The 72,089-nt window shown below is 37.9% G+C and overlaps 1 protein-coding gene across 5 annotated transcripts; it reads left to right on the forward strand.

Annotated features, from left to right (window-relative positions):
• Positions 1-298: 298 nt before the first annotated feature.
• On the forward strand, positions 299-51,250 carry SHPRH (SNF2 histone linker PHD RING helicase). Of its 5 annotated transcripts, none has more exons than XM_080342633.1 (30): positions 299-426; positions 2,551-3,220; positions 3,641-3,770; positions 7,962-8,180; positions 8,502-8,580; positions 9,358-9,508; positions 10,985-11,090; positions 11,578-11,834; positions 12,263-12,958; positions 16,198-16,449; positions 17,238-17,316; positions 19,274-19,437; positions 19,528-19,784; positions 22,317-22,438; positions 25,142-25,230; positions 27,001-27,093; positions 27,903-28,010; positions 28,967-29,109; positions 32,478-32,651; positions 32,980-33,042; positions 34,204-34,429; positions 35,842-35,985; positions 37,237-37,338; positions 38,147-38,218; positions 39,912-40,100; positions 45,372-45,464; positions 46,009-46,095; positions 46,550-46,728; positions 48,554-48,634; positions 49,836-51,250. In XM_080342633.1, the coding sequence occupies exons 2-30, from the start codon at positions 2,582-2,584 to the stop codon at positions 49,930-49,932; spliced, it is 5,091 nt and encodes a 1,696-aa protein (XP_080198759.1). In that variant the 5' UTR covers positions 299-426; positions 2,551-2,581; the 3' UTR covers positions 49,933-51,250. The 5 variants fall into 5 exon arrangements, 4 of the variants coding, with proteins under 4 accessions (XP_080198759.1, XP_080198761.1, XP_080198762.1 ...); XM_080342634.1 differs by lacking the exon at positions 299-426 and adding an exon at positions 515-823; XM_080342635.1 differs by lacking the exon at positions 11,578-11,834 and having other exon boundaries at positions 12,582-12,958.
• Positions 51,251-72,089: the final 20,839 nt, after the last annotated feature.

Raw genomic sequence — 72,089 nt, forward strand, 5'->3', positions numbered from 1 at the left:
CACAGGAACCCCAAAACCTCCCGACTCCCCCAGCCGCTTGCGCACGCCGCCAATGACGCCACAGCCTCGCTCTCGACCCTCCCCAGCCACGCCCCACTGAGGGCGAACAGCGATTTCCCCACCCCTTTGCCGTAAGGACAAGGTCTGCGCCTGCGCTATCCCTCGCCCTTCCGTTGTTTTTTCCGCTGGCGCGAAGGGGGACGGGGAGACCTGTCACCTCTCTCAGATCCCATTGGTCGCTGGCTGGGGCGGGGTGGGTGCGTGCGCATCCTCGTGCCCGCCCACCCCACCCCCCGCCCCCTGCCAGGCGGTCCTGCCTACTTCGCCAGCGGATCAGGGGTCTCGCGTTCGCCCCGCCCTCTGCCGCTGCGCGGGGGGGCTCTGCCCCGACCCGACCGGGGAAGGAGCAGCCGCGTTACCCCTTCGGTACGTTGATGGCGGTTGGCTCCCCTTTCTCCTCCCCTCCCCGCTGCGGCCCCGAGGCCGCAGCGGGGGGCCGCACCTCGGGCTCGAGAGAGCGGTGGCCGGTCCTGCTGCCTGCTCACCCTGAGCGCCTGGCGACCTACTGGCCGTGGCGCGGCGGCCTGGCCGCTGCCGGCTGCGGAGTGGCGGTGCGGCCGCGGCGGGGCTGGGCGGCCTGGGGCCCTGTGCGAGTGTCCCCGGGGAGCGGTGGGTGCCCCAGGCTCGGTTCTCGCATGGCCTCACGGGCCGCGTAGTAACTGCCGGGGTGGCGGCGGTGGGCAGGCTGACCGCAGCCCGCTTGACGTGTCCGGTTGCTGAGGAGTACCGCAGCCGCTGCTGGCGGCTCCTTTCCGATTTTAGAGTAAGTTTCCTCGTTAGGGAGCAGGGGACCTTGCCCGCCTCCTGGCGAGGGAGCGGGGAGTGGCCGCGGCCCCGGGTCACGGCCTCGGGCTGCTCGCAGCAGGCTTTGTGCCTGGCTGGGGAGCGGCTGCTGCACAGGCCCCGGGGCAGCACTCACGTCGGTGCGCTGTGACCTTCCCGGACCAACACCGGAGCTTCTGCGGGCAGGTTTGGTGCTTCACGTTGTAGACACGATCATCTCCTGATCATAGGAGTTTTAAACAGATCTGCTCAGACAGAGCGATTCTCTGTAGTTTATACATCGGAGTGTGGTGCTGAAGTTGCACATGTAGACTCTGGTGATGCAGGAGTCATTCGTTCTTTAAGTGCGATGTTATGTGTGCTCGTGGTTGGGATTTCCTTGGTTTATTGTCAGCACTCTGTGCATGAGTGTTGTTTTGAAAACTCACGTGTTTCCATAATTCTGTTGTGTTTGGAATTCAAGAGCAACAAGACTTGTATATTTCCGAGTATTTCTTTAGACTTTCATGAACTATAACATTTAAGGTTTATTTGGGGTTGTTTTGGTTTCGTTTTTGTTGTTGATTTTTTTTAATTGTTTGTTGTTGTGTGGGCTTTTTCGTTTTTGTTTGTTTGTTTTAAAAGGATCCTTTTAAAATTATTCAGAATTCTAGGAATTCTGCTTGGATCCAGCATGGATATCTAAATATTTTCCTATCTTTGACAAAGACAGTGCTCTAATTTGAGGTCAGAAATCTATTGCTGTGTTCAGGCTCCTTATAAAAACAGTATTTAAAAAAAATCTTGTTTGAGTATTTAATTATGAGCATGTGGATTTGAATATGTAGTTATTAGTTTCCCAGATGGGTCTAATATTCCATAATCATCTTCATGTGTATTGTTTAGCATGTGTGTTTTATTTTCTGGTGTCTTATCCACAAAATCTTGTTCACTGCCTCGGTTCAGTCAAGTAGTTGGATATGTGTCTTGACTTAGCTTTGCAGTTCGTCGAAATCAGTAGGACTGTGTATTTAGTTTGCTGATTGGTCCCACTGAAATGTGCAATAGAATAAGTAAGGGCTCCTCTGCAAGCAATTTGTATATCAAAGTCCCAGGATGCACAGTTCCCTGGGAAAATAAAGTATTCAATACTAGTAAAAGGTCATTAGGGACTTCTAAGGACTGAACTTGACAGCTTAGGCTCTAAACCATATTTATGTAATCAGAGCTTCAGACTAACCCTGTGTCAAGTTTGTTTAAAGTTTCACCTCAATGTAGGCTTTGACAGGAAGGAACAATTTTGCGTGTGTATTTTCCCCATACCTGCCCCAGGTCTCCTGTACCTCCTGCAGTTCTGTTTGTAGAGTTTCTTCTGCCATTTCCTTCCACCTCTGCCTTTGAGAGATTCCACTGCTTTTCATTTTATATCTGTCCCACAGAATTCCAAGTAACAGCTGTGAAATATAACATTCTGTTGATCTGTCTGTAGCTGTCTGGCAAAATGATAAGATATAGTACAAGACAAATGCTTTGTGTCTAGCTTTGTGTGATGGCACAAGGACAGGAGACTCTCTGTAAAACTAAGTCTCTTTTGAACAGTTAGATTTCTTAGTGCATTTGTCTGTGTCTAAATCATTTGCAAGTTTAGTAGCTACTGCACAGTGAAATTTAAATCTGGGAATTTGATTTTGTAGTACTTACGGCTGACTAATTTACTTCATCTTACAGAGGCTGAAAATATTGTTGACAAAACGACAAAATGAGTAGTCGTCGAAAACGCGCACCTCCATCAAAAGTAGATGAAGAGAAGAAGAAAAAGCTCAGCTGGAATATGCATGAAGACCGGAGAAATGAGGTGATAGCGTTAGATGATGAAGAGACTAATGAGGATCATGTTCCAGGTCCAAGCACTTCTTCTGCATCCGTCATTGTTATAAATGATGATAGCACTGATGAAGATCTCATTGAAAAAGAAGGCAGTGGCTCAAAATCTGTTAAGTTTTTGGCAGTTAATGATGAGGAAGACTCATATTCCATCTTGACTCCTGTGTCAGTACAGCTAAATATTATAGTCTTGCCATACCATGCAGATGGGTCCTGGAAAGCTCTGTTGGGAGAATTTGCTCTTCATCTTCCTTCTGAGCAAGTTTTAACTGATGAATTCCATGAAAGGAGTTTTACTTTGAGAGGAGACTCTGATGATCAGCTGCAGCTCTGTGTTCATGAAAGAAGTGAAGAAGAGTACAGTAATGAAACAAAAGAATACCTGGGAGCTTATGAGCAATGTATTTTGGTGAAATCAACTTTAGGTGGTGAAATATTGGAAGGCTTGAGATGGTTGCAAAAGAAAAAGATAATTGGACTTTATCAAAGACCTGGAGAGGCTCAAGCTTTAAAGGTATGGATTATATTTTTACAATGTGATGAAGATATATAGTTTCTACATGATTATGTAAATGTTTTCAGTGTGTTTTTTCTTAAAAAATTTTTTTTACTGTTGCACTGTTTGTCATGCATAACTCAAAGGAATCAAGGAAGCTTTTAGCTGCAATGTACTGTATCCTCTATATCAGACGTGTCCAACTCATTTTTACTGGGGCCACATCAGCTTCGTGATTGCCTTCGAAGAGTCAAATGTAATTTTAGGACTGTACAAATATGATTACTACATTTATACAGATGGTGATTTTAGTAGATACATTGCATCTGTCTGCATATGCTGACTTTCAAAGCACTGTTATTTTCATACTCTTCTCTTTATAAAATTCTTGTCATTCTAACAGTTAATTAAATGATTAACTGTATAACCATGTCACAGGTTGGAATTTACCTTCTGGAAGCTGGGCTAAGTAAACCAGAGTTTCTCAGTGATGGAGGTGGAAGACCCAAAAAAGCTAATCAGCTGATTCAAAAACTCATGGAAAAGTTCTATAGTTTTTTAATTCCAGGTAATGCAATTCGGTTGAATGTTGATGAATAATTTTTGTTATTTAAGTGTGTCCTTTTTCTAGTAGTTTTAAATGCAAGGGAAAATAAGTTATTCCTGCCTTTTAGAACAACTTTATTTTCAAGGTAATTCTCTCCATGTTATTTTCTAACTATTAATCATATACTAATTAGTTTATGGTCAAATCACAGGTGATAATATTCTTTCTCTACAGATGAGGCACTGAGGCACGTAGAAGTTTGCATCCTTACATTTTCACTGATTTGTGTGGGTTGTTTGAATAGATGTACAGTAGCTTGTCCAACCTACACAGGAACTGTTCAAAAGAACCAGGAATTAAATTTGGAAAGCTTTTGTTCCTAGTTTGGTGCCTAACACACAACTGTGGCAACAGAATTTCTGTTTGTTTTGTATGGTAAAGCCATTATTATGTGTACTACTACAAAATGTACCTTTCTGGCAATTTTAAGGATGCACCACTGCAAATTCAAAAATATGGATCACATCAACATTTTGGAATTGAAGAGGTGTTTGCCAGGTTATACTCAGCAGTGATACAGATTTTTAGGGTGATCAATGACCATTTTACGGTGTGATTGCTTAGGAAACTCTTAAAAACAGCCTTGGTCTTGTTCCTCACTGTAGGATTGATTAAAAATGTTAGTTGAAGTTTTGCCTCAGTAACAGTGACTGTAATATTCTGAGTTTCAGTGTTTTTGCAGAAGCAAAAGGAGCCTAATGTCCCCCTCCATAATTCTACTTAATATCAAAAGGCAGAATTGTATAAAAAAATTAGGGAATTTGCTAGAGAGAAGCTAAAAGGATGAGCTAGTGGAATAAAATCCGTACATCCATATGTGCTGCAAAGAATAAACATGCAACTGTCAGAAGATACTTGTGATATAACAAAAGAAGGGGCAATATAACTAAGTATGTGAGGAAGAGAAGATCTTGCACATAAGAAGTCATCCTGCAAAAAAACTGAAGTAGTCTGACTCAAGTGAATTTGACAACTTAGGTCTAAAAGCACAATGAAGTAGGTCTGAAAAGAAGTGTGAAGAATAAATGATTTGATATAGAAATGAATAGTAATGTTTTTAAATACATTATGAGAAATACATTATCATAAATGCATTAGAAGCAGAATATCTATCTGAGAATTCATAGACTTGAGATCACTAAGGCATATAAAGGAGTGCTCAAATAAAGTAATGCTATAGCAGCAAGCACAGCTTTCTTCTCTGTGTATCTGTTCATTGTGCAGGAGTTGGGGAAAGATGGTTTATGGACAAAATGAACAGTGTCCTATTTTGAGATCCAGAAGAATTTGCTGCTGCAACTTGGGGCGTTTGTCCTCAGTACACTAAAAGATAGACTTTTCTGGACTACATGGTTGAGTGTAGCTTACGGGTGAAGGGGCAATATAGCTTCTGAAAGGGAAGACATGTCCCTCAGAGTTACTGGAGCAAGAATGTGGACATGAGTGGTGGGGCTTTTGTGCCTTAACTTACCATTTCAGAAGCCATGCAACCAGCTCAGATTCATAAGTGATCTGTGTTTCCAGCTGGTGAACCTTCTGACTATTTTTCAGCATGTACATTTTGCTGTGGTGTAATAGAATAATATAGTCTTGATTCAATGCCAATTAATACCATGTAAATGACTAAGTAAAATAGAGGGTGTAGAGAATAGAAATAAACCGTTGTTAATGTGTATGAAGATCACCAGTCAAGTCCTACAAAAGCATGTACAGCTTAACGTGTTCCTAAGGGTTTGGGAAATACGGTGATTGGTGAGATAGTATCATCAACAAACTTGAAATGTATTATTTAGCTTAACAGAGATGATGAACAACTGCAAGATTGCAAGCAGACTAAGCAATGAAGTGGAGAATCAGTATAAATTCGGTATAGATAAAGTGAAGCAGAAGAAAAAAATCCTTACTTCATATTAGGAAAAAGTGATGACCTCTTGTGATAGCCTCTTTGCTAACTGTTGCAGCTGGGGTTATAGGTTGCATAGGTAGTCGTATAGCTCAGTAGATGCATCAACTTAGTTCTTGGTGTCAGGCAAACCAAATCGAAGGTAAAGAATTATCTTAGATCCAGCTAGCTGCTTTCTTAGTATGGAAAAAAAAACCTAGGCCATAAAAATAAAATAAAAAACCTAAAAAAATGGCTGTTTAATTGCTATTCATATATCTGTTCTAGTGAATGGTAAATGTTTCAGAGTTTGTTTTCCCATAGTGTCATGGAACTATATGACATACAGTAGCATGGCAATCACAGTTACTATACATCATTCTCCTTCAGTTTTCTTAATAATAAATTATTTGTACAAAGAAGAGTGGGTTTTTTTTGTCTCTGTAAGACATTTTTTTAATACCAAATGTAAAGCAACAAGTTTTCCATTAATCTAGAATAAAGGGGGAAAATATTACATTTTCATTGATGTAGATATATGGCAATATGGAAACTGCCCTACAGATAAAACTAAAAGATTCTACTGCTGATGCAATAGCAGAACTTAGTCATTGAAGAAATTTAGCACAACACTTGATTATAGAATCAGAGAAACTGCATTTTTAGATAGTACAATACCATCTATTTCTTGAAGGTAAAAATACTAAGACGAAGTTATGTAATTGAGTTACATTTTGAAATGGTTGAAAGCATAATTAAATATTCACTGTTTAATAAGTAACTAACTGAGAGATAAACTTACTTAGCCTCCTTTTAAAAATCCCTGTGGTGTGTAGAACCATTTCATCAGAAAAAAAAAAGTAAGTTTGAGAGAATGATCAAAACAAGAAAGGTACAGTGGTATGAAAAAACATTTTACTTTAAAGTATATTATAGTCTTAGCTGCCCTGTGAAATTCTGGGTAGACTTAGTTTATATAAAAGTCAAGTTATTATGCTCTGAAATGTAGTATTTGAAAACTATTATTTTAGCAATAAAATGATAGGTGTCATTATAGATCAACTTCATTGATCAAAGTTATGCTCTGCAGTGACTCTAATTTCCCTATTCTTTCCATGAAGTGAGGAATGTGTGTGAGAGAATCTCTTTGAATGGTTTCTGTAGCATATAAAGCTGCATGCTCTGCTTGGTGCTTTTCCTTTGGCTGGAACATTAATAGCCCCACATGTGCACTCTGGTTGCCTTCTTTAGATATACAGTTTTCATGAATTTACAGAAACTTAATGTTTTTCAGTATTTTCTTTCCCCTTGGAAGTACTGGAATTGTGCCATTGACTCAGAAGGGGAGGGCACTGATGGCTGCCATACATAGGCACATAATTTCCTGTTGTTTGTTTTGGAACCCATACTTCACCATTCATTTGAATGAAAGAAAGCTTTTGCTTTCCATGAAAGAGAGTCCTAATAGCAGCCCTCAAACCTTATTTTAAGATTAGGTTCTCTGGTGTTTGTGGCAGGTACATATCTCGTTAGCATGAGGCATCATAATGATCTTTTGATTTAACAGAGCATGCCATTATCTATTTTCTCTATTTATCAATATATTACACTTTAAAATTTTTCATTATGTTTTATTCTTTAGTGCTTAAGTTCAGTGTATGCCCTTGTATCCAAATTATGTGAAAAATATGTAAGCACAAGGCCTTTTTTTGCTATGATGCAAGTGGTGAGAATTTCATGGTGTCCTACTGCCACAATTTTCTTATCCAGATGGATAATTTGAAATGAATGTGAAAGCTCATTGAAGATAATCTCCCATTTTTTAAATTTATTTTATCAAGAAAGGCTTTATTTCATGAAAAATGTACAAATCCTTGACATCCCACAGTGTTTTCCCCTTTCCAAAATATTATGTTGGCATTTGAATCTGAAATGTGAGTTATTTATGGTTCTGTATTGGTTGGAAATGTTTAGTGGAAGGTCTTTATTAAATAAGCAAGGTCTCATTGTTCTATCCGTAAATTCTAAAGGAAGAGCTTTGCTGATTACATGTACCTCTGTGATTACATTAGCATGTTAATATTAACTTCTAGGAAAAGAGTGCTCAGTGCTTCCTACTGCCGCTGTTACAGCTGGGTCAGGTGCAGTCATGATATGTTTAAATGACATTTTGCTTTGCTTGCTTTTATAAATGTGTTGCTGCAAAATTTATGGAGATGTTGACCAAAGCTGATTGCTAATGCATGTTTTGAATGACTTGGTGTATGCAGATGAGCTGGAGGAAGATGAGGAAGAATCTGACATGGAATTAGAGCGACAAAATATTGAAGAGCTTTATGACTTTGTGAGGCACACCCATCAGCAGGATATCCAGTCACTGAGAGAGGATGTGCAGCACCCTGCGTTAATTCCTGTTCTGAGGCCCTACCAAAGTGAGGCTGTGAATTGGATGCTGCACCGAGAGAACCTCTCAAACACTCCAAGCAGTGGCAAGTATATGGGTGTGGAAAACTTGGGTAATCAAGGAAAGTGGGATTGTATTGTCAGCAGTAATGTTTTCTTGCTGTTTGATTAGAAGCTTTGTTAATTATTTCATTACTAGTTTTATAAAAGCTGTTGTTTGGGTAGTACGCTGAATGATTAACTAAACTTTGCTGAACAGCAGTTGATGTGTCTTGTTGGTCATGACGCACTGTGGAGATAGACGTCTACTTTTTGTCTCTAAATGTCACAATAAGGCTGAGCAATTCTAAGCAGTGTCCTGTTTATAGAGAAACCTCACAATGGTAACATGAACTCTTTCTCCGTAGAGAATGCACTGCATTTCTTATGGCGGGAGGTCATCACTTTGGATGGAGTTAAAATCTACTATAATCCATTTACTGGCTGGTATGTTTTTTTAGTTATCTATTTCTGAGAACACCTCAAGATTTTAGTTTGTGAAAACCTTCTTGGCAGCTTTTAGTGGAGGATATAAGATATTCCATAAATGTCATTTTTCAGTTGGCAATTAAAGAATTTGAGCCATGATATCTCTGATTCAAAAAAAGAAAGGCAAACTGGAGTATTTAATGCAGAGGTAAATATATAAATTTTGAGCTGAAGACTGATTTCTTAAAGCTTTTTTTAAATTTCAGTGCAAATTGTAGTTTTAAGATAACATTTTTTTAGTTAGAGCATTGACAGCTTTGACTTTGTTTTTAAAATCTAAAGGAGGCAGTATAATGCTTTTATTAATGCTGGGTATTGCATTACTAGTTCTGTTTCACTTCTCTCATTAATTAGGTTATAATAGAACCTTTTGATTGCTAGTTTGCTTTTAATTTTTTTCCCTATATAACTTTCAGATGTTTAACACAAATGAATATTAGTTTATTTCAGTTTTTTGGAGACTAATGTTATGATATGCTAAAGTTAGCAAGGCAAGGCTTGTTAGGAGGGGAGAAATGCAAAAACATCTGGCATATGTATTCATCTTGGGCAGGTTTGTACACTGGAAAAGCTTGCTAGCTTTTGTGAATCTGAGCTTATCTAATCAAACATATTGCTTCACCTTACAAGTTTTGCCTTGCTGAAGCTATACTGTGTATGTCCCTGAACTTCTGCTTCTCTGTCACATCATTCTGTAGTTACTGACTTTCATTTGGGAATGTACTTGAATTGCAGTATTATCCGTGAATATCCAATTGCTGGACCCCAGTGGCCTGGAGGTATTTTGGCAGATGAGATGGGTCTTGGAAAAACAGTTGAAGTGTTGGCCCTTATTCTGACTCATACACGACCAGACATGAAACAAGATGATCTGACGTTACCTGAGGTAAGAAAACCAGAATGAGATTTAGAAGGAAGAAAATGCTTATCAGAATTAATGGAAGTGCACTTCTCTTGAGTTTATTGCTTTCTGTTTTATAGAAGTCCAGATTTAAAGCTGAATTAAAATATAGTGAAAGATTTTGCTTTGTATGATGTGATACTTGGTGACATAAATAGTGGAATTGTTTGCATGAGAAGCAATTGATAGTTTGACATTAATGAAGGGTGTTAGGAGGCAACTGCTCTGTTAATAGGCTGTTGGTAGTTTACATGCACTCCAGGAGTGTATAAATGTGTAATGTACTCTATCATGTTGGAAATCGTTCTTCTTTTGACTTCATTGTGTTGATGAGTATCAAACATCCATTAGATATATATTCTGTGCTAAAATAAGGATGATTTAGACTTGGTGAATAAAGGTTTTTGCTCTCTCCCTCTATTGCATATAATAACCGAGCTTATTTATCAGCAGTTTTCCATGTTTTCACTTTCCTCATCACGCATCCTGTGAAAACTTACCACATTCACTAAAACCAAAAGTTCTCTCTAAAGGGAGAGAACTTTTATGTCTAGGTAAACTCTTACCACTTCTGTGAGTTCCATCCTTTTGATTTCATGGCAGCCACTTGCATTGTACATTTATTCATTATGGTCTCCTGTCTGCTTGTAATTTTATTGGTTGAAAACACTCAATTCTCAGAGAGTAACATTCTTCTTAATTGTATTGGGGGGTCAGTATTGAGGAGTGTGAAGATGGGGCATTAGCACTAAAGTATCTGGATGTTATTTGACAACAATAACTAGAGACTGTAGCTTTTGGAGAGCTGGAGTTGTGAAACTGTTACATGATAATAGTTAGGATATACATCTTAGCTAATATTTTTGAGATCTTTGGGAACAGAATTATATGATGTTCCCTGTAGTTAAAAGGCACTATCCACTCATCCAGAAGGTCCTTTGTCATCTGTATTTTTGTATCTCAGTTCTTGAGTATACATCTCCTTGAATTTAATCACTATTCCTGAATTACTAATAATAGAGTCAATTGGGGGTGGGAGGGAAATCCCTGTAAAGAGAAGCTTACTTGTTATACAACTAACTAGGGCTTTTTAATCTATATTGCTTACCTCCTTATGTGTTTCTAGCTATATATTAAGTATATATTTTCCTCTCCTGATCAGTAACCTAGATCACTTACAGCTATAGATTCTTGAAACTTAATTCTGAAGTAGTGGAGGGCGCAAGCAGCTTGCAGGGCTGTTCTCTCTGTTCTCAGTGTAGGGTGCTGAACACCATTTGCCAAGAAACTGAACTGAATGGGGCATCACTGTGCACACTAAAAATGAGCTGAGCAAATTAGTGAGATCAGAGCACACATCTATAGCAGCTCATGCTTATTTTCAACTGAAAAGATTAGTGAAGTTCAGAATTACTTTTGAAGAGACATGAGCTAATAACTATCTAATGTTGTATGCATTAGGGTAAGCTTGTGAACTTCTTTGTTCCACCTCAACCTTTGGAAGGAAATAAAAAGAAAAAAACAAAGGAGATGGAGCTTAAATTGAAGGAGAAAATACAATATCCCAGTAAGTATTTCTGACTTTTAAAAATACATTTTGGTTTTGGCATGTCTTATATTGGCCACTGACTAGGAGTTTACTTCTACAGAATGAAATTATTATTTTGCTGAGCGCTGTGGTGTAGGATTGCATGCCACAAAGATATGTTTCATATTTAAAAGTAAAGCTACCAACTCAGATTCCTCTACTATGAATCTTTATGTAACTAAAGCTCCTTGTAAGAGAGTTTATGCATTTAACTGAAATAGGCTGTCTTTTATAAGCTTCAATAAGCAAATTGACCAACTTATTTCTATTGATACTCAATATGGTCTTAAAATCACTGAAAACCAGCTATTTGTAGGGCTACCTCAAGTAAAGCATTGTCAAAACTGCTACCTTTTTTTTGCATTTTTACATGAGCATGGTGTTTAGAATTTCCTTCATATGAATTTTCTGAGGTAACTTTGATTTTATCTGAGCTGTAAGTTTTTTGCTTTGATTCTATGTATAGGCTTACGAGTGATGATATTAGCAGCTGTAAAGGAAATGAATGTGAAGAAAGGAGCATCTATTATTGCAATATTTAAGTACATCAGTGCTGTATATAGGTATGACATACAGAGAAATAGACGGCTTCTCAAAAGAACTCTAGAAAAACTAATTGCAGAACAAGTGGTAGAACAAGTGAAAGGACATGGTCTGGCTGGATCTTTCAAGCTGGGAAAGAATTACAAGGAACAGAAGAGGCGAGAAAGAACCAAAGAGCAGGTAAAACATGCTGCCGTATTACTTCAAAGAAAGTTGCCAAGGCAGATCTTATTTCTACCAATTGCATGCTACTCTCAGCTGTGTTGTCTGTGTGCACTGGGTCAATGACACTGGTTTATTGATAAAAATGAAGAAAACTGCAGCATTTGCTCTGACAGTCATGAACAAAGAAGCAGAAATCAGAGCTAGATCAAATTTGGGGCTAAAATATTAACTACATCTGTCATAAGTCTTTAAAAGTAGTGCTGCAGTGGGTGGCAGATATATTGTTCTTACTCAGAAGTTGCATTTTAAATGCTGGTAAACATTAACCAAATCCTCAAACTGGAAATCAATTAAAAATCTTAATATCTGTCTTGATGTGTTTATATATTTAAAAAAAGAGGTGTGGAGGAAGTCTGACATTATTGGTTACTTTTACATTGTAGATAGCAAAGACTTCAGAAAGCAGTCAGAAAAAGCAGTTGATTGATGCTAAAACTCAAACCAAAGACTCAAGGAATAGTGATGTCACTTCAGCAAATATCCTTAAAACCCCTTTACGGGTGGATATCACCATGGAAGAACATGATTATTGTACAGCTAGCAAAAATAACAGGAAATCTGAAGCAGATCATGCAAACTCTGTAAAAAAGAATGATGTTCAGCAGGAAGCTGTGGTCCCAAAGTCTCCCGATTCACCTGGCAGCCTCCGGGACTCCAGTGGTGTGAGCAGTCATCCTGACTTTGATGTTTCTAAAACTACAGCTGATGTCAAGGAGGAAGTTCCAAAGGACCAGTCCTCACATTCCCAAGAGCATGCCGGCAGTAGCGTACAACATGCCAGTTCTGTATTTCCGTTCAATACCTCTGAGTATCGTTTTGAATGCATCTGTGGCGAGCTTGGATTGGCTGACTATAAAGCTCGTGTGCAGTGCCTCAAATGTTACTTATGGCAGCATGCAGAATGTGTGAACTACAAAGAGGAAAACCTGAAGATCAAGCCCTTCTACTGTCCCCATTGTCTTGTGGCGATGAAGCCAGTTTCCACAGGAGCAACTCTGATAATTTCTCCAAGTTCTATTTGTCATCAATGGGTAGATGAGATCAACAGGCATGTAAGATCATCTTCTCTTCGAGTTCTGGTAAGACTATATAGCTTCACAGTGTGGAGAGTTACTTTCTCAAGGTTCAGGGCTTCCTGTTTGACACTGTATCATGTAAGGTTAAGAGGCTTCTTTGTTCTCCATGTCAGAATTCTACATTTCTTGCTATTAGACCTATGCTTTGACACCACATGGTGTATTTGTGTCTCAGAAAGACTGTCTGCATGAAGCACTAAGCTTCATTTTTTCCTTATTAGTTGGTCACTGGAAGAAGATACAGAGGACTGGATATCTTTATCAAATGGAAGCAGATTTTGAGCAGTTGCAACCACAGGTGATTTTTGAAAGGGAAGGCTGTCTCTGGTTTTTTATTTGTGTGAGGTTTTTTGATTTTATTTTGTATTTTTCCCTGGAAAGTTACCAAGGAACTTAGGCCTAACTATAGATGTTTTGACAGTGTCAAGTCTCACTGTACATTTGTACCCAAGCAGATCTCTCATAGTTGCTTCCTATTTCGTTCTAGCTAAAAACACATGTTTCGGTAGATAAAGAGTGTACTTCTGAATTTCTGGTTCTTGGGCTTTACAAAAGAAGTCTTGGGCCTTGGTGTTTATTGAGAATAACACTGTTGCAACTTGGGTGTTGTCTATATAACATCTGCCATATTTATATCTGTAGACCTTGTATTGTCATTTTACATGATTTCTAATAGCTCTATCACTAAAATAAGCTTAATTATACATATAGTAACTATGGCTATACAGGATTTTCTTTTTATATAGTTATCACAGTGTTCAAGGGCAGCCATTGTCTTTTATTAATGATGTAGTCAAGATTTGTCCTTCATATTTTTAGCAGGCAAAGACCTTTGTAATGATATAGTGCTTTGAGAACCATAGGTCCCTTATATTTTGAATAAAATAACAGTAGTAGTAGATGAGAAGGAAGATGAGAGGAAACTTTGCATGCAGGGATATATCTGATACCTTCAGCTATCCTGCAGAGATGCCCAATGTATAAATGAATTCTAGGCCTCCAGTAGGCCATTGGTGCAGTCTAAGTAGCCTTAGCGCATCAACTAATAAATTCATGAAACTTGCACAGTTTTCGTAGGACGCAGTCCAAGTTTTATACCAGCTTTGATGAAAACTGTCAAAAATAGATTTACATGGTAACAGTAAAATAGCTTAAATACTGAATGTCAGTACTTTAAGCTGTGTGACGCCTTCCATTCTGAGACACTGTTTTAATTTTCTTTTAACTGCCAGCTATCCAGACTTGCTTTCAGTGCTGCTTCAAAATGATTTTTTTTTTTCTGTAAAGTTAAAATTAAAATAGTTCAGATGTTTCAAAGAACCAGTTTGCCATGTTAACAGGCTTTGCATTGCGTGTGAAGGGTGTTTTTTATTCTTCCAACTGCTGACAACCCATGGAAGGTTCTCATGGTTTTATGTAATAGAACAAGAAATTAAAATTTATCAGTAAGTCTTGCTTTGTGGCAGGTTGTCTTTTCCTGCTGTTGTGAAAACAACTAAAACTTAGCCAAGTTATAAACCTCCGTAAAATCTGTTCATAAATACTTGGAAGAGATCATTAGACTTGGGCAGCTATTTTTTCTTCTTAACAGTTGCTTTGGTGACCGTGCTCTTTTTTCCCTTTTCCCCTTTCCATTCTCTCTCTGTAGTTCATGTGCATTGACCTGTGTGCATGTGCTCTGTTGTCACACTCTGGGGCTGAAGAGAAATTTTCTGCAAGGGTTTCTTTCAGTTGACAGAAACTCCGATGCCTTATGCACAAAAGTAGAGGAAAATTATTACTGGAAGGAAAAGTACAGTAACAATGAAATTAACAGTCAAATCATGTGCTGATCATCAAGGGGTAAAGTGGGAGGCAATCAACTCAGGTGTTACAGAATCACCTTAATTTTCGTATTTTTAACTATTAGTTGCGTGAATTAAGAGAGCATTAAAGTTTATGACACTACGAGGGGCTGGAAAGACAGTGTGATTTTCTTAAACGGTAAAAGTGTTTGTAGGCGGTTGCAGATAAGAATGGACCATCTTGGTTAGTGTTTATATAATAAACACTATGAAATCATGAACTTGCAGAATGAGAAAGGACTAGGAAGATGCTAGCTATCTGAAGAGACTAGAATAGAGATTCTTTCTAAAACGATAGGGGTATTCCTGTATCTGTAAGAAGAAAGCCTTATCTGTTTAATATTGTGATTGATATTAATGAGAAGTGGTAAGAAGTAGCTGATGATAAAATTCTTAAAGTAAACAATGGATGCATGTTATTTCGAAGTAGGTTCCTGAGTTGAGTTGGGAGCAAAGAAAGAAGTTTTTATAAGAAGGAAAAAAAGGTGATTGATATATAGCTCTAGTAATAATTGCTCTTAGTAGCTAAAAATTCTGGAGATGAGAAAACACTCCTATTTTTAAAATTTTTTTCGATATTTCTGCTGTACCACATGTTATTTGAAATTTTAACATATTTTGGTATTGTAAGTATATTGGGACTCATAATACATACTGTATTTCCTTTAAATATAGGGGGCTACTGTGGGGAAGTGCACAGTAAAATGGTTGGTTTACCTTGTTCAATTTTTTTATTTAAACTCCAAGGGAGATAAGAAAAATACTTCTGATATAAGAACAAATGTCAATATGAAAAGTTTTTATAATATTCTGTCAGTGCACAGGGATTGTTCCATACTAGGGTACTCTTTCTATTTCATGAGTCTCTGTAGAAATCCTTTTTGTAGAAAAAACATTAGCCATAATATAATTTCTGGTTTTTAAATATTTTGCTGCATACTTCTCTTTGCCTAATCATACATGAAATTCTTGGGGCGGTGGGGAGAAAGGTAATACCTCTATGGTAGAGGACAGGACATGTAACACTGACTTACATAATGTTGCTCCGTACAGCATTATGGAATACTCAAACTTGCATATGACTGTTGCAACAAATGACTATAGTAGCAGATACTGAAGTCCTCTTTTCTGCAAAGGAGAAAAAACAATATGAAGATATAAATAAGTAGACATAAGTTTTGCATCAATGTCTGTATTGCATTTATTATCTGTGTTACTGGTATGGATTTCCCACCATGCTACTATATGAGTATAGGCTTTCTGAATTACTTCATATTATACGAGGAACACTTCTCCGAGCATGCATGTATTAAGCTGTACTGGTATTTTTGCACTTTAATAAAAGTGTTTCTTACCTTCATTCTTTGCTCTTGTGCTATTGAATACAAATCCATGTAGGTGTATCAAGGTGTGAAGAAGCACGGCTTTTTGCAGCCCCACATGTTGGCAGAGCAGGAGGTGGTTATCACCACATACGATGTCCTCCGCACTGAGCTGAACTATGTGGACATACCCCACAGTAACAGCGAAGATGGGCGCCGCTTCAGGAACCAGAAGCGGTACATGGCCATCCCAAGCCCCTTAGTAGCAGTGGAGTGGTGGAGGATCTGCCTTGATGAAGCACAAATGGTTGAATGCACTACTGCAAAGGTATGACATTTCCAGTCAGGCATTTATTTAACCTGAAAAGGTTTTGACAAGCTCATTATAAATAATACAACAGACTTCTCTTTCCCACTCTTAACATTCAGTGCACTCAAGTAGTTTGTCCTTGTAGCTTGTTCTTTATAAGGGAATTTTCTGTTGGAGATATTGACTATTAAATGGTTCTGATGTTAGAATTTTGGCAGACTGTGAAGTGTATCCAGCTCAAAAAATATTTAACATAATCTATACTGACAGTTTGAAGAACTGGGTCATCATGCTGTGTATAATGTTTGATAGTTTCAAACAAGACACTAGCCTGTTCAGGGACATGGTTCAGAGGCATAGATATGGCCTTTGGGTCTAGAAGTTAAAATAGTCAGCAATGTGTCTGCAAACACTAGGGTTGCCGTCTGCAGAGAGAGATTATTTTAATTAATATTTGTCCATCCTTTTTGCCCAAGGCAGGAGGACAAAAATGCTACTTACATAATGCTTATAGACTTTTTTACATAGTTCCTTTTGCTAACTGTTTGCCTTTTGTGAAACCTTAATTGCACTTCATTACTTGCAAGTGGGTATGGCTTTTATCAGCTCTCAGCTACCCTCAAATAAGCTCAATAACTTTATACCCATTTTTATAATACGTTGTACCCATGCTGCTTATAGGTCTGCTAATCTTACTTACTGAAAAGATGTTTGGACTTCTTAAAAGCAAGGTCCATGTGTTTTCAGACTGTGTTCCACTTTTGGTTTTTTCCTTTCCTACCATTGGTTCTATCTTCTTTTGCTAGGCTGCTGAAATGGCACTCCGTTTAAGTGGAATAAATCGCTGGTGTGTCAGTGGCACTCCTGTGCAGCGAGGATTAGAAGGTGAGGTTTTATGTAGCAGTGTCATCTGTGGTTTTTCTTGCATTGATATTTAAGCAGTGGTTTGAAGCAGTTAAAATGTCTGCTAACTTTGCTCTGAATTCATTAGGTACTCTGACTTGATAAGCAATAAACCTTCGGCATGTGATGAAAACATCAATAAATCTATCAATATAAAAAAGGTAGAGCTGGAATCTTTTTGTCTCCCTGAGTTAGACAAATACTTTGGGGAGCAGAGTATGTCAAACAGCTGACTCAAGTCTGTTCTTCAGTTTTCACTTAACAGAGTGGGTAAATATTAACCCCTCTCTATTGCAGCTGAAGACAGTCTACTCTGGTTACAGAATCCTTGTAACTGTCGAATACAGCAAACAAAGCTGTATTTGCTTTTTGCGTGGCCCTGCATAAACTGCTGTGGGCATCAACTGCCATGAATATAAATGCTAAAAATCTTGGTAAAGCTTTATAAAACTGTTTTTAAGTCCTTATGTGAGGACTTAATGAATCGAGATGTGTGGAGTAGGGAGCTGTATGTTAGCAGGTGTCATTTATGTTGTCTTTTTTGTGAGGTACTCAGTTTCTGTAGACAGACTTCAAACAGAGACAAGAAAAAAAAAAAAAACCTGACTTCTTTATATCCTTGTGTTCTTTGATGGGTTTTGAGATATGCGCTACACATTGAGGTGGTGAGTCTGAAAGTGGATAAATCAGTGTAAGCATTTGTATGTATTTTTGAACAATTGTTCAGATGCCAAACTACTATAGAAGTCAATATTGTAGATGAATTCATTATGGAAGTGTAGATTAATATTAAGAATACATATAATAGTTGTGAGAATACACAGTTAATAAAGCAAACAATATAGAAGGATGTGATTGATTTGGCTGTCACAATTTACTTGTTCAAGTCCTTATGTACTATAACATTGATTTAATATGTATCTGAAATGTCATATTGTCCATAAAACATGTTTGCCAGGTGCTCAGGCTATACTGATGCAGCCCTCATCACACAGGGGATGAAAACTGCTGACTAATTTGAATCTGTGCCACCGCTGCTGTAATGAAGCGGGATAGGACTGCTGTGTAAACAGTCTCTTCCTGCATAGAAGAGATTCTTAGGATTTTTCTTGCCCTGGTCTATGATGTATTTGGTGAAATTTTTTTTTGGCTCTTGGCTGAGTACCATAATTACCATAAAGCTAACAGAATAAAGAATATAGCCATCAGATCTTTTGAATAACTATTTTTAAGATACCATCGTATATTTCTATTTCCGCGTTGTCCACATGCAGCATTTAAACATGTGCTTCTGTATTTTTCCAATAAGATTTAGAAATAAGCTTAAAGTCAGTATATCCTTAAATTTCATTGCCCAAAATGATGGTTTTCTGAATTGGGCAGAATTAGCAAGCTGTATTCTCTCAATTAGGAAGAAAACAACAAAAGCGAGTTTTGTTAATTTCTTCTGCATTGGTAGAAAAGTGAAAGTCTTCTGAATTGCAGTCCCTTCTAGTATGGTGGGCAACAGACAGTTGGTGCACAGCAGGCTATGAAGTAATGATACTGAGCAATATTGTTCTAGAAAAACCTGGCAAACCCAGTTAACCATATGCAATCTTGTGATTTCTGCCTCTTGCCTCTACTCTGAGCAGGTTTAAATTCATTGCTCTGTTCTACTAAACCTGAAATTGCAAATAGTTACGTTCCATCAAGTTCAATGAAAATCAACCACTAGCAAAAGGAGAGAACCCCCACCCCACCTTCCTCTACCCGGTCCCCTGCCTCAAATTAGCTATTTTGGTGGGGGAATGACTAGGAAACAGGTGGAAAGGATAATGGCCAGAGTGTAATTGCTTTATGCCTGCTAACTTTTGTATGAAAGTTTGGGTTTTTTTGAGGGATATTGTTAAGTATTAAAACGCAAACATTGTTGTAAACCACTTTCTTTTCTTGGCAGATCTATATGGATTAGTCCTTTTTCTTGGAGTTGATCCTTACTGGGTCAAACATTGGTGGGACCAACTTTTATATCGACCTTATTGCAGGAAAAATCCTCGGCCTCTCTACAGTCTAATTGCCAAGATAATGTGGAGATCAGCAAAGAAGGATGTGATTGACCAAGTAAATAAGAGCTTTGGGTTTTAAAATTACTGAACAACATTTATCAAAAGCTTTATTTGCAAATTACTTATTTTCTTTCTGTAATTGCAGATTCAAATCCCACCTCAGACAGAAAATGTACACTGGCTTCACTTTTCTCCTGTGGAGAGACACTTTTATCATCGCCAGCATGAGGTGTGCTGCCAGGATGCGCTGGCAAAACTCAGGAAGATTTCTGACTGGACTCTTAAGCTTAGTAGCCTGGATAGAAGGACTGTGACCTCTATTCTGTACCCTTTGCTGCGGCTGAGGCAGGCCTGCTGTCATCCACAAGCTGTTAGGGGGGAGTTCTTGCCGTTACAGAAAAGGTGAATTTCTGGCACTTCCTAAATGGCTTGCTTTGTCCAGAGCAAAACTATGATTGTCCCTAATGGCGCAAGATCTTCTAGTTCTCAAACCTATTCTTAAGCTTCGTTAGTTAGAAGTGCAACTATGCCACACGAAGCTATCTGACCTCAGAAGCTGAATAGAATGCAGTAGGATGGTAAGGTAGTTTTTGTGTTAAAAGAATGTAGTACTGCGAGGCAAGTTGCTTTCAGTGACATTTTAACCCTATGATGCTGATGCCTATCACGGTTTGCAGGTGGCAGATTGAGTGTAAAACAAAGCAGATTCTTTTTCAGTTTTAAATAAGCTCACTGCTTTTTCTTTGCCTCTTACAAAACTTATGTTTGTAAATGAGAACAACGAACAAAATCAGTAAACAATTAAATAATTCTTTAATTTAAATAAAATGTTAATGTGAGGCTGCAGAATTTGTAAGATCCACACTTGAACAAACTTGAAAGCTGTTCAATTTTTTCTTTTTTGCATGCTTTCAAGATCATCTCCGTCATGAGTGCCCTGCAAATACCAGTTCAGTCTCAGCCTTTGTTAGACCAAAAGCTTGTTGCTAGCACTCTTTGCAAAATGTAGCTGCTACTTTTACAGCCAGTTAGAGATGGGTTGTGAAAGAACAGGCCATTTCCATTCCAGGCTCTCAGAGCATTGTCTGCGTTGTTTTCTTTTTAAATTATAAGTAGGGAAATACTTAAACTTTTCACACTGGCAGTGCTGTTCCTACTGTTTTCTGCTCTTATTCATCCATTCTATTCAGTCTCTTTCTATCCTTCTATGAAGTTTTGTGTCCTTATTCCTTTAGTAACTGTGGTGGAAAAACTAGCAACAAAAATCAAATCTTTCTTAAAATCATATGTACAAAGAAAAATTGTTTCCCAGCACTATTTATGTAAGCTTTTTTTATGAACCAAGCTTGACTGCAACAGTGGACATTCCCAGAATAGAGAGAAAATTTGGCTCATGGCTTTGGTTGTGGGTTGGAGAATAATGGAGAAATTCAGTGCGAGGACTTTGAATAAGAGAAATTTACTGAAACAAGGAAGTTGATGCTGGTGCATATGGATGAGAGAAACAGGCCTGAAACAAGAAAGCTGAGTTGGAGCATGTTCTATGCTAGATTACTTTTTCCCCCGACCTGTGCAATGAAGGTAGTAAATGAGAACATCTACTCAGCAAAAATATAGCCTTCAAAATGGAGTTTTCTAGGCTTCCCTAGTTAAATTGAATAAAACCCCCTTTTTGTCTTATTTGGTAGTCTCAGGCTACGTATCAAATTGTATACTTTATACGTACATACTTTTGCTTTTATAATTTTTCTTGAAACTCCTGATGGTTTTAAAAATGAAAGGTAAGCAGTAGTGCTAGAAGTATCAGAGTATGAGCAGCAGGTGCTGAGTGTATTTGCCAGTATTACCTCTGCAGAATTCAGCTAGTTATGAGCAGCAATTATATTGATTTCAGGCCTGCTTTAGTGTAACACTGTGGTGTAAACTCAAGGAACAGTTTCTGCAAATGGAACAGTGTTGCAAGGAGGGTAAAATAAAGGCCTAGTCAAGGATACCCCTCCAGCATACCTTGGACTCAGACAACACAAGAGTTACATCACCTCTTACTCTACTCCAGAGCAGTAAACACCAAATAGTAAATGCTTCTCCTGAAGGTGAATGAGGTTGAAGAGTACATTTTCAGGGAGGGGTGTAATGTCTGGTCTCACCACAGCAACTGGTCATAGAAACAGCCTCAGGTCAGCTGTTTTAGACTGCTGTTGCAGTTTAGTCTCCTGTCTATTCACATCAGTCTCCTTTCTGCCAGGGTTCTTTGTCCCTTGGCCTTACTCCAAGCTATCCTTTGTGCTTCTTTCTTTCTTTCTCTTTTCTCATCTCTGTTCTTGCTTCTCACTCTTACCTCTCCATTTCCTGTATTTTCCTGTTAAGCTAATTATCTTCTGACTAAATTCTTCTTGTGAATTACAAATATTAAAAACAAATGTAGAAAAGGAAGTTTAAAATGATACTTGCTAATCTTCAGTGTTCTCATTTCACACATTTTCCTCTTTAGCTTGACACCTCATCTGTTTTGCATGTTTAGATTGGTAGCAGAGGGAAGAAATGCAGTCTTTCATAGCCATTTTCATTTGAACAGCTTCTAGCAAAATGAGGTCTATTTTTGCTTGTTTCCAGTTCACCACTGTGAGAGAAGGAGCAAAATATTTTGTCCTGTGAAGGATTATTTTACCTAGTTCTAATTTTCCTCTTGCTTCTTATTTCTGTCTATTTTTAGGAGATGTCAACCTCTTGATATACTCAAGTTAGGTAGCATAAAGCTCTAGCTGCAAGAAAAGCTGATGGTCGGGGTTTTTTTAATAAGTAAATAAATCTCAAAAACATTTTCACAGTATGTTGGAGTCATGTAACAATCTTTCATGCTGCACAGCGTAACAGTTTTACTTTTTTAGTATTGTGGTTTTGTTTCAAATTTGAGCCATTTAATCTCCATTTCAGCACCATGACTATGGAGGAATTGCTTACATCTCTGCAGAAGAAATGTCGAACAGAGTGTGAGGAAGCTCACCGACAGCTGGTGTGTGCTCTTAATGGCTTAGCTGGTATCCATATCATTAAAGGTAAGACTGGATGGCTATAGCATATTATTTACTCCTTTTGATAGGCTAATTATGGTTAAGATGGCACCATGTAAAAACAGTGGCTCTTTTGAATTCAGGGAAAAAGCCGTAATGAAATCCTGGGAAACTAGAGTGGCTTGTTACAGTGTTTGTAACAGAAAACAACATTCATTCTAGATGAGGGAGAACAGAATAAGTGTAGTTTGGTGAATCTTTGAGATGTCTTAGACTATTTCTGGAATTTTTGTTTTATATTCTCTCTGAAGTCTACCATCTATGTGTACTGGGACGATAAAATGTCATACTTGTGTAATTGTACTAAACCTGCTTTTGTTTTACCAGTACTACTTTCTGGGCTTCCTTTGTGTCCTCTGCCACACAAACTGCTATGCTGACTCTGCAATCTGTTTGCTGCTGCCTGCTATACAACTGTGTCGATATACATTTTATTTGAAGAGGGGAAAAAAAGCTTTGGATCGGGAACAAAAATAATTATATTAATCTTAAATGTTCCACTAAACAAAGTCATAATAAATTAAAATGACTTAGTCATGAATGTGAAAGAAAAGCATCTTTGCCAATTAGCAAATCTGCTTGAATTTTTCCAGCTTGTGTTAAAGTCTTGCTTCAAAAAGGAGAGCAAGCAAACTGCCTGTTCTGCTACTTGCCTTAAAGAAAGATTACTTTCAGATTATATTTAGTCTGTAGTTCGTAGGTTTGAAATACTTTGTTGTGATGGCAGAATTAACAAAATTTTTCAGGTAGAATTAAGTTCTTAAAGATTTCTGTACGATTACATACTTTTAAAATACACTAGTAGCAAAAATTAAGTTTGGCCTTTTTCGAAAAGCAAATTGGTGAAAGTCGCATCTGGTGAGAAACAAAGCAGGACTGAGGCAGAGTTCTGGTCTATAACTTCCCTCCCTGCTTTCAGCATTACTGTTATACTCAGTCGTTTTTATCAGCAAAGAGGAAGTGCGCCTTATGCTCAAGTAAAATCACTAATTTATTGTTAGTATAGGTGAAAAGTTGAATTGCTATTAGTCCAGATGTAATTGTTACAGGTGAAAAACTAATAATTATCATGCTTACTTGTTTCTACTGTTTGTCCTGCTTTTATGTTCACCTTTCTGCTGCCTCTCTGGGTCCTGAGGTCAATGGTTTCATACTGGTGGTGGCAGTGCTATGGCTGGTTGTCTCCACCTGGAGCTCTTCATTGGGAGGAATATTTGTGTTGATGGTTTCTTCTTTCTCCCTGAAGGATCCAATGAGGGTCTTTTTATGTTTGCTAGCACACCTTTCTCTTTCTTCATGGGTCTGCAGTTCCACCTTAACACCACACTTAGTGTACATGATACGTTTTATGAATGTTACATGCTATTTCTTTGTTCTCTTTGCCCCTAAAAGCAGTTTTGTCCAGCTCTAGGTCTGCATTTCTTTGACTATGGGTGAGTTGTTTATAGCCATGGCTTCCTTGTTTGCTGCCAAGCCTGTGCACGATCTCTTAGCATCCCATGGCTGTACTCCTCTACACTGCATCCTGTATCTCTTACTTTCCAAGGCCTCTGCTGTTGTTACTAGTCCTGTATTTCTCTACACTACATCATGGTGTTAGCTGTAAATATGTCATTCTATGTAGAGTAACTGCTTGTTACTGTTACCTACGTAAAGCTGTGATTGTGCCACACAAAGATAAACAAGAGTTTAAAAAAAATTAGCCATAAACACCTAGTGAATCAGAGAAATTGCTGTCACAGCAAAGCCAAGTAAGACATCTAGGCAGGTCAGAAAAAATTCGAAGGTTGCCTGACAAGTCTCAAGCTTGAGGCCTTGCAAAATCAGCACATAGCTTTTGTCCTGTTACTAGTAATGGGAATAGTATATTGCAGGACTACACCCTTGCAACTGGCAACTGTTTCAAAGTAAGAATCTTGTTGAAATAGTTGTTTACACTTCAAGATAGGTAGGAAGATGTGGGTTTTTTTTACCCTGTTATCTGTCTTTAGTTTCATGTTCCTGTACTTCTCTGTGTTTGAAGAGTCATCTTAGACTATCGCTGGCTAAATAATTTTCCATAAGTTGAGAAAATAAAGCAAAAATGGATTAGTTTGGGGGCTTTTTTTGCTGCTTTTCCATATGCAGCTTAAATTTTGTATTTTTTCTTAAACTTATAGAATCTACTTTCTGAGAAGCGATTGTGATGTTAGGAGCTTACATCAGTAGTTATACTCGCTGCATGTATTTAATCATTTCTGCATTTTTTGAAGTATGACACAACTTTCATTGCTTTCACTGGAAAGTGAATCATGTATTTGCAGTGCAAATTTAGTAACACATCACTGCGGTGAGATGTAGATGATGTTTATTTAGTGCAACATGTGAGATTTTTTTGAACTTAAGCAACTGTGAATACATATTTTAAGATCAAGAAGTCTACAGATCTTGGAGTCACAAGAGATATGTAATTTGGAAACTGCTTTAGTCTTTGTAAAATATAATACTCCCTGTCTTTTAACAGTTGGGTTTTTGGGAGGGCACTGAGTGGAAGAATGAATAGGGAAGATTTGCTTAAATACGAGCAAATATTGTACAGCCTCTCTGAAGCCATCTTAGTATGTTACGAGTGATGGCCTCTCCTGGCTGTTTGTACATTTAAAAACCAATATAATATGCATATGTTTTTGTTACTGTTTTTTAATTCAGGAGAATATGCATTGGCTGCAGAGCTGTACAGAGAAGTGTTACGATCATCTGAAGAGCACAAAGAAAAGCTCAAAACAGATTCCTTGCAAGTGAGTAAGCATTCAAATATAAAGAGATATATTTAAGAACTGGAATGCTTTAGTTTTAATTTGGCAGGTCAGTCTTTTATTCCTCCCAGTGGTGTGCTGAATGACTCTTCCAGCTTGCTGTTATTATTACAAACTTTAGACAGGAATCTGTCCAGTGACCTTCACATTTCCTTTTTTTTTTTTTTTAAAAAAAAAAAACCTACTGTATTTCTAGAAACTTTTCCTTGTGAGTCTTTGTGATATCCCAGAAACAGTGCATGATCTCCACCTGCTGTTTTGCGATAAACTTAACAAGCTGAATTCCTAGACTTGTATCTACCCACTGTGACTGCCCACATTAGTGGTACTATATTGCATGCTGCAAATACAGGATGCTGCATTTGCATCAAGAATAATACTAACGTGCTAAATGATAAAGAATAATGAAATTGTTGCACTGCAGAGGATGTTCTCTGAAAGGGCATCAAAACATCAAAAAGGATCAAAGTGAATTTTCTCTTCAAGAAATACATTAATATGCTTTGAATACTGTGTTTAAAATATGAATATATTCTCCTGATTAAAAAAACCCAGTGGTTCTCTAAAATCTTTATATTTCAAGAAATATCAGTTCTAAATTGACCAAAATTCTCTTAAGTGTAACGAGATATTTAAAATGTTAAAGTCAGATAAATAAGAAGTGATCAGTTGTCTATTTCTTTACTTTGCTTTCTTCACTAACTCATTCTTTTACTATCTTGCATGAGGTCATCTGATGGCTTTGTTTCTTTGATCTTTCCTTCTCCTTTGTGACTTCCCAGAAGCATTTTTTGCTTAGTGTAGCCATATCAGCATGAACTTGTTAAGCTACTCATAACAAGATATTAATTAAGCTGTTTTACTGGTTTATGCAAACCAATAAAGCAATTTTCTTTCTCAAAATGTACACTGCATAATATTGCCTTTGTGTAATAAAGCACTTCTGAGTACTTCCCAGTTGTGTACACTTAGCTCTATAAGATGTTGACAAACCACTGCTGGCCAGTGTCCCTCAGTGGCTGAGGTTTTAACAGGGCAGAAGTGAAGTGAATCCAGGAGGTGAGAACAACCTCCAGCATCATGAACTTGTGCCCTTAGTGTGAGTTTGTGGGATGTATGCAGGCAGCATAACATTAGGGGTCTGGTTTGAGAAATGTGGGGTGAGCTTAGGGAAGAGGAATAGGGTTGCCTTATATTAACAATCAAGTTTATTTCCCTTAAAAATAATTAAAAAAAAAAAAAGTCACATTTATTCGTCATCATTAATTTCAGAAAAATTTAAAATATGAAAAATTGTTGAAGATTTCAAGAGCTGGTTTTTTTTTCCCCTATACTTTATTTTGCTTCAGACAGACTAGGCAATTTTTCTCCTTCTAATATTCTGAAAGATATTACAACAGAATTTGGTCTTAGATAAGTATCTTATTTTCCATAATAATCAGGGACTATTTTAATCAGGTGGCTGAGTACAGGACAGAATCTGATGACTTAGTGTCACACTTGCCTGCTGATTTACTTTTATGGTGTTGAAGAAGGTCTTTTTAATGTTTCATTTCCTACCTCAGTAAAATGAGGAAAAGAATGTTTGTTTTCTTTATAAGATGCTTCCAGATTGACAGAGAAAAAAAATAAAGCTAATTTAAAATGAATACTAATTTCTTTCTATATGTTTTCATTGCTGTTTAAACTCTTCCTGTCACAGATATCACAATGTATTTTTTCATGATTACTGTTGACTTTGTGCATATCTAGAGACTTCATTCTACTCACAACTTGATGGAATTGTTGCTGGCAAAGCACCCAGGAATTCCCCCAACTTTACGTGATAGCCGACTTGCAGAAGAGGTAAACATTGTTCATTTTTATATAAATGTATTTTGAAGAGCACTTTTTTTTTTTTCAACATTTTCTCTTAACTAAAGAAATAACATTAAACAGCTTTCAGGTTTACTATGTGCATAATTATCTTGATAGTAGCAGACAAAGGAAGATTTAAACACACCCTAGAATGCACAAAGTAAAGGTATCTAATGAAATCAGAATGTAATTGTGAAAGATGCATATGTGTGTACATGTTACTTGTAAAAAAAAGTTATTTGTTTATCAGTTTTTAAAATATCAAATAAACTGGTGTTGATCTTATTGTGGAGAGACCTGCAAACCAAGAGAGGTTTTCACTGTCAGAAGTAACATTAATGAAAAAATTATATCTGATGCATCTAAAAATAATGAAATTTAAACCTTTCTTGTTATTTCATGGATAAGTTTTATATGTAGGTAAGTTAAATTGTCCTGTTCTCAGATTGTTCTAAAATCTTTTTGTTTACTTATTCAGCACAATATATTTTAATGTACAGAGAATAAGAATTATGAGTTAAATTCCAGTTCCTTTTTGTAATACAGTGTATTCCTATTGTGTTTGGGTGTGTCCAGAAGCAAAATTGCATAGTTAGCACTTTGTTTGTCTTAAATTATTTTTGGGCTAGATTCTAGAGGAAAAAAATAATGCTAAATATTGCTTACGAATGAAAGTGGGTAGCATGTAAGCAGCTAGCCATTTTTAAAACATTAAGGCAGCTGGAGCGTTTTTTACATTTTCAATTATTCCTCATAAATATGAGTTGTGCATAATTTAAAGTCTTATTTCCATACAGGCAGAACAACTTCGACAGCATTATATGAGTAAATCCAATGCAGAAGTTGCGGAAGCCCATCAAGCCTTGCAGCCAGTTCTTCAGACCATTCGAGAGCTCCAGAGAAAGGCAGGTACCTCTTATATGTATTTAGTCTTTGAATTTTGAGGTTTTCTTAAATATTTTCATCTGTTTATCCAGAACTCCAGCCATTTATTATCTCTAGCAGTTCTAGAGACAATAAACATTTTGGCAGTGTGCACATGCACATTGTCAACACACACACATGGAGCCCCAAAACATATTCCATGTTCCCCACATGAAGAGGCACACAATACTTGATGAACAGATGACTGAAAATAGAAATACATGGTGGTATGATTCTAGTAAAATTTAACACCATGCTTGATTTTTATATTAACTGTGTTTCACTTGTAACTTAGGTAAATAAGTTTTATAGGGTTTGGTGTTTGTTACTTTCAAATGAACTGGTCTTTTATGTGCATTTAGTCATTATGCTTAAGGCTTAATTGTGTTTAGTCAATATGATGATTGAGTTTTCATGGGAAGGTGCAAACCCTTAATGAATTGGTGAACACTTGAGATGAAAGGCTGCTTGTCATTTGCATGATTCTAAAGAAATAATGAAGAAATGAGGCAAATGGCCCATGAGGAAGTAAACTTCTGCATCTGCTTTCACCTTTTAAAATTACAGGGTCACTTCAGTGTTGCTCTATTGATTTCCCAGAGACCTTGCTTTCTATGATTAAATGATCCTTTTGTCTCTTTTTGAGAGGGAGAGAGGAAGGAGAAACTTGGAGATTACAGTATCTCTGTGGCTATGCTCTGTAAATGGCCTCAGTGAATCTAACTCTACTGAAGCAATTTGAAGTAGTAGAACTAGGTGGGAGTGTAGAAAATTACACAGGAAAAGGGATATTTTTCAAACATAGTCATCTTCCTCTTTCCGTGAAATTTACCAGTCTGTGTTTGTGTGGTCTAAAGAGCAGTGTAAATCTTTGCTGCAATGAGTAAATTGGTTGTTTGTTGAATGTTCATGGATAAATCTGTTCTTTTGCGTACAGATACATTCAGGTTCTCCTTGGTGGTTGGATGTCATCCAGACAGCAATACAATATGCCATCGATGAGGAGCTTGTTCAACGTGTGCAAAACGAAATAACGTGCAACTACAAACAGCAGACTAATAAACTCTCCATGGCAGAGAAGTAAGAGAATAGCTAAAATAGGCTAATGAATACAGTTAAGTCTGCTCACGTCCTCTTATGAATTTGTGCTAACAGTTGCAATTAAATAGCAGGAATTTTTGCTTCAGAGCGTCTGGGGTGCAATTAAGTTCCAAAAACAGTCCCTCCAAAAGCATAACTAGATAGAAGACTTGGAAAGAAAAGCAGGAGAACTACAGTTTTCTCCTAGACAAGCTTTCTTTAAAATGTTCCTTTTTATTATCTACTGTGGTTTTGCAGTCTTCTGTACTCATGCAACTGCTGAGCAAGAAAGATTCAAAGTTAATTGCATTAAAATTGAGTAACCTCTAAAAGAAATTGACTTGCTTAAATGGCAAGTAGACAGACAATAACAGAAAATCATTGTGCAGTAGAGTAAAATAGCATCACTGTTTTTCTGAGCAAAGAATTTCGGCTTAGATTTATGTTAGAGGCAACAGTACCACTGTTGTTGTGTACAGTTATAGAATGACAGATTGGAAGGGATGTCTCGAGATTGATCGCCTAGACTGACTTCCAGCCAATAGATCCAGGCCCATCCTCAGTGATTCAGCGCAAACAGGTTGCACAGGGATTTGTTCTGTTGGGTTTATGGTATCTCCAATGAGGGTGATTTCACAGCCTTTGTGTGAAGCCCGTTCTAGTCTTTAACCCACCTTGTGGAAAAAAAATAATCTTCAATGTAGCTAATATGTGTTGCATCTTCTGTCCATTGTCTCTTGTCCTTTTGTCAAGCACCTTTGAGAAAAGTTTGGCTCAGACTTCTCTGTGCCTTCGGGTTAGGTAGATGTAGACAGCAATAAGGTCTAACCTGACCAATCTTATTTTAAGGCTGAATAAAGCATTTTCTCCCAGCCTCCTCTTGTACATTCTGTGCTTCAGCTTCATAAGTTTGTCACAGAAAAGGGAGACTATTAAACTTCAGGCAGTTTTCTCAGATACATGAACAATCCTTATACTCTTAAATACAGTCTTTCTGAATCATTTTTTTAGTTAAATACTTCTTTTTGGGTTTTTATATATATATATATATATATATATATATATATATATAAAAACCTAGGTGTATATAAATGCATATACATATGTATATGAGTAACCTGTGTATAAAATGTGTATATGTATGTATATATTTAAATACTTTAAATATGCACAGATTTGAACTAAATATGTAAAGAGAAATCCTCCAGTATGGCTACTCTGTTGACAAGATCCAAAAAGGTGGCAATACCTTGCCCTGCTGGAAGTAAGCACAGCTTTTACTTTTCAATATTTAGACTATTCAACAGAATTATGTTAAACAAATCCTTACATCTTCTTTCTTCAAAACTCAGAGTTATGCTGAGAAGGAAGAAGGAAATTCTGTCTGCTCAAAATAGATATTGAGACCACCCAGCTGGAAAGTAGCTTTGTAGAAAAGGACCTGGAGGGTTCTGGTGGACACCAAGTTGACCATGAGCCATCTATGTGCCCTTGTGGTGAAGAAGGTTAATGGTATCCTGGACTGCATTAGGCAAAATGTTGCCAGCTTGTTGAGGGAAGTGATCCTTTCCATCTACTCAGTGCTGGTGAGGTCACATCTGGAGCACGCTGTGTCCAGTTCTAGGCTCCCCAGTAGAAGGAGATGGACATACTACGGAGAGTCCAACAAAGGGCCAAGAAGATGACAAAAAGGCTAGAACAGCTCTTGTATAAGGACAAGCTGAGAGAGCTGTGGTTCTGTTCAGCAGTTTGGGGGCATCTTCTCACTGTATATAAATACCTAAAGGGGGGTTGCAAAACAGATGGAGCCAGGCTCTTTTTAGTGGTGCTCAGTGGCAGGACCAGAGGCAATGGGCACAAACTGAAACAAAGGAAGTTCCCTCTGGACATCAGGAAATACTTTTCTACTGTGAGGGTGACTGAGCACTGGCACAGATTGCACAGTGAAGTTGTGGACCCTCCATCCTTGGAGGCTGTCTGAGCAGAGTCCTGGGCAACCAGCTCTAAATGGCCCTGCTTGAGGAGAGGGGTTGGACAAAACAGCCTCCTGAGGTCCCTTCCAACCTCAATCCAGCTGCGAGTCTGATGTGAACATTTTGTGGTTAAGTGTTGTTTGAGAATGATGGCATCTTGTTCTGGCCAAAATTAATTTGAGGAAAGGGTTGTTTGCATGTTCATGCTGAGCTCATATGCCTGTGCATTCATCTATACTCTTGCTTGTATTGTACTGGATTTTTTTTTTTCATCGCTTGAAAATCACTATTTAGGATGTGTCTTTTTAAATTGTTGCTGCTTATAGGTTGTGTAAGTTTGCAAAAGTGATCTTCAATACCAGTATTTATTTTATAAAATAGGGATAAAACTTATTTCCTTTTAATTTTTTTTAACATATGCATTAAAATCTTAAAAAAGTGTCTTATGAAGTGTTACTAGTCAGTGGTGGAAGCAACTAGTCCTTATCTCTAGTTGAGCATTAGAGATGGTTGGTATAGTGGGAGATTTTAATAAATATGAAATATTTGGCAACCGATAGTATTGACAACAGACTGATTGCGATTTACATATATTTTTCAGACTACCTGGTTAGCCAAACTTGTCTATTTTAAAATACATACCGCCTAAGCCGGTCATCTTAAATTACAGACTTTAGTAGTGTTGTTAAACCTGTGCTTGTCTCTCCACGTTTTACAAAAGCGATATTATGGATCAAACTTTCCATATGGGGTAGAACCACAGTTTTGTAGTACACTGTCTTGTGTATGAATGCCAGGCCTTGTCTGAAGGCTGCACTCTCGGCAAGAGACCTCTGCTCAGGGGAGAAACACAATACGGGAAGTGCTTAACTGGTGTTCATGTTCCCACTCCAATCAAGAGAGACATCTAGACTTTAGAAAAATAGTTCATTGTCATGTCCATTTAGTAACTTTAACTTTGAAAGCTAACTTGCAAAATGCAGTATATTTTTGTGATGGGTGCATGTGTCTGCTGTGAATTGCACAGATGCATTGAAAATCAGTTTGGCCAACAGGTTCAAATAAGACTGTAAGTGTATGTAGTTGTTTGCCTTTTGTAAATTTGCATTGTGGACTAGAAAGTTTCAGTTGGTGTTGACTACTAATATTCAATCGCATCTCTCAAGTCTTGGAAAGAGTCTTTCTATCCTAGAGATACCAGGCATCATCTCAGGAGAGACAATAGAATGATTTCTAACAGTTAGTATTATGTGTAGTAGTAATAAGCATTTATTTTTTAACTTCTTATGTGGTCCTGCATTGCCGTTTAGCTATCTGTCTTCTACTTCAAAATACTGAATTAAGTTTTGATTTGGTATTTCAGTGTGCAATTAGTTCCCTTTTCATTTAAATCAGATTCCGTGACTGCAGAGGCCTTCAATACCTGCTCACAACCCAGCTGGAGGACGTGAAGAAGTTCCAAAAGATTGTAAGAGAAGCGGTGAAAAACTTGGAAGGCCCTCCCTCTAAGCAGGTCATTGAGGCTGCCACCATCTGCCATTTACGACCTGTTAGACTTCCACTTAACAAGTATGTCTTGAAAATAGAAAACATGCTTTAGAGGTGTATTATTAAGTTTTTCTTCATTTGAAATAAGAAGAGATTAAAGTCTTGTATATTCAGGGTCTATATGCACGCAGATATCACAGGTAGCTATTTGTTAGGACCATGACCCTTACCTTGGTTTTGTTCTTACAAAACCTTTTCCTGTCAGTTATTACATTGAGTGTACATAACTCTTAAATGGTTCTTTTTGATCGACTTTGGGGTTGTTTTTGTGTTGGAATCGGGAATTATAGGAATTGCTTTGGTTTTTGATGAAATACTGAGTGCTTGTTTTCAATCTTCTGTATTGCAGCTGTGTCTTTTGTAAGGCTGATGAGTTGTTCACAGAATACGAGTCAAAGCTCTTTTCTCATACGTAAGTTCATAGCTTTTTATACTTCTCACTATTAAAAAATGTGAAAGTTGGATTGTTTTGTATTTTATACTTTAAGTTTTCTTAAATAACTTTATGGTCAAATTACAGCAACTTCTTGCTAGTGGCCTTGATAGCAATTTTATTAGTCAGATTTAATTTTCTGTGTAAATTTCATTTGAAAGAAAAAGTGTACAAGGAACAAACACTTGCCACTTTTTCTCAAGCTGCTGTAATATGACCATACGTTTGAAATGAAGTGTTGAAGTGTTCAGAAAGTGATGTATAAATACAAGTATACTAACTAAACACATATTCCTGTTTGTGCAAATGTTTGCAGTCAGGTCGCAAATGGTATAATACCATACTCATTCATTTTTTTTTTTTTTTTTAATTCTGTGTAACTCGTGAAGTAACAAAATTTGGCAAAAGCCACAGTGAGAGAGGAGATTTCAGACATGACTGCAGCTGTGAGCTGGAAGAAGGGCTGCACCCACATATGGTGTGAGAGAAATATGCGTAGTGAACAGTACTGAGAGGTATAGATTACAGCCCTATATATGGTTTCTCTTTGACTTTCGTCTCTCATAGCCCTCACCATGTCAAAATTGGATTCAAAAATCTTGAGGTCACTGAGAAAACATTTTGAAAAGTCTTTACCAGTGCAAGCTCTCTTACGTAATGATTGCTGGAATCATTAGGAAATGTTAGTGTATTTCTGAATTAGCATTGTTTGTCAAGGAGAGAACTGGGAAGCTGTAGTGTTCTTAAATAGTGCAATACACAGCAAATTTTGCATCAGAGTTTTAACTGCAACTCTTGCTGATTTAAGTAGTCAGAATTGCTTTTTTTTTTTCCAAATGAATGTGACATTAATCATTAATAACTACTAGAAGATAATTAAGATGTATAAGCCTTCACAAAAGCTACTCATGACTATGAGCTTATAAAATGGCCTGTACAGTGATTTCATTACAGGTACTGAGGTCACTGTGTTCAAAGAAATCTTTAGGGATATCAAGTAATAAACCAGTTGTTTATATTTGCTTGGTTTGTTTTATCCTTTAATCAAATATTAGAAGGCTGAAATATATGGTGAATAAGTAGTAATGGATGCAAAAGTAGAAAATGAGTGGTAAGTATCATGTTGGGTTTGTTTTTAAGTGTTACAGGCCAAATGGCAATATTTGAGGAGATGATAGAAGATGAAGAAGGGCTCGTTGATGACCGTTTGCCCACTACAAGTAGAGGACTGTGGGCAACCAGTGAAACTGAACGTGCATTGAAAGCAATTCTCTCCTTTGCCAAAGCTCACCGAATGGATGTTAAGCTAACTGAAGAAGGCAGCATATTTCTAGAACTCTTTGAAGCGTGGAAAAAGGAATACAAGGTGCAGTAAATGAGATGGTGACAAAACAATTGTGTAGCCCATTCAATGTAATATAAGCAACTTTAAGCTGAATATGAACAAATTTAAGTTGTATTCCTGAAATTAGGGTTTACCTACACAAAGCATTTTCACAGTGCTTATTACAGGATTTGATTTAAAATTGTCTATATATGATTTAAGAGTTTCCAAAAGGTATACTAGTTACTAAGCAGATTAGTAAGCAGTGTAATTGCATCTATTAAGACAGTATACAGCTATAATTAAATGTTTGTCAGCTTAGTTAAATCAGAATGTAGCAAGACTCAGCAAATCGAATGTTGGTCCATTCTGTATTTGAGTTTATCTTCAGTCTCATGCTAGCTACAGATGACCTTTCACTATTGCTTTATTTCTTGGATCTTCTTTACTACACAATGTAACCTGAAATAATTAGTCTTCTGTTGTTTGAATCAGAGAGAACTACAGGAGTGCACTGCAGCTTTCTCCGTGCATGGTTGTGTGTCTGTGTGTCCTTGCAGTGAATACATACCAGTGATGGAGAAGGGGCAAGAGCTTTTGCATACAAGGGTCTCATCCTGTCTTACAGCTTAGGTGTAATCAAAAGTGTTTCTCTTGAATGCTTCTCCTTCTCATTTTTAATTAACACAAACAAGCTTCAGTAGAACATACCTGTGTTTCACCTCTGTGATCTTTCTCCCAGGCTTTTACAGTTTTCACAATTAAAAAATCAGAAATCGACAAATAGTAACTTTTGGCATTTGCAAAAGAGGTCTCTGAATTTCAGTTAGATCACTGCAGATTTTTTATATAATATGCAAATATTGGAAAGCTTGTGAAGAACTAATTAACAGTATTACTGGTAATTTAAAAATAATGTCAGTTTATATGTGTAGCATGTTTCCAGTTGTAGCCACTTCTTTTGTAGAAAACCAGAATTTACTTTTTCTTGGGTAAATTGAGACTGTTATCTTCACTTTGTGCTCATCTGTGCTCTTGTCAAGACCACTCAAGCTGTTAATGTTTTTTTAAAACATATTTCATCTTTAAGGAGCAGTCTCAGTACTATAATAGCTTTCTGTTCAAAATTGCTTCATCATTTTTCCTTATTCAGCATTTGCTTAGTTTCACAAGCCATTTGGTTCTGAACTTGTAGTTGCATTGCTTATTGTAATAGTTGTAGAAGAAATGAGAGACAGCTATTTATAGTTGTTCATAAAAGGATGGAAAAGAAAGCAGGCAAGATGATCTCCATACTGTTTGTTTTCCTTCACCATTTGTTGTTGTGGCTGAATTACTGTAAAGAAATATTAACTCTTACTCCAAAAAAGTTTTCACTTTATACAAGGTATGGCAGTCATATAAAGGGAACTCAACTCAGTTCTGCTACTGATTTGTGGAGGCTTTTTTTACAGTTGCTTCATGAATATTGGATGGTACTGAGGGATCATGTGTCTGCTATTGATGAGCTGGCAATGGCTACAGAACGGCTGAGAGTGCGTCATCCTGATGAGCCAAAACCAAATCCACCAGTTCTCCACATCATAGAACCACATGAGGTAAAGTACTTGGCAGCAAATAAATGTTTTACTTAGGTTTGTTTTTCTGAAAGAAACTACCTCCTACAAAAATAAAAATTTGCATGTAGATCTATATAGGAGGTCTATAGTGTGCTTCTGTTTCCATTTGAGAAAGCCTTGGTGGAGTAAACAGTTCTTATATATTTTTATGTTCAGCATATGGGCCTTTTTGAGCTTGTAAGTTTTATTTTGATTTTTTTTTTTTGAGCCCTTTGACCATAAGAGTGTGGCGTGTTTCCAAAAGGCTGCTGTCCTCTCAGCAGCAGGTGAATGGCTCTGGGACCTTTCTCTACAATTGGCCAGTTTTCCAAGGGGGTGGAAAATTAAGTTGACCTATTTTCTCACCCTTGTTGCTACTTTCCACAAGGACCTGAAAACCAGCAGTGAATACCTAAAAGACAAATCTTTTTTCAGTATCTTGGCATTTCTGAGTGTCCTCTCAGACACTGTCTGTTCATGAACATAAAATAATGCTGTGTTGATTTAACATCTTTTTTTTTTTTCCTCACTGACAGAAATGTTTTCAATAGAAACATTTTGTGCCTTTTTTTTTTTCAGTAAGGTTCAGCATTAGATAAAATTGCTTCTTTTATTTCTGTAGGGAAATAGATGCGTTGTGTGTGTATTAAAGCAATGTTAAAAATGGAGCACTTTGCTTAACAAATGTTTAACAAAGTCTATGATTTATGTGCTTGCAACAATAAAAGAAACACCAAAGCCTTCATCCTTTGGGTGCTTGATTCTTCTGCAGTGTTAATAACTACATCACTACCAGCTGTATTAATAGAAAAGGAGTTCGCTTGATGCTTCTATCTTTGTATATGTTAAATGAAAAGTGAAAGCTTCTAAGAAGTACAAAGAAAGTAACTAGTTGTTTCTTACACATTGTGTAAACAGTAGACTCCAGGATCTATTTGGCTGTAAGATAGATGATAAATTGAATGAAATTTGAAAGAAAATTTTTTAAAAATAAGTTATTTAAAATTGATTTTGTCTCTGTAAAGAAGTACTATGTTCATACTGGGTACTGGAAAGAAATAAATAATAAATCTTGCCTGGGGAGAAGCACATCTTAAATTTACAGAATGAGCTGTTCTGTCTGCTGTCCCGTTAAATTATTCAGCTGAATTTTGCCAAGAAATGAATATAAGTCTTATTGTGGAACTTAACTGTATTTTCCTTTTTTTTTTTTTTTTTTTTTTTAATGTGCGTTTAATACTGTTTCCATAGGTAGAGCAAAATCGAGTGAAACTTTTGAATGACAAGGCAGTTGCCAAATCACAGCTTCAAAAGAAATTGGGACAACTTCTGTATCTCACTAATCTGGAGAAGGTAAGGTTTACAGTTCCTTGGTTCTTACCAAAGTGATGTAGTTTATTTACCTAGTGTAAAGCTACCATTTTTATTTAAATCTTACATTGTAAAGAAATTGTATTTTCTATAAAGATTCATTGCATGTTGAGATTCAGTGTGAAGCTCTTTTTGTTACTGCAAAGTCATTAATTATTACATTATATAATTTAGCTATTTGCTTAATTGCACAGTTTTAACTATCTAAAACTATTTCATAGTTTATAACTTTCATTAAAACTAACTAGGCCATGCTTAAATGAAGCCTTGTAAAATGATGTACCTCTCCACCTACCCTATTTTACAAAGAGCTTTTCTTCTTAAACAGAAGAACAAGCAGGTCTGTAGGTTAAATACGTGTAAAAAAATCTACACAAATACCCTGTATGTTACGTTATTTGAATCACAGTGTTGAAGTAAGTACAATTGCTTAAGTAAACATAGTTCATAGTTAAGTCTATGTAAGTGTTTTCACAACAATGTAGAGCTGATAGAAAATAGGCGTTTCTTGTTTGAAGCTTGTACTTTACAAGGATTTTTGAAAGCCATAGTAGAGATGCAGATGCTATCTGAAGGACTGCAGTATAAGCTACTCCTTTTACTTATTGTGAATTACATATTTTTTTAAACTCCTCATGATAGACTTATTTATTCATGAATGATGTTTTTTTATTTGGTCACACTTTTTTAAAGGACTTAATTATTCCTTTTTCTCGAAGCTTTTTTTAAATATAGAATAACTTTTTCTTTGTTGAAACACAAAGTTGTTTGGTTTTTTTCTGCTTTACAGTCTCAAGATAAAACTACTGGGGGAGTTAACCCTGAACCATGTCCGATCTGTGCACATCAGCTGGGAAAACAGGTAAGATATTTAGTCAGCAGACTTTGGTTTTAGAGCATTTTTACCTAGGTCTGAGTCAGTTGTGTGTCAAATCTTCAACCTTTGATTTTAAACGAACATTGTATTGAAACAAGGGAAATAGGCCCATTCCTGTGATGTAACAACCTCTGCCCTGGAATAATGTCTTATACAGTTGCAAACGCTGGTTGTTTTGTAACTCTGAAGTTTTGCTTTCATCCTTTTGTCAGAAAATAAATTCTTTGCTGTTCATAAGCTAACAGAATGAAGAAATAGATAAGCTTCTGCAGTATGATAGAGTTTTACTATAACTGCTCTTGTTGATAGTACTTTTCTTATAGACTCTAAAGAAATTGATATTAGCTACTTAAACAGTAGTAAAAAACAACAGAATAAAGACTTGTAGCCTGGATTTCTTTCCCCACCACTTACCTCCTGAATTGCAGGAGTAAGATTTAATCAAAACTGATCTATATCATAAAGTACAAAACCATAGTTTATACTTCACCTACCATGCATTAGGTAAAAACCTGAAAGGACTCCTGTATGGTCAAACTAATTTGGCACTTCTGTTTTTTTAGGGTAGCTATTTTAAGGTGTTTTAGCTTCTGTTAGTTTTATGTTTAAGTATGAACCAGTGTCGCACCATGTCTCCAAAATCCCCTCTATGTTCTTCTTCTGAGGATGATAGAGGATTTTTACAGAGAACAGTTGCTTGCCCTGTTAACTGCCCTGATGCTTCATCTCTGAGCTAGAGGAGCTCACTGAGAGGACAAACTCGTGTTTTCTTTAACTTTGGCTGAGACTGCCACTTGAGATGATAGCAGCCATCATGTTGCAAGGAACTTTTAAAATGCTTTGCATCCCATTGCTGTGTGGTTGAAAGGACCTTACAAAGCCTATAAGATCTTTCACTTGCTAATAAGTCATTTAGTAAATTCCTTCTGCTACTTGGACCCATGAAAACTAATTTATTTTTTTCTCTTAGAATGGCCTATAGAACAGACAAATACAGAGTAAGCCCCTATTTCTAGGTGCAAAAACATTGATTTACAGATTACTTCTCTCTTAAGGAAGGTCAATGCTGACCCATAGATGTTTCAGGTCCCTAAAGGAAAGGCAGCTTCTGCAGTATGGTCTTTTGTTTCTAATTCATTATGCCAAAAAAATATAAATATTCTTTGTTCTAAATGCTTTTTTCTTCTTAAATCCAAAAATGTTGTCTAAGGCTTAACAAGATCTAAACATTAAAGCACTTTCAGACTTACAAAATAAAGACTGATCCAGTATGAACATATTGATAAAGATTTTTACAGAGGGCAAATGTGTGGGTCCTTTTAGACATTGTAAATATGTAATCTCTGTACTTAACCTATGTATTAAGAATAATTCTTCATAGAAATTTAGACTGTAATGTCTTCAAGTTTAAAACTGGGAAAATACAAAAAATAAACAATAAATAGAGACCTGCTGTGGAATGTGAATCTTTCTGTGCTCGAGAACTTTGAAGTCCATGCTTTTTAACAGCTAGAGTACTAAAAATTCTAAAATTCTTCCATTTTAATCTGAGTTTTGTGAAAGTGTTTCTGTGAAAATGTAGTTTATCACATATTAGTATACCATTTTTCTTTCGCATTGATCCAAAACTGATACTCTGTTTGTTTTGTTTTGGTTTGTTTTTTAATTCTCTGCATAGTGGGCAGTGCTGACGTGTGGACACTGTTTTTGTAATGAGTGTGTAGCTATCATCATAGAGCAGTACAGCGTTGGCACACGCCGGAGCTCAATTAAATGTGCCATTTGCAGGCAGACAACATCTCATAAAGAAATATCATATGTCTTCACTGCAGAAACTGCAAATCAGGAGGATGATATCCCTGTAAAGGTACGTAGTTTGTGAGCTTTGTTGCCCAAGCTTTCAGCAATGTGTAAGTGTTGTGTTTTGTTGCATACTGCATTTATTGCAGGCAAATCTACCAGACAATTTTGTAAGTATATTCACTTTTATTGTTAGTTTTGTTTATAACTGGTAGAGTTCTTTTTCTTTTGAATTGGACATGATGGGCCTTTCTTATAGTGTAATCAAAGTTTTTGCACTCTTCTCCAAGAAAAGATACACATTTTCCTGTCAAGTAAAAGGTGGGCTTTTTGGTTTTTGTTTTGCTTAGTATTTTTTTTTAACTTAGGCTTTTCATAACTTCTGGAAACAAAACATGAAAGGAAACAATGTGAAAGAGGATATCATTTTAACACCTACTCTTTAAATGTGCCTGAGGAAAGGCCTTCTAGGTGGATGACAAAATTACACATCTGTAAAAGTAATGCTGTCTTGGGATGTGAGGGGGAGGGACAGCTTTTGCTGAGCTTCAGGTTTTTTTGGTTGGTGGTTTTTTTTTTTGTTTGTTTTTTAAAGCATTTGACACTGAGCAGAAATAAATGCTGTTTCTATGCAGGTGATTAGTTTTTTTGGTTGTAGTGATTTTGGCTTTTTGTAGCTAAGGAGAGATGAGGCATTTTGGAGGCATAGTTTTGCTGTATTTCCTTGAAATGAGTAGTCTGAGAAAGCTGTCTGTACTCTAAGGCTGTTAGGATAATGTAAATATTTTAAATTGGTAAGTCTTCATTGTTAGCCAGAGAACGTAAATCCTGATTCTGAATTTAAGATTAGTCATCTGGAATGTTTCTTGAGCTACCCAAGGAGTAGTTGTTTTGTATTTTGTATATTTATGTAATATTGTCTGCTGTACCAACCATAACTAGGAGGAAAAAAGTGACTTCTTTTTTATAGGGGTGAATGAACATAAAAATCCTGAAGGGAGATTATATCTATGCTTCCTCTGTCTACTGAATTAGTAAACAGGTTCTGAGTATATTTAGTAACCTTACCCAAAAATTATTCAGTAATAAGTCAAATCACAGTAGAGGAAACAGAAGAGTTTAAACCCGTAAAATATTATCTATCAAAAACAATGCTTTTCATTGGAACTTCTTGATGATGAATTTGTACTTTGGAGAAAGGTTTCTCTAGTGTGATGTTGACATTTCTTTTCCCTTTAAGTGTATCATCAATAGTGTGGTTCTGAAGCCAAATTCTTTAAGCTCATACCAAAATCTTTTGATCTAGTTGTGTGGTGTAAGCTTTTTTCCCATGTTCTAGATGAATGTTGACCCTGTGCAGTTAGATACTCTGCAACAGTATTCTTTCTGGGGTTTTTTTTGTTTAGAAAAACCATTAGTGCTTCTTGCCTATCCGCTTTTTAAACTTTGATATTTGGTTAAAGCCTCACTGACTGGTCACATGTACCTACTGAGAAGATGACTGTTGAATATAGAGTGACTTTGATCTTAAAACAGCTCCCTGCCTGGGCAGGTTTTTTTTGTCAAGGCTTGCCACTGACATTGTCCAGCTCTGTTAAGACTATGTTTTCCACTGTGACTTTGTGTCTATTCCTTTTAGCCTGGCTTTCTAAGGAGACAAGGTCTTTTCATTGTACTATCTTATACTTCTCCATTAATTTAGCAACCTATTAGATAATTTCAAACAGCTTGATAGTCTGAGTTTCAAAGGTAATTAATTTTCTACAAGTCTTATTAAAATAGCCATGCACATAAAGTATGTCTCCTGCTTGGCAAAATACTGTGGCTTGACTTTTACCCTTACTACTAAAAATACCTTAAAGATCAAGTCTGTGGGGGAAACTTTATTTGTAACTTGTGTGCCAATAGTTAACGAACCTCTAGACACAAATGTGTAGGAAATCAGTCTTGATTGGACTGTTTCTTGTTAACTTGTTACTTAATTGTTACTTTTCTTGTTAACAAGGTTTTCATTGAGTTAAAGGCAGGGATGGAGGAAGAGACAGCATCTCCGTGAGTCTTTAGCAATACTGACACATATGTAGTGCGTAGGTACATTTTTGCTTTGCACAAATCTGTTATAGATTAGTATTAAACCAAAAACCTGTGGTTATTGCAGTTATGGAAGCAATAGAGGATTCTGGACTAAAATGCAAAGGTAAAAGACTAGTATTAGTAATATTTTGATTTAGATAATACTGCTATCTTAAAGTATGATTATAATACAGTTTTGATCAGGTTAATATAGTTAAAAGTAATAATGAAATATCCTGACGAGGAGTTCTATGGTATCTGTACAAGTTTCCTTGAACCTTGTGGGTAGATTTGGCTGCTGGCCTCTACTGAAGCCAGTGCTACCACATTCATACTAGTTATGTTGGCCTCTCTGGACAACTGGAGTCCCATTTTATCAGTGCATGCTTCCTAACTCAAATTATTAGATTTGAAGTAGTTGATGGCATGTGGCAGCAGGGGGAGTAAATAGGCTATATTTTTGATGGGCTGGTTGTTAGGACCTCACTTCATAGGTGTTTTTTAACAGATTTCTTCAGGGTCTGGAGATGTCACCTCGTTTCTAACAAGGAAACTTCAAATATGTTTCATAAATTACATTAAAAAATAAATAGAATAACTAGATTTCATAAATAAAACACAGAAGGAATGTGTCATCTACTGTCCTGTATAAAGGGCTGTAATATTTTCTTGAAACACTTCTGCATCAGAAACTTCAGGCAAAGCATAAGTATTAGTTCTGTGTGAGTTTGCTTCTCATCTTGAGCAAGGCCCATTCTTATTTCACAAAAAATACCAATTTCTACTGTGGCTTCAGTTTATGTACTGCCAAAATAAGCAACATTGTTAAAAATAAAAATTTCTACCTCATATTCCTTTGAGGATGGTTAACAAAGTATAACTAACTTAATATGTTTTTTATAGAATACTGAGGTTAAGATCAGTATCTTGCAGTATATCTATGAAAACTCTGTGATTTATTCAGCTTTTATATTTTCATCTGAACTTTCTCAGTCCTTCTGGTCTCTTTCAGTATTCAGTACTTCTTTCCACACCACCACCACCCCCCCGTTGTCATATACATCTTGTTCTTTATTGTACCGGCATTAACCATGTTAAGTTAATGCCTTTGTCAAATGCAAAAAGACTACTGTAAATGGGAGCATTTTATACCGAGAAAGAGATTACTGGCACCCCTGCGTGTTTTGGTCCTGTAAAAGCTTCCAGTGTCTGGTTAGCGTTACAGTGGGTATTGCCAGCCTGTCATCCGAGACATTGTTGCAGCGTAGTTTTGATTCTCATGTGTGCTGTTCCATAATTAATTAGAACTAGCCGATCAGTTTATAAATACTCATCTGGATACTCATCTGGATATTCAGCGAAGTTACAAACCTGAGGTTTGTGGGTAATGAGTGGGGTAACACGTTTTTTAAGACAGACTGAAAACCAAGATCTCATAATAGCAAAAGTGCTTTTATCAGTTTGATCTCTCCTTAAATACTGAGAACAAAATTGAAATAATTTGTGCTGTGAATGAAAGCTTTAGTCAATAGTTCAATAACAAGTCTAATATAGTCTGTCTAATATTACGTAAGTAATGGATGGAGAAGTTTGCACACTTAGTTTTCTTGTTTTAAAAAGAGAGCAAAAAGACTGTGACCACTTTGATCATTGTGCTGTTCTTTGCCATAGTTCTTCTGACTGATCTCGCACAAAGTCACATCTGTAGCACCTGAGTCAGGAAGTCTGAAGGGTAGAAAGATCAACAGCAGCAGCTAAAGCTGCTTTCTCTTACAGGAGGGAGAAAAAGGACCTATGGTAAGGTCCAGAAAAAGTCTCTGAGGAAAAGACAGAGCAGATTAGCAAGAATTGTCATCACTGAATCACATAAATGGCTCTGGAATATATAGGAAATGCCAAAAGTTAGTCTCAGATCTCCTAACTGAAGCTGGTTATGATTGGCAGACAGCTGCCATAGGGCTGCAAATGTGTCATTCATCCTTGCAGAGCATAACACCTACTGATGTAAGCATTTTTAATTGTCTGTCTGACTTTTGGGAACAGTGTTAATGTCTGCCAGGTGCAACAGATGTAATGAAACAAGCTGGTGTATTTCTATGTCCATGACACAGAGTTGGAATCGCCATGCAAGAACCTGGGAAATAAAATGGTACTTCTTATTGCAGCCTTTGGTAAAAGAGTCTGCAGAAAGTCTTCTAGATGTATTTCTGGAGCATACATTTAGCTGCATAACATATGAATGATCAAGTAGCACAGCATTGGTTCCAAACTTGTGCTTTGACTGCTGACATGCTTCCCCGCCAATTCTGCAAGCAGCATGACTTCAGTAAATTTGATCTGTCATTGTAGCGAGCCAACATCGTTAATTCAATGTTCAGAGGACAGGTGCAGACAGAAATAAAACAATATTTGCCCAGCCGAATCTAGTGCAGCTTGAAATTACTATGCTTGTAAGAACTAGTACAGAATTAAGTAAGGTCTTCTTAAAAAACCCTAAAACATTAGGTAAAGTTGCGATTATACAAAGCACATACTGAAGGAAATCGAGATACTAAAGAACTGTTACTCAGGATCCTCTTCCTGACTTAGGGGGAAAAGGAAGAGCACAGAAGTCAAAGTGGACAAGATGTAGAATGTTGTATTTTTTTCATTAAGCACTGAAATATTTCCAAATGCAGAATATGAAGATGTTTTCATTGCAGCATGCAGTCCTTTAGGACTTAATTAAATTATATTTACCAATTCCTTATTTTAAATATAATTAACAGACTTCATAGTACTGAGCATAAGTTTGGTGTTACCAGAGTCAGAAACAAAAGCAACAGAAATAGCATTCAGACGGGTTTTTCATGGCCAGTTTTCAAGAGGTGTGAAGGGAAGGAATTCTAAATATGTGTTTGGAAGATGCCTTCAAGATTGTGCCACTGAGTTAAACCTCAGCAGGCCTGACTGGCATGTTTGGTGCAGGTACCCAGCTGTGGCATCCAATCTGCCTCCTGCAGAACTAGGCAGCTCTGTCTGTGTGGCACTTTGTTACTCTGTGTACTGCACACGCTGTAATAAACCGTGGATCCTATAGTAGTGCGTAAGGGAGGTATAAAAGCAGTTCAGTGCTGCTTAACCTGCCCTTCCTCCAGGTTGCTGATTTTTAAATTTGTGTAAGATGTGGAAGAGTCCTAATATAACATTATTTGATAAAACAATGAATGTGGAAGGAGTTGTTCAGTATCGTACTTTACTAATACTGTTCTTTGACTTTTCAAAGGGAAGTCACTCCACCAAAGTGGAAGCTGTGGTCCGAACACTGAAGAGAATTCAATTTAAAGACCCAGGGGCTAAATCCTTAGTTTTCTCAACGGTATTAATCGCTATTTTCTGTCTTCTCTTTGTGTGTGTGTGAGTTTAAAGAAGTCATAATATTTTCAGGAATTAGTTTAGCAACCAAAATGTTGAATCACTCTGTACAGCCACGTGATTGTTTTGAGAATTTGTAGGGCAATTCATGTAACTGGGTCATGAACAATGATTGTAGTCAACAGATGTAAAAGCTTGTTTTCTTAAAGGTCAAACACTTAGACTTACATATGAGCATTAGAAATCATAGATATTTTTAAATGTAATGTCCAGATGCTTTTGATATATTGTAAAACTGGTTTTGTGATAGCTACCCATTTTTTTCTAATTCAAGCTGATCTTTTAAATTACATTTCTTAGTTAGTTTTATGAAAGATTTGGTTCCTGCCATACAAATATTTTTCTAACTCCTTTTTTAAACTGCAAATGCTAGTATTTTGAAAGGTCTTTATCTACTTTTTCTTAGAGAAGGTAAGAAGTGTATTTTAGTTGCCACTGCTGCTTGTCGAGTTACTTTTATTGTGTTGTGTGGTTTTTTTCTTTTACAGTGGCAAGATGTGTTGGACATAATTTCAAAAGCTTTGTATGACAACAACATGACTTTTTCTCAAATCAATGGAATTAATAAATTTCAGGTACATAATGGATCTTTTTATTGAAATTATTTTCAGTGGGGAAAATTACAGTTCATAGAAGTCATTTTGATCCTTTTACTTCATTGCTTCATTTGAGAAACTGAAAGAGCAGCAAATTTGTTTGTCAGAAGTGTTGATCTCTAATGCATTCTAAAAATCATAATCACAAAAAGCCACAATTTAAACCCTTTGGAGATAAACAGTACCTTCACTTTTGAGAAAGAAGCATTGGCATGGATGTTAAGGATGAGACACACTGATTAACATCACAAGAAGTTCTTGCCTTCGTGATGTCTGTGGAGTATCAGTTCTGGGATGACAGGTCTTGAATTAGTTGGGCTGCAAGACTTGCTCTGGGGCCTGTAATAGTTGCTATAATGTCTTCAAAATATAGAGATGCCCCCCATGTTCTCTGCAGAACTTCTGTCACACTGCTGTGGTATTTGCCTTTTAGGAGAATCTCTCTGCATTTAAATATGATCCAAACATCAATATTTTGCTGCTGCCTCTTCACACTGGTTCCAATGGACTAAACATCATCGAAGCAACTCATGTTCTGCTTGTGGAACCCATTCTAAATCCTGCACATGAGCTACAGGCTATTGGCAGAGTACATCGTATTGGCCAAACAAAGTAAGAGTTTAAATTGCATTGAGTGGTTTAGATATGATCCAGAATAGAACTGCATACTGGAATCAAAATAAATCTAGTTCATTGAACTTCTCAATTTTGGAGATGAGGGTATTAAAAAAAAAAAAATGCTGAAAATACACAATGTGGCTGAGGTCAGGCATGGCCCTTCCTCGTTTCCTTGAGAGGCTCCTCCTAGCTGGTCATTCCCAGCTCCAGATTAGGAGCTGCGTAAGTTGTTGGGAAGTTTTTTTGTTTGGTTGGGCTTTCATTTTTAAAGAAAGTTATAGCACACACTTGTTAGAACTGATTACTTTTAAAATTACAGTTCTCCCCTCACTCCCATCTGGATCTTTTTTAAGAGATTAATAAGTTTGCGTATCTTGTGTTTGTTTCAGTGTTGTAGATTTTACATGGGTAATATTGAACACTTAACAAAGGTTTTAGAAAGTTTGTTCTGAATGGATAAGATCTATATTTTTTCCTTAGGTTCCATGTCACTTGAAAAAAATAATAAATATCCCCTGTACATGAGTGAGAAAAACAGCTGGAATCAATTCTGGAATAATAATATTCTAGAATAATACTGGGGTTTGTGTTCTGGAAATGGAGGCAAAGTGAGAGGGCGTGAATGAGTATGCATGTGAAAGAATGTTTAAGAAGAGGTGGGTATTTGGTAAAGATGTTGAATTAGCTGTGAGGACATTAGAAAGATCAGTTGCAACAGCCTGCATTATAATTTTACATGATGCTGGCACAAAAGGTCTGGCAAAAACCTTGCAATAAAACCAGCAAGAATGTGTGTTGTACTTGTTAAGAATAAGACTTCAGTGAGGTCTATTTGAAAAATAAGTACCGTGAGCATGTTTAGTTTCACTGCTGCAACTGTTACCAGTTCAGTTGAGTTCTTATTTACTTTGCTTTTTTTTAGGTAGTGCTTTTCCTCTGGATCACTAAGTATCCCCCCAAATTCCTCTTGTGTAAAATTACCTGCCAAAGTTACAGCTTCAGATCTGAAAACCAAACAGAGCACTTTGAAGGGTTCATATATTGAAAAATATTTATATTGGGGAGCCTGGATTGATTTTTTTTTTTTTTTTTTTTTTCCCCCTCTTTTCTTTTTTTTTCCCAGTTTTATCTTTGGAGCTCTTTTCCATTTCACTTTCTTCTGCTTGACATTACTTTCTTTTTTTTAATTACATCTTTCTTTTTGAAATTTTATTTTGCAAATTAAGTTATCATTTTTTACGTTTATCGACATTTTGGTTTTTACATTTTACTGGTGTTTACAATTTCATGTTTACGGGTGACGATTACTGACTTAAAAAAAAAAATTTGTAGTATTTTGCCATCTTCAAGAACCTGATTGTTAAAACTCTAGGAATGAGCTTTAATTATCCATCACATTGAGCTCTGTCTCTTGGAGTGACTTGTGACAATGCAGTATAAACATCGTATATAACCAGTGGACCAAAGTAATTTCTTTAAACAACAGAGTGGGCTCTTGAGGACTGTTTGTTTGTAGTAGGGACACAGAAAGCAGAACTTTGCCCAGCATCTGCCTTAGGAATTTAGTTTATATAGCTTGTGTTCATTTAGTATGTGATCCAACCAAATGGAAGTGTGTGCTCTGGGAGGCACTAAGCATCCGTAAATGTCAGTGGAAGGTGTTAAACACCTTGTAAGTTTGTTTTCTTAAAATACAGTGGTGTTTTTTCAGCACTCTTACAATAATTAGTGTGAGACAGAAATGTTCTCTTAAACTTTGACAGTACAGCATAACTTGTGCTCACTTCTGATCTTGTTTTCTTTTTTTAAACACATTCAGATCTACCATTGTTCATAGGTTCCTGATAAAAGCAACAATAGAAGAGAGAATGCAGACTATGCTGAAAACTGTAGATAGAAGGTATGTATTGATTTTTATTTTTTTTTAAACATCATTACTGCACTGAAAATGAAAAGGTGATTGTCAACCGTGCTTTTATTACAGTTAAGTATGCATATTTTAGATATAAATTTCAAATGTTCTCCTTCAAATAGTTTTGACGAAAAGTTTTAAGACTTGAAAAATTGATCTTTTAACCTGGTTCCAGTAACTTGAAGCTTAAGGTATTGTCTTTCTCTGTGGAATATTTAGGTTACATTTTGTATATTTTATTTCATAAAAGCTCAATATATTATGCATTATGATTTATCTTTTCAGTTGATATATTCCGTTAGTATAAAAGCATTGTAATTAATGGAGTAATACTAAGCCTGCCACTGGAGTAACAGCATATATTACAAGCTCTAACACAGGACGTTAATTCTTTCATTATTTCTGAATTCTACAAAACTAGTCTGTCAGTTCAGTGTCACACTGGTTGGTTTTGCAGTCCGTGCAAGCAGTGTTCAGATGCTTGCTTGTAAGTCAGTCTAGTGTGGAGACACAGAAAGCAGTTTTCATTGTGTTTATCTTTTCAAAATCTATAAGCAATGACAGAGTGGGAGTGGAAATAAAAAAGTGGTATTTACATTTTTTTATGCAGACAGTATAAGAGGTTTGTATAATACTTCTTAACTATGTTGTATACACCTAACAAAGCTAGAAGGAGGCCTTAGTTTAGGAAAACTAGTTACTTTTCCAACTTTTTGGCTGTTACAGATTGTAAGACTAAAAATTTACATGCATGTCTCTGGCTGTAGTTATGAAAGATCTCAGCTTTAGCTTTGAAAGAATTATTTCCTCAATTTCAGTGCTTACTATTGTTTATAAAATTCTGATAAATATACAGTGGTTGAGTGATGCAGTGAGGGCTGATGTTTTGAAAGTAATATCAAACCTCATGCTTGGAAGCTGAAGCCAATCCTTTAGATGTTAGGAGAACAAAGTGGATTATTCCGTGTTCCGCTGCCTCTGCAGCGTTTGGTGTTGAGCACTGCTAGCGACAGTGTCTTAAAAAGTGCAAGAGAAGTAGCTGATCAGGGTATGTTTTTTCGTGATGGAAAGTGTGTTTCCCTGCTGAGCTTCAAAGCTGAACAGTTATTGGACTCTGGCCTGTGTGGTCTGTCTTCAGCACACACAGCTTGTTCCTTCTCTGATGTCTGCATGCCATTTTTTCCCACAGCCACACAAGCTCTTCCATGAAACAGTCAGAAGCCTCCGTTCTGACAGTGGCGGATTTGGCTGACCTTTTCACAGAGGAAACTGAAGAACTGGAGTAAAAAAATTGGTTTGGCCTAATGAAATCAGAAAGTACCTGACCTAATAAGCACCGATATATAATCCACTTGATCTGTCATTCCTATAAACATCACCTAACACTGGTCTGTAACAAAGCTATTGGAAATCAAAAAGTCTTAATTGTTACTGTTTTATTCTGTGGCAGTTTTTAGCAGCACACACTTCTAATAGCACTGGAGGAAACTTGCACTTTGCACGTTGTACAAAAACATGGATTTTATTCCCAAAGAGCATTTGAGCTGGGTGCTAGAACTGAAATCTTAGACCCTTGGTTGAGGAGATTTTTATCATCAGGTTTGTCTAGTACCTCAGTGTGAGAGCAAGACTAGGTGGGTGGTTGGGTGGGAAAGGGAAGCAAAAAAACACATCTAATTTTTTTTTACTGTACAAAAATTTATTAGAAAGAATGACTGTAAATTAATATTCTTCTAGAAAAAGCTTGTTAGTATTTAATGCAGAGTTACCAAATGTCTTACTGGTAACACTTTAAGTGACTAATCTTTACTAATAACTTGGATATTTGTATTAGGCTTTTAGATACTCATAAAGACTTGTGACAGTTAAAAATTTCATTGTTAATGCTTACTCACTGCAAAATGATGAAAATTAAATTATGCTTTTTGTATATGTGTTGGTCTGGAAATCAGTTAAATACTTGAACTTACTGTACATGTTTTTGCTTATTCTTGAAGCCATGACTGGTTTAGTGCTTTGTTTAAAAAACAAAACAAACAAACAAACAATAATGCATTTGTTAAAGAATTTTTTTAAATATCAGTTGGTTAAGTTGCTGATCACTTTATAATCGTTTAGGGCTTATGTACGTGTCCTCACCCTGATTTCTTTGTCTAGTTCTCCCCTCAAACATGCAGCAATCTAAATATTGAAAATAGATGAGATTGTTATGCAGTCTAACTGTTGGATACCTAGTTGAAGTCAGATAATCAGTGGAGAGAGATGAAACTTCTGTGGAACTTCATCCTTAGATATGTGAGATCGCTCGACCCCATCTCTGTTGACAGTAGAGAGTTTAGAAAATGAATGTAGGTTAACTTAGACTGCTGAAAGTAGACAAGATAAATTTTAAGCCTTTTGGCTTAGGTTATGGATGCACATTTGGATAACACCATTTCTGAAGGTACTACAGAAGCAAGCTCAGTTAGATAGTTAATGTTAAATGCAATTTTGTGTGTAGAGACTGGGCAAGTGTGTGTGCATAAGCAACAGGCTGTTTCCCTCAGATTGCAAGATTTACTGTTTCAGTAGACAATTTTTTTTGTATATTTTAGAAATCTTACTTGGGGTTGACATTAAAATGATTCTTTTAAGAAATCTCATCTTAGAATTTTTACTCAAGTCATGTCTGCTAAATAGATTTGCCATACAGTTATTGAGCTTCTCGAGTTCTGTTTTCAAGCATCGGACATTTGAGTTGCACCATTTGGATATTAAGCCTGTCTGCATGGCAGATGAGTTTTCCACTGCTGACAACAAATGTGAATAGAATTCACATGAACAATATCATATCAAGAAGTGATTTTGACATTTATAGTTTGTCCTTCTGGACTGATTAGAACATTTGTTCTAAAGACTATTTGAGTAAATTTACAGACAATGTATCTTCATTTCCCATATTTGTAATATGTGTTGGTTGTATATATACATTTTGGCTTGGAGATTACTGATTTTTTGCAGATTACAATTTGCACAAGGCAAATAGAATAGGCAGTAGACTTTTTAAAAATGAGGATGATGAAACAGTTTGCACAGAGACTGTGACATCTCCATCGTTGAACATATTAGGAACTCAAATGACCCTGAGCAACCTGATCCACCTCGAAAGTTGGCCCTAGTGTGAGTGGTGTGTTGGACCAGATGACCTCCATGGATCCCTTCCAGTCTAAATTATTCTACAGTGTACTGGAGATCATGCTGTGCACACACTCCAGGAACTCTGAGGGCAACAACGTTCCAGTTTCCTCATCATCCTCAGAGAATTTTAATATTGCACAACAACATGTGACTGAACAAGGAGCTGCTGTTCACTCTGAGAAATGATACATCTATGTTAAAAACTGTGAAAGCACATAGCGTTTACATCCGTAGCTGCCATTTCAAATAACTAGGTGTGGCAATAATAGTTGTCAGTGAAGACAGAAGCAAACTGAAAAATACCTGCTATGAGAGGTTTCCCAAGCTCTGTAAGTTTTTGGCTTATTTATATCAAGATGATTATTTATTTATTTTTTTATTTTATTTTAATTTTTTATTTACAAAAATGTGGTTTTCTGATGCAAACGCAGAGCTTTTCATCAAGCAGTGCTTGAGTCTTTAGTCCTGACTTACTACTTTTGTGCTCATGTAACAGCAAGGAATGCCAGAGAGCTCAGTCTGGGTGCTCTCCTGACTGCCAGGGAGAACCCAGTCCTAGAGCTCTGGAGATAGAATGTTAACATGTGTGCACTAGTTGTGTTAAGGCATCTCTTCAAATTGGAAGGTTAAACCATTGGAGCCTGCGTCAGTGGTAAATGCATTCTTCAAGGTTCACATTAAATTTAGTCTTTATACTTAAGACCAATATTGAAAAAGTAACCAAACTGTAATCAAACTGTATTTCACCACTTTTTGCAATTCTTTGCAACCCTTAGTTTCTTTGACAAAGATTTTCTTTCAGATATTTTAAGACACCTCATGAGGTGAACTCCTTCCTTTTTGTTCTTTTTCCTTCTTTTTTCTTTTTTCTTCCCCTTCTTTTTTTTCTCCTTCTTTTTTTTATCTGCTAAGGGAGCAGCTTGTATGTCTGCAGTGCTTTTCTCTTATCAAAGCACATTAAGCCTATTTTTCATGATGCTGCTATGATTTTGCTCTATCAAGAGAACATTCTTTTGAAAGAGGGTATCTTAGCTGAGAACAAACTTTGTGTTATTGTACTAGTTCCAATATACTCATGGCATTTTCCACAGAAGACAGAAATCTATAAATACCGACTGCAGTGTTTACATAATATTTTTGTCGACATACCCACGGTCATGTACCAGATTCTCATATGCTCTCCTGCTAAAACATGTAAACATGATCCCAGTTGACAGTATTGTTTATCCAGCAAAGTCAGTCCCTTTAAAAATGAGGCTCCAACAGACTCCAAAGTGCTCAGTGCTGACCTGTCATCTCTTTCAGTTCCATGGCAAATAATGTTAGGAGCTTTTTTGACTGTAATCAGTGAGGATTTCAGGACAGATTTTTCTCCCTGTGTATACAAGTTCAGTGCCTTGTAGAACAGAGGTGTCATCTTATTTGGGGATCTGTAAAAGTTTGATGCAAGTAGTAGACTTCCTTGAACCACACAGTGTGATAGTGTTGGAAACTAAGAGTGGACTCCCTTAAGGTGTTAAACTGAGCTCTGCAGATTTCACTGTGGATCTTTAAATGAGTTTGTAAATTAAGGTCCTCTTTGCTCTTTTGAATCAGTCTATGCCAGGAGAAGGTTTTCAGGACACACTATAGTTTTCATGCAGGTCAGATACTACAGAATAATTACCACAGTCTTCTCATGCATGTTAAAGTTGCATATTAAGGAATGGACATAGCAATTGGTGATGCTTTTTTTGAGATAGGTCTTCCAAAACCACTTTTCTGCCAATATCTGTAGATGTATTGAAGTGCTCTGCCAGCAGAGCACACTCTGCTTCAGAAGTAACTGTGCTTCAATACAAATGTGAGTGGGATCCTACAGAAGAAAAAATGCATAGTTGTTTCCAGTTAAAACCATAATTAGACATATTTCCTCCTGTAGGATTCTGTCTGGATTAGTGGCTGAGGACCAGTTAACTCTCCGTCGCTGTCTTTTCTGACACAAACAGCTCTGTCCTTTCCCATCCTTTTTTGCAATCCTTATGACTACATTATATTTTCCAGGAGTGCCAGAATTATTTGTTTAATTAGCAACTGTGCTTTAGTTAAATTGGAGGGGAAAAAGTCTGTATTGATCAACCTTGCATTGACCAATGTAAGAAAAATTAACTTTGAAATGTATTGTTCCTCCAAAGTAAGGAATTACATGAATTTCTAAAGGAATTTTTATTTCCTCTAGCTATAAATGGAGCCTGTTTCTCAAGCTTAATCTGATTAAAGTCTGTATAAGGTTTCCTACAGGCTAGATGCAAAACCACTGTACCTGTGCTTTTCCTCCCTTTTTTAGTTACTTGAAACAAGTAAGGTCTTTAAAAGATTGTATACTATAAATGTAGGCTAAAGGAATGTCATAGTGGAGGAAACAAAAGGATGCTAAAGACATCCCTGTCTCTTACTGTTTGTCTATCTGTGTTTATTTCTGCCATCTCATCCCACCCCCCATCCTCCACTCACCCCCGGCTCGCTGAGTTAGTCATAAAGAACATTTATTTGGTCAGTGGAATGAGAGTAAGAGAGTCATAATCCATAAAATGGCTACAGTGAAACTAGCTTATTGTGTCAGAGGAAAGCTGTGAGGGGTAAGGGAATTTTAGCGTGGTATAAATTCTTTCTTTGTACCTGTAATGTCTTCATTTAACCCTATGCTTCCCCACTGTAGAAGCAGATGATGTATTTCAGTCTGTTAACTTTTATATTTCTAGTTTTATAGCATACAGCTGACATATGAAACAACCTGTTAATCTAATTACTGAGCAATCAGTGAAGCTTACAAGTTTTTAATCGTAAAGTCTATAGGTTTTTGAATTCATTAAGTGCACCTGAACCACTGTCACCAGTCCTGGTTCATCCACTGTCTTCTCTATAGAGGAGAAGGAAAGAATAGGTAACTTTTGAATCATTGTAATATTGAAGTCAAGTCCCAAATAGTCATTCTACATATTTTACAGTCACACACTGTGTAACAAAGAGGACAGTTAGTTGAACTTGTAGCTTTCAAATGTAGCTAAGGAATTAAGTCGTTGGAGGGGGAGGTAAATGACACAGGCATTCTAAATACTAGAATAATTTGACTTAGAAAATTAAAATGTGAGATATCTGTAAACCTCTGGCTCAGTGTCCTCCTATATCCAAGATGTCAGCCTTCCAGGGCTTAAATTCTAAGTCTCTTTGTTTTCTCTGTTTCTAGATTTTTCACAAGCAGATGCCCAGCCCCATTCATTCAACTGGACACATTCCAAATTTTATCAGTTTAGGAACAGATGTGTGTTTCCATGATGCAACATCTCTTGGTTTGATAGCAACATTCACATCAGGTAGAAACTACCTTTCCAAATTGATCTATCAAGTATAAGGTCTGACTGTTTACAGGGTGTCTCAAAATGTGAGTTGTTAATGTAGGCTGGCTTAGATAATCGTCCTTTCTGAGGGGGATTATTTTTGTGTAATTTCCAAACATTACTGTATTGGCCTATGGAACAATAATTCCTGGTTGTAAAAAATTTCTGATCTGCTTGTTACCATACAGGCCATTTCCTGCTCACAAAAGGACATTTGCTCCCAAAATGGCAAATAATTATCCTAATTCTTCCTTCTCCCATGTAAATTAATGTACCTTTCTATTATAAGGATGTATGCAGCAGCTGCAAGCAGTGGAATTGGTTCTATTCCATCTTCTCAATATACTGGAAAGTAAACCAAACTAGTAGAGGTATAACGCTAATAGCTCCTCTCTGCAATGTTTTCTTTGATATGTGGCACTTTTAAAAATATATACCCTCTTTATTCTGCAACCTAAATATGACATAAGATTTCCCTAGTGTATGACCATGCTCTTAAATGCATGCTACCTTTGTAACGCTGATCTTCAGCTACCAGAGGGAGCGTGCTGTGTGGTCCACACAGGAAGGGCACCAGCAACAAGGAAAGGACATATGTGTGGACTTCTACAAAGTCTTGCTAAAGCACTGTAGGACATTGTGGAAATTATTATACTGTGCTAACTGCTGCCACTATTGTTAGGCCTTGAAAGCAGAGCTGATGAAAAGACATTGTGTTGTACAGCCCCTCTTACAGAGGTAGAAAGCCCAGAGCAGCCAGAAAAGACATGGAGGAGGTATCTCCAAGTCCTTGTGATCTGTTCTGATCTGCTGAAGCTGTTGCACATGCTCCACTGGAGCTAAAATCTGCACTGGATGGAGCTGGGGAGGATGAGGAGGAGGTTGGAGAAGAGATTTGAGGAATAGTTGTAAAACCTTCTTCTGAGTGCCCTTCTGCTGATTTTCCTGTGGGAGGAATGAGTCACCGATATGAGCCATGAATAAACAAAGGGTGAAAGATCGTAAGTGTAACCTATTCATTGGAGCTTAGTGTTCATCTAAAGGCCATGGCACATTTTTGTGTGTTCATGAATTGAGTTTATAATCATTTTCTTCCTGCAATGTTGGGATATTAATATACAGGGCTTTGCAGTGGTTGAGCTAATGGGAATATTGAGAAGTTTTATCCCTGTGATGTATGTTTTAGCATGCGCCTAAGATAAGCCAAATTAATGTTGTGGATTTGTGAAGGGTAACAGTTCAAACTCATATGAAATAAATGTATAGACCTCCTTGACACAAACTGACAAGTTTTGCTTAATTAAGGAAAGATAATGAATCACTTCTGCTGTAAATGCACAAGCTTCTCTGAAGGGAAAAGACATGGACTTTGCAACAGCCAGTTGGGAAGTTTTGCACTGAGCAAACTTGAATCTCAGCAGAGGGGCTGGGAGGCAGTGAGCCTGGAGCAGCCCTGATGGGCAGCACAGAGCCCTGAGAAGTCTGGCCAAAGCTTCGAGCCTGCTGTGTCACATGGTATTTCTGACAAATCTCCCCTTCTGTATACTGTAATCATCGGGCGTCTTGCAAGCATAGATCTTCTGTAAAGTTTCTCCCATTCTTAATGTCTGCTTCCTTCATCAGCAAGCTACCACAACTCAACAGGGGTTTTCTGTTTTCTCTGTGGAGCATGTATTTCTTTTTTGTTACTCATTCTTAACAAAGGTGGGTGCCTCTCAATCATTTACAGTTCTCGTTAAAAGCCTCCAAAGTAGAATTGAGGGACAAAACACCGAAGGGGTGGACAAAGTGAATGAAGTGAGGAGGGTTCTGTTTCTGCCTAATAAAGGGCACACCGTGCTGCTTCTCTAGCACAGGAGAAGAGTGTTGTGAGTGGGGTGGGTCTGGTCCTGTCCTGGGGGAATCAATACTAAAATACGTAGAAAAGGCTTTCTGGGTAGTCTTGCTCTCCACTGACTCCCCACTTTAGGAATCCCATTGTTGGGCACAGGGCACTATTTGGTCATTTTTTTTGGTAGGCACTTGTTTCTGTGGAAAAGTTTTAAAGCCCCAAACCATGACCCTGGACTTCAAGTCTGGAGAGAGTCTTTCACCTTCTCCTGAACTGAAGAAAACTCCACCTTTTATGCCCACCAGAGCAAGCAGTAGGAAGGGCAAAGATAAGAGAGGTCTCCAGCAATACCCTGACTATGCGCTGCAGGGGGAAGTTTGATACAGTGCTTTGCAGCATATTGTTTGCTGGCTCTATGTGCACTGATTTCTTTAACTTCAGCAGATGATGCTGACATGGGAGAGGGTGCGTTGTGTAATTTTCTTGAAGAAAATACCATCACTGATAATTGAAAAAGGGTATTTCCCTGGAGCAACTATAGCAACATAGAAACCCTGTAAGCCAGGTTCTTAATGTATGCGGGTGTAATTGTCAGCTTTAAAACTTAATCTTAAACCAGAATCTATCATAGCTCTGTAATAACAAGAGGCAGTACTTTCTTGGTATCATGCTGATGTACAGTGGGATGTAGAATAATTTTAGATGTTACCAAAACAAATTTTCTTTCATAACCTTTGAATTAGTTTTCTACTAAAACGTTGTTGCTTAAAAAAAAAGATAACTAGAGCCTTTGCAAAGTTTTAAATCTAAATAGGTATAGATTTTAAAATAAAATGGTCAGTTGCCTTAGTGTCAGCTCTGCCAGTTCCTCATTTATTCATGTTATTACTTGGTTACTGTAATAATGTTAAATTTAAAAATCACTTTCAAATGAATACAAGATAGATCTTTGAATTACATTTAATTTTTTTCAAATATTGTTTTGGTAATCAAATTACTATGAAATATATAAATTACCAACTTTTTCATAGAAAAATGCTTTCTTTTATATAAATAGATATTAATAAATACATTATCAGGTATTTGCAAGCAGTTCAATGTCCTATAATCTAATGATAAATTTCAGTGTGGAGACAGAGAATTATTGAATTGTTCTAGTAATAAAATAGTGAAACTAATCAGCTTTTGCACTGGCAAGGTAATGACTTTTATAAAGCAACACATGAGAGAGAAAAGAGCAGTTTTCAATTGTGTTCCAAAACTGAAATTCCTGGAAGATAAGCCAAGGAAGAGTATTTTGATTACCTGATCTATTTCCTTGCATTACATAGATACTGTAATTTCAATGAAATAATTTATCTAGAAAGTAGCAAAGCTAAATTTTAATTTGAAAATTACCAGTGATGGATAAGTGTACAAGTTAATGTTCTCTTGGTCTCTGAGTAACTTAACATTCCTGTCAATAGCCTTTCTTTTGCATTCACAATTTTCTGTCAGAATTATTTCATACTGTTTCTTAACATTTGCAGCTGTTCCAAAGTCTTTGATTTTTGTCTTATATTACCCTGCTACTGAAATAATAGTGATTGTTGTAATAGTCATTAAATATACTTTTCTTTCTACCTTTCTGGTTTGTGGAAAAATAGCTGGTGCCTTTACTGAGAGAGAATGCTTAATTGTGTTCCTCATCATTTTCCTCAGTATGTCACTGAATTGTCTGATAGATGTTTCCTGTTAAATAGAGTCATAGAATTGTTTCTGTTGGAAGAGACCCTCAGGATCATCGACTCCAACCATAACCTAACTCTAGCACTAAACCATGGCCCTAAGAACCTCGTCTAAATGCCTTTTAAACAGCTCCAGGGATGTAACTCCACCACTTCCCTGGGCAGCCTCTTCCAATGTAGTATCCAAATATATCCAAAGTAGTATCCAGCTAGTATCAATTAATAGGAATGCTCTCCACATGTAAGTAATTGTTATTCAAAACTATGATTACAATATGTGGAGAGGCCTAGGGGTCCATAATTACTCTTTTCAGTGTGGTTGGTGGAACCCAGCTTGAAAACCACCGCCTTCTGGAAACAGCTCACGCTTCCCTGCAGCATTTCTTCACTGCAGCCTCCTGCTCCACAGAGACTGTGCCTGTGACACCTCCTTGATAGAGTCATCTGTCAGATCAGCTGTATCATGTTTTCCTTCCCAGAACTGTAAATCATTCCTGGTCAGTCCCAATATACAAAAAATTATTTTTAATACTGTAGTATTATTAGGAGTCATCTTTGGCCCACTGCTGTATTGCAGTTCAGCTGTTAGTGCCTCTAATGCTTTTTAATGTTTTAAAAATAAATAAATAAATAAAGAATTTGTTCAGTTAGTTATACCTAGATAGAACCTAAATAATTAAGAATATAGCTGATATGTTTCAAAAACTGCCCAGCTTTATGACAAACATGAGAAATTATGTGTAAAATAAGTTATCATCTTAATACTGAGCACTCCAGCAGGTCCTTATTTTTCTGTGCACTGTACAAATGCTCGGAATATAATCCAAAGCCCAAATCCAAACCAGCAGACTTTCCATCCAGCTAAATGGTCTTGTGGACCAGATACTCAGGGAGAGAGAACCTGCAAACAAACTGTGTGAAAGCTGCGAGGGACATGAGCGTGGTGAAGGGACTTGCCTGAACCCAGAGGCCCGTGGGGAGGAGCAGGGAGCCCTGCGTCCAACAGCCAGTGCCTCAGTGGGGCAGAGCCACGGGCAGGGGCAGCGCTGGGGCTGCTCAGCACGAGCCGGCACACAGCGGGTGCTGTTCCTGCTGTTGCTGGGGTATCTGCTATTGATCCAGCTCCACAAAGGCTCCTGTCACTCGCGGGGTTGTTCCTTGCACAGCTCCCTGTTCCCAGCAGGAAGGCAGAGCGGAGGCCGTGTCCCTGTTGCCCACACCTCGGCTGACGGCTTTCGACAGCCATCCTGCACCCAGCAGCCAGCCTGCCTTTCGCGAGAGATGCCAGTTCTAGCAATAACATGGAATAAAGTGTGACCCTGGAGAAAACACCACATCTATTAACAGACCAGAGTATTTTATGACCTGATATGCTGAAATATTTGTGCTGTAAATAGGCAGGAGATGAAGTTTTTCTATCAAAAGGCAGTACACCAGTTAAAAATGCTGCATGCCTTGACCAAGCTTTTTACAGATATGTTATATTCCAGAATAAATGAATAATGCTCTTGAATAAACAAATAACAGAGTTAAGCACCTTAGAGGAAGGCACTAAGGCTCTTGGGGGTCCAGTAATTAAAAGATGATCTCACAAAAAGTACATAGCGGGGTCTTGTTGAATCAAAACGAAATAGCTGGTGTGAGTGATATACAGAGTTTAACAAAACTGTGTTGTGATGACACTACCTTATGATATCACCTGTACCAGCACTTGTGCTAAGGAATTATGGAGGGTCTCCCTCACCCAGGGGGTCGGAAAACTGGGGCATGTGAAGTAGAACAGTAATGAGAGAAGCGGGAGTGTAGGGGTAATGCTTTGGGGGGGCAGCTTTTTTGTCCTAACACACGCGCACACACACACACACACACACACACAAATAGGAATCATTGCTACATCTAGTTTCCCTTTGTGTAGGTATCTGTGGTATCCCAAATAATGGGATGGTGCACTAATAGAACAAAAGTTGTTAAGTGTTTGTATGGCAAGGGGAAAGGGAAAATCTGGACTTCAGACAGAGCTAAAAGCTAAACAGAAGTCACAGCTGGAGGGAAAGGTCAAAAGTTAAGGTGGGCCACTGGCCATTTCCAAGGAGATGTTTAAACAAGTTGGTTCCTTTGGGAAAGTTCCAGTATCTGGGGACATGTTTTGCTGTCAGTCAGTCCACTGTAAATCTGGAGCTTCATGGAGTTTTTCTGTGCTCCTGCCAACGCAACTGCAAGTAAAGCTTGGCTCTGGTTACATCCATCTAGAGCAAGCTGTGGCTTGCCTTATCCACAGCAGAATTCCTGTTGACTTCATAAAGTTTTGGATGAGTTGGGACATCTGGATTTGGTACAGTAATACTTAACATTGGGATGTTGCTGTAAACACTAGGATGTTTACAGAAATGAGAGACGAATCAGGCTGCGGCTAAGTATTTCACAGGAGCATAGGGTTTCTTCCAAGAAAAATATCTGAGCACTCTAGGACAGCATCTGCCCCCAGTGTTCTGTTCTGGAGGAAAAATCTACATTCACAAAGATTAAAATTAGTTTCCTTGGATTTTTGCGTAAAACTCTCGGCTTGAGGATCTCCTGTCTCGCAATTGCTAATGGCACTAATTCCCGTAAGTGTCAGTGAAACTGTAATGGGCGCTGAGCAGCTGTCTCCTGCCCCTTGGGAACTGTGTCCTCAGTCTATCCTGAGCCAGGGAACACATCATTTGATAATTAACCGCTCAGCCTCTCTTTCAAGTGAACAGTAAGTGAGCTACTATGAAAGATAGTAGCTGAGGGTCAAGATGATTAATATTTAGAAAGGGAGAGCTGTCTTTTAAATACCCTTCCCTTGTACCCAAATCTAAATTTTGGAAACCTTCTGAGTTAGATATGCTGCATGGTTGCATTTCTGTTCCCCTGTTAGACTCCTCCTTAAATACAAATAATCAATTCAAAGCAGAAACTGATTTAGCCTATTTTTCTGCCTCCTGCTGCTCACAATCCACTCCGGAATGTAAGTTTAAAACCAATAGCCACCGTGACATTTTGGAAGACGATTAGTACATGTTATAAAAACCTTCATGAGCTGCTTCATTTAGAGTAAGAACTGGCCATAAACCGGCAGGAACTTAGCGACTGCAATGTGGCAAAAGCATTTGCAGGTCTCTGTGCCAGAGGTTAGCTGGCAGCGAGAGGGAACTGCTGCTGCTGGGGTGGAATTAGCTGGCTGCAGCTCACGTGGATTGGTCAGGTTGACGCTAAGCCGGTGACTCAGTGGTAAACAGAGAGCTGGGGCCCTCCCTGTGCAAACCCTGCAAGCACAAGAAATAATCTTTCCTTCATTTTGCAAAATACCAGAGGTTTTATAAACAACTGCAAAGGTCATATAGAAATCACAAGGTTTTCCTCACCCCAGCCAGTATAATTAAAATGCTCCCTGACATGATTGCCTTCTTGGACCAGGGCACCAGCCTTGAGCCCGAGATGTTGCTGGAGCTCTGTGCCCCGTGTACTAGGGCGGGGAAGGATGGCAGCACTTGGAGATGCTGTTTTCAGCAACCCTACCAGCAGGGTTTCACTTGGTTGGGAACTGAGCCCCAATGGATGAGTCACATTCAAGTAAAAATCTCCTGTGGCTGAAGAGCATCTCTTCCACATCACCAACAGGATTTGCCCTGACACCAATGTGAAACTGAATATACTCTATTACTAATGCAATGCTCCATATTTCCTTGTTACTTTTCCTAGAGACTTCCTCTACCAGATCACTTTTCAGCTTGGGAGCTGCTCTTCCCACATTGCCAGCAGGAGGCGAGTACTCTGGTCATCTTTGAAACATCCATATGTCACTGCTCCAGTGCTTCAGGAGGTGTTTTCCAGGTCAGGATCTCTGGCGCTCGGCCGTGAGCTGCCCTGCTGCTGGTTCACCTGTAAAACACAGTGAGCCATGCATGGGAAGAGGGTATTTCAGGGCTGTTGTGTACCCATGTGGAGTGCTGCCAATCCATCATTTGGTGTCAGAGTTGGCACAGCCAGAACCTTGTGTTTCCAGTGGCCTTACCAGACAGTTCATTGGAATGAGTGTTTCATTTTGAGAGGTAAGAATGCCTCTTCAGTACCACCATCTGTGATCAACACTGCACTCTTCTCTATCCCATCCCAAGCTGTCAGTACTCACAAGCTTTCTGGGTGCCTTGGTATCTGTGCGTGTATCCAAGTCAGATCTTGCAGTGAAAAGAGCTGTGTAAGTGGCACACACTACCTCCAGCACCAAGAGGGCCACTACAAGGAAGAACTGAAAAGCAAGCTACACTTTCTATAATATGAACTTCACAATAGGATTTGCTCCTTGCACCATTTGCTGAGATCTGACCTGAAAGGTGGTGCATCTGACAGAGAAACACAAAGCATGTTCCTTTGCACTCCTGTCTCCTTTCTGGGGACACTGTGTCCCTGTGCTAGGCACATATGTGAGGGAAGAGGTTCTCCAAGTCTTGCACACAAGACATAAACATTCTGGATCTCCACAAGCCAGTTTCCAGTTCCCCAGAGTCTATATTTAGCAGCTCTAACAAAACTGAAAATAAACACCTTGGGTTACATTTAACAGATTTTTTCTTTATCCTTTAACTATTTCTCAGGTTGCTGCACTTGTTCCCTCATTCAAACTCCAGTGTCCCACAGCAGCTGAGTCATTCCTTGGTTGGCTGCTGGTCTCAACCTTAACTCTGCACTGTAAGCTCAAAGAGAGGAACCTGTGGCATTACTAACACTGGAGCACAGGGCAGGCTTGGTTTCTTGCTCAGTCTTCACTCAGACTGTTGTTCTTCTCAAGAAGGGACTGGCATCAGAGAGGTTTGCATTGTTAATATTTAATGTGATATCATTTATTAAAGAACTTGCCAGTGGGTGGCTTCAGTAGGGAAAAAGAAGACATCAAGCACTAAAAGCTGCTTAAATTATTTCTCAAAGAAAGTTTTCCAAGTTTGCACTGTATTTCACAACTTAAAAATTAGCTTATGTTAAAAAAAAAAAAAGGATAAAGTAACAGAATTGTTTTAACAATTGAAGTAATTTGCTGCCATGTATAAAACGTTTATTGTCTCTCTATTGCTACCAGTGAAAAAGGCACTGGGCTGGTTCCTAATTTCAGTGATCATTAACCACCCTCATGTGATAAGGTATGAGGCAGCAATTATTGTTTTTCTGGCATATTGTTTCAGCGATCTCTGAGTTCAGGATCTGCTAAATTAGGTTAGAGCATGGTAAGATTTCAGTAAGATGGTTTGAGTCACCCACTCAAACAAGCTGGGATGACAGCTCCCAAACCAAGCTTTGTCTGCCAAAGTGTCCATCCCCCCTGCATTAGTTTCCTTGAATAGGAAGGACTGCCGGGATATTGGCAAAACAGACCCACGGAAACATCCTTGGGAACCTGCTGCCTGCTTTCCTCGAGGGGTGCATGTTACACCAGCACTAACGGCCAGGCACATACAGATTTTAAATACCTTTTACCTCTGCAGAACAGTACAGAATGCTTCAGGAAAGCCCACACTTGGGGTGGGAGATTGATGCAAACATGATCCAAAGAGAATAATTTTTTCCTTAAAAAAACACCCCTGTATATGAGCTGGACTTGTTCTGTACTACATACAGCATCACATGTAATTAGAAGTTTATAAGGCATAACCGTAAGATGAGAGCAGAATTGTTACTCTACTCCTGTTTCTATAGCGTTTCTAGGATTTCTAGGCAAAATGTACTTTAAATATAATATCCAGTTCTGTAAAAGTTTTTCTCAAGTAATTTTCCTTTGAGAATGCTAATCCAAATGCTTCACATACCCCACAGGACAAGTTTTTTACTTCACGATGCATCACAAGATTTATAGGAAAGCTGCAGTGAGTGGCAGGAGGTATATCATAAGCTATTCTTATGCCTTCAGCTGTGGGATTTTTCCTTGAAACCGGTATAATTTCATTTGGTCTCACTGACAATTACATATCCCTGTAGTTAGGCTCACTGTAGTAATGTAAAACTTCCTGAATTTGGACAGACAGGTGATGCTAGACTATGGATGTCCTGGGGGAGCTGCCCCTGCGCTGCAGTGGGCTCTCGAGACTTTAATCTGAATTCAGGTGTCTCATTAAACATCTTCGTCTCACAGGAAAGATAAACCATTTTCTCTTTAATTCTAATTCCCCCCACCTTACAGTAGTAAGGAAAACAGGAATTGGTGTAGTAGCGCAAAGAGACAATTCCAGACGATCAATGTGGTGAAAGACCAGAGCAGGTCAGAACAAAAAAGACAAACCAGCATCCATCCCATCACTTTCCTGGGTTCAGCTGCAAACCCCTTCACCTTAATGTTGTCTGATCATCCCAAGGACTTTACATGATGCAGCACAACCTGTTTCCCATCAGGCATAAATCAGCAGAGGCCAAGAGAAGTCAGATGAGGAAGATCTACCCTAATGGCTCTTTCCAGAATCAATGATGAGAGGTTATTCCTGTTGTTCAGTCATCAGTTTCTGAAGCACTGAGGAGGAACCAGCAGGCTTTTGTCACTGTCCCCTCCAGCAGTAGCTGGGAAACCTCCCTTATTCACTGTGAATTGTGATGGATAGCATGATAAAAAAATCATAAGCCTTTAAATACAAGAGCACCTGCAATGAAACCTTGGTCCTACTGTAGTTCTGTTAATACTTCTAAAAGAGTAAAAGTTTGCTTTGCAATTCCTGCACTTGAGTATTTCCTTTGTGTCTTCTTTCACATAAACAGGTACAGTCTTTACATCCAATATCACAAATGATACATACGGGTCAGCTGGTCACGTGAAAGTACTTTTTGTCTTATCTACTTGAGTCAAATGAAGGTGTGATGGTAGATAACAGGCTTCTGTTTTCCCACTTTACTACGTATTTTGTTGAGTTGCGAGAGACTTGCATTCCTATTTGTTGACTGCCTACAGTCAACAGCGTATGGATAGTAAACACCTACATGGTGTTTACTGTCTCTACATGCTGTTTAGTATCTTGCTTTGACCTCTTACCTAGTGTTTGGCAATTTATTATTGTCTTAGCCCATCAACAACACATAGCTGAAAAATGAAATATTGTGTGGTAAGGGGGGCAAAAATACACAACTTTAGGTTGACTTTTGCAACGTGCTGCAGTCAAAATCAAGGAGAAGAGAATTATGAAAATACTGAAATATTTTGCTTTGACATTTTAATGACTCATTTCATGTTGGAAAATTAAACAAAAAATCCAATACCTTTAGAAAGAAATATGTTAGTTGGCTTTAAAATCGTATTTCTCATTTTGCAATTAACCTAAGGGAAAAAGTGGACCTTTGAACTGATTCAAAATTATCTTTTTAGTTGGTCTGCTCATTTTATCGGAGATAAAAATCCATTTAATTTCTATCCACACAATTTGTTGCAGTTGTTTTCTTACTTGAGTTTGTCAATTGATTAAAAAAAGTCTTTATTTGTCCAAATATGCCGACAGCATTGAAGTTATCAGAAAAGGCATCTGTTATGTAAGAAAACTGCATTTTGCAGTATAAACTGCAAAGAGGAGCAAGGTTTATACTGGAGCTCCCTAAATCAAGTTCAGAGGATTTTATTATGGCTTCCTTCCAGCTCAGATGACCCAGGCAGATGATTAGACAAAAAAATTCCACTCCTCACAATTCAACAGTAAAACTCTGCAAGAAAAGACCTCGGTGCTTCTGCCTACATTACTCCAGAGCTGTGCATGGACCCTAAACAGGAGCTCTACTCAGCTATCAAGGAAATTCTGAGTAAATGGGGATATAAATCTCCCATTACTTCATGTTCTCCATCAACACAGCTCCTAGCCATCAACTGTGCATCCTCTGATCTGCAAGCCAGTGTTCTCCATGCTACACCTGAGAGTTTGATTCCTTGAAAAGACTCAAACCCCCATTTCAAGATTCAGTACCTCTGTTCTTTCTACTGAAATGCACTGCTAAAATAAATAGCTCCTTGTTTATTTTATTATTTAGAAATGAAATGTTCTGTTTCAGAGTCTGGAATATGCGTATATAAGGCAATAATCATGTAGCTATAGAATGAGCTGATGGCAAACATATAACAAACAGCTAAAATGATCATTTCATTCCAGACCTCTGATTTATACTGAACAACCCTGAAAGCCATGGTACTGAAAAAGGAATTGTTTACATGTTTAGAATTAAAACCAATTTAACAGACTGTGTAAGTACAGTGGTAATATGTGCAATGGCCTGCTGTTGAAAAGGAACCTTTTTTTTCCCTAAATGCTGTGTTTATTTCTTCTGGGGCTGCAGCTGGGGTGGCTTAAACTACAGAATAGCACATGTTTTTGATGACAAGGCACACAGTTCTTTATGTTCTCTGTCTTTTATTGCTGCTGCTGCCCTGTACTAGTTTCTTATTATTTACTCGAACACCTGTGAGGACTGCTGATCGTTCCAGAAAATTTATGACAATGAAGAGTTTGTATAAACTTAATGCACCATTTGAATAACTAATATCATTAGTAAGATATTAGAAGCATTATGCAATGAAAGGAAGTATGCCTATTCTGTAAAACTGTAAATTTTCTTTAGAAAAAGGATGTTGCTCAAAGTCCAAGGGAATAGATCTTTATATAAACAAGATCAAAAAAATCGCTATATGTGCAGTTTCAGAATATACATTAAAGAAAGCATCTCACAGCTATAAAAAGGCCAAATTCAGAAGATTTACTATAGGTGTAACTTAGGAGAAAAAAAATCAAAGGAGGCACAGCAGCTTTCTCCACTTAATTAATTGGATTAATAGCCATAATTACAATTTGTAATGTGAATTAATGAAATATGCAAAAAATATAGATAAACCAATATATGCATTATGGAAAAGAAGAAAAATACTTTCCCAGACGCCAGGGCATTCTGCAAGCAGAAAGAATGAGCATTTGAGACTGCCTGAGTTTTAGGTTTTAAACACCAACACCTCTCACAAAAAGGTGATGTGTACTTTTGGCTCCACTGCCTCCTGCAGTGTGTGTTTAATCATGTCTGGCACCAACTGTTAGTCTGAAATTAATGAATGTTCATTTTCTCCTCTTAAGTTGCTCCGCTTTGAGTGCTACCAAAGCCTGGCTCCTTAGTGACTTGCATGTCACTTCTGCCTCCACTCCGCTGCCGTAGCACCAGCCTCCATCAATGCCTCCACCACGAAGTTTTGTTTCCTTTCAGGTTCTCTGCAGCCTCAACCTTCTGCCAGGTGTTCAGAGAATCCACCCCAGAGCCCCTAGTCTGGAAGGGAGACCATTTGGTCACAGCTTCTGTTGAAAGCTGGTGCTTATCCAGGACCTCATCAGGCCAACCCTGGAGTCAGCCCACCCCTAGGCTTTCCCTCACATCCCTTTTGGTCCTTCAGCAGCCTCTGCACACGTTCACCACCCACCCCACCATGGTCTGTGGTGGGGTGGGGGGCAGCCTGGGGCTGGTGAGCCTCATGTTTGTTGGGCCAACGTGCCAACAGGGTTGCCAGCAGCCCCCATTCAAGATGGAAGAGAGAAGGGAAAGATGTGGTCCTTCTCCCTCTGAGCACTGACAGTGTTTTCCCTCTCCATCTGGGTGCTGTTCTACACAAGATGTGTGAAACCTGACTGTCCCAGCTCTGTCAAACGTGGCTGAGGGGAGGCTGTAGGTTCAAAAGCTGCCAGGACCTTCCTGGCAGATAGATATTGTGGTGCTCTGCAATAACTCCCTACAGTTCCTGTCCACTTCCTTGGGTACGTCACTGCAATGTATTGAAATACCAGCTTGGATGTACTAGGATAAGAGCAAAAGCAAGCTTGGAGCCTGCCTAAGGCCCCCTCAAGCTACTCTATTCCAAAAACCAGTCTCTGTTTGCAGATCCATGAATAGGCCATGCATCAAGGCTTGGAACCCTCCAGAGCAGTGGTTGTAATGCCTGGCTCGGGAGAGGAGAGGTCTCTGTTTGTGTCTCAATGTTAACAAAATAAACATAATTGTTATTAATGATGATTGCTTTTAATGGAGCCATGTGGTGCACAATGATAGAAATGTTTCCATTACAAACAGCAACTGCTGACAAGACTTCTTGTCTCCTAGTATTCCTTTATTAACGTTCAGACTTCCGATGATGCACATACTGTCTTTGCAAACACAATACAGAGTAACTTCAGCATAGTTGCAAGAAGCTTTATCAATATTACGTTTGCTTGCCAATACCCTATCAGCTACACAGCACTACAGCCTGAGAGGGAAAATAAGATCAGTGTTGACATCAAGTAGTTTTTGTTTTTTCTTTTTCACCTAACCATAGCTAATAAACTGTTCTGCTTAAAGATCAACTAAGAGAAACCAGCAAAATTACATCTAGGGATGTTCCTTGCCTAGAGAGAACCTGTTCACATGACTACTGTAATAAAGAATGAGTCTAGCAGAATTTCCTTTGGTCTGCTTCAGATTGCAAGATCTCAGTATTGCTTTACGTACATATGATGCTTACTGCAGTGTAGTTTTAGCTTCAGTTGTGGTCTCTCTTCAGGCCATGAAGCCCTACAAATTTTCAATATATTTACTGTGAACCTGTAGATCAAAGTCTTGCAGACAGAAAGCTCTTGAGTTAATGCCTTAATTTGCTGCATGGATTATGACCAAGCAGCTGGTCAGACACGTCCCCCCAGAAAAGGACACACAAGCCCCACAGCCAAAAGCCTCCCTCACATCCTCCGCATGGCTCCTGTTGAAATGCACATACCCGCTGTCCGCTGCTGGGCTGAAGACATGAGCTGAGTCAAGCATCTCGGCCACAAACACTGACTCAGACTCACAGGACTGGCCACTTCTCCTTTTCATGGTAATCTGCTGCCCCATGGTTTTGATCAGGGAATTTCTGGGCCACGTGCTGGACAAATGGCCACGGAATGTGCATGATGCTTCTGTACAGCCCTTGTACAACGTGTTGGGGGCACCCAGCTGTGTCAGACCTACGTGCACCTGCAATGTTGAGAGGACGCATACTTGCATGGACCAAGGGCTTTGGAAGTGGTGAACTCAAGCACCTTGCAGCGCCTGCACAGAGCAGGTACCCGGGGACAACAGGATACGCTGCCTATACCTTGTTCAGCTCTGACAGTGTGGGCAGGTGTGGGCCAACTTCCACATTTCTGTGAAAAGTTCAGTGCAGCCTTTCACACCACAGACCCCAATGCAGCAAAGCTCTGAACTCATGCTGCAGCTAACATGCATGAAAAGAGGGCTTTTTCAGTTCAGACATGCTGCTTATGATCTGTTTGTGGACTGTCTCACTTTAACTCTGTCATCAATCTGAATCATTCACAGAATGATTACACTGTATAAAGAAGATGTGAACTTCTCTGTCTCAGTGCTGCTATACAAAGATCTGAGGTTTGAGGATATAGAGGCTATTCATTTTTGTTAAAATCAATTTGGTAAGTTATGTGATTTTTTTTTTTCAAATACTTCTAAGGTGAAGGCTGGAAGATACACAGTGATGCCAAAAAGATATCACCAACATTTTACTCCACAATGAACATGAAAGTTCTCACTGATATTTAGTCAACATCAACATTTAATCAGGGAAGACAGTTAAATTATATAACAGAGGAATAATTTCAGTTGTTAGGGACAGTATTTTTTTAATAAAAATTCTCATTAAGAGTGAATTGAAGAAAAACTTTGGAAGGACAATGGCAACCATGTGAAGCCAAAGTGCTGAGATGGCAATGAGACAGCAGAGAAGATTATGAAAGACACAGCTCTGCCACAGGGTCCCGTGCACTCTTCTGTTCTAGTGATGACTAACACTGTGACTACCCAGAGCTGTCAGCCCCTTGTTCTCATCTCTGCTCCTGTTCACACTTTCCTATTCATACATCGTTCTGGTTCCTACAGTTTTCCCTTTTGATAGGAAAGATCCATTAGGAAGTTACAAGCTTTAGATTAGCATAATGAGTGATGGAGTGATGTGGCTTGCATCAGATTTGAACATCTTTCCTAGCCTGATGGAACGTATTACTCCACAGGTAGCTCAGTGGAAGGCACCCTTTGTTGTGTCCCCATAATGATGGAGGTAGTGAGATGGAGATCAAGGTGGACAGTAAACTACTCACAAAAGAAATACATTTTAGAGGTATTACACATAAAGGATACCTCCAGAGAGGCTGTGTCCTTACCTAGCTGGTAAATAATGCATGGCTTCCTGGAAAGGGAGGAGATCACAGAGAATGAGAGGCTTAAGAAACACATGAGCCTCACCTTACAAAGCCACCATGGCTGACCAATGGAGCAGGCATCCTCACTGCAAGGAGTCATTAGTGGAGTCAGGCCAAACAGCATCTTCTCCACTCTTGTGGTCTGTTCCCTCCTGAGTTGTATTTTCTCTTGTCTCTAGAGCTCTCTGTCTGTCTCCTCAGGGCAAAGCTCCTCCTGCTCTCTGGGTAAGAGTTCCTGCTTGCTGAACAAGAGATGTTCCCACACAGAAGACCTCAGGTTTGCTCTCCTGTGCTCACACCTGGTACTTACTGTGTATTTTTTCTGGTCTGCTCCTCTGCCCTCCCTGGAGACACACTGCCAACATTGCCTCTGTGCTTCTGCTCCCACTGCTTCTCTGTCCCCAGCAGCCTGCTTCCAGCCACAGCCCCTGTGGCATCCAAATGCCAAAGGCTGACCCATTTCTGTGGTGGATTTCTTATTCTCAAAGTGAGATGAAGCCATTGAGAAAAAAAAAATCTGTTTCGGAAGAAAACATTTTCATTAGCTTCAGGTTATTAACCATTTCCAACTTTCAGTGAAACTTAGATTTCTGAAAAAAAAAAAGTATTATTTTAAATGTGAGAGTTGGCACTTTTCATTTTAAAGCTGTTGGAAAAAATGTTGGAAACAGATTTCAACAAAGTTCTTTCTCCCTTTCAGTCAAAACAAGTTGCTTAACTGAAATGAGTTAGGTTCAGCCTCCTTCCAAACTATATGTGAAGGAAATTTATTGTAAAGAACTGTCATATTTAAAAATATATAAAATCAAGTGAAAGTCTGAATCAGTTAATACTACAAGAATTTTCACCTAACTATCCTCTCTGCTTTTGGGTTTATCACAAGCATCAATTAAGTGAAGGCCCAAACAACATGCTTTTAGCTTTAGAACTGAAGACTTACAATCATCACAAAATCATATCTGTTTCCATGCATGTTCCAGGACATTTCATAATTCAAATTGAAAACTGGTGGTCCACACCAACAAAAGACCCTTCCCATGCAGTCCAGTACCCCCTTATACAAGAAAGTTTTGTATTCTTATATCATACATT

This window comes from Nesoenas mayeri (assembly GCF_963082525.1).
Source record: "Nesoenas mayeri genome assembly, chromosome: 3".
Classification (NCBI taxonomy): Eukaryota; Metazoa; Chordata; class Aves; order Columbiformes; family Columbidae; genus Nesoenas; species Nesoenas mayeri.

Bases quoted from the DNA above. Each gene is read 5' to 3' on its own strand.
- SHPRH (XM_080342633.1), top strand. From the start codon at position 2,582: ATGAGTAGTCGTCGAAAACGCGCACCTCCATCAAAAGTAGATGAAGAG. The intron at 25,231-27,000 runs GTGAGTAAGCAT...GTGCATATCTAG, and splicing joins TCAAAACAGATTCCTTGCAA to AGACTTCATTCTACTCACAA. The intron at 45,465-46,008 runs GTATTAATCGCT...TTTCTTTTACAG, and splicing joins AATCCTTAGTTTTCTCAACG to TGGCAAGATGTGTTGGACAT.